At 38.3% G+C, this 70,554-nt stretch overlaps 6 protein-coding genes and 1 long non-coding RNA gene across 16 annotated transcripts; 3 read left to right on the top strand and 4 right to left on the bottom strand.

Moving 5' to 3' along the window:
* The first annotated feature begins 4,238 nt into the window (after window positions 1-4,238).
* On the top strand, window positions 4,239-12,741 carry LOC124312460. 10 transcript variants are annotated; one of them, XM_046776978.1, is made up of 15 exons: window positions 4,239-4,415; window positions 4,485-4,558; window positions 5,569-5,672; window positions 5,735-5,819; window positions 6,022-6,378; window positions 6,445-6,573; window positions 6,655-6,761; window positions 7,078-7,126; window positions 7,207-7,335; window positions 8,088-8,160; window positions 11,360-11,482; window positions 11,554-11,680; window positions 11,751-12,201; window positions 12,263-12,502; window positions 12,576-12,741. In XM_046776978.1, exons 7-13 carry the CDS (start codon window positions 6,738-6,740, stop codon window positions 11,907-11,909), a joined length of 684 nt encoding a protein of 227 aa, XP_046632934.1. In that variant the 5' UTR covers window positions 4,239-4,415; window positions 4,485-4,558; window positions 5,569-5,672; window positions 5,735-5,819; window positions 6,022-6,378; window positions 6,445-6,573; window positions 6,655-6,737; the 3' UTR covers window positions 11,910-12,201; window positions 12,263-12,502; window positions 12,576-12,741. The 10 variants fall into 10 exon arrangements, 4 of the variants coding, with proteins under 4 accessions (XP_046632934.1, XP_046632936.1, XP_046632933.1 ...); XM_046776980.1 differs by having other exon boundaries at window positions 4,485-4,607; window positions 7,078-7,114; XM_046776977.1 differs by having other exon boundaries at window positions 4,485-4,607.
* Window positions 12,742-26,968: 14,227 nt separating this feature from the next.
* On the top strand, window positions 26,969-28,066 carry LOC124312510. Its single transcript, XM_046777042.1, has 5 exons — window positions 26,969-27,104; window positions 27,178-27,289; window positions 27,356-27,488; window positions 27,544-27,644; window positions 27,704-28,066. The coding sequence occupies exons 2-5, from the start codon at window positions 27,251-27,253 to the stop codon at window positions 27,806-27,808; spliced, it is 378 nt and encodes a 125-aa protein (XP_046632998.1). The 5' UTR covers window positions 26,969-27,104; window positions 27,178-27,250; the 3' UTR covers window positions 27,809-28,066.
* A 5,393-nt stretch (window positions 28,067-33,459) lies between these two features.
* LOC124312405 lies at window positions 33,460-35,347 on the bottom strand. The gene is made up of 4 exons (XM_046776912.1): window positions 34,957-35,347; window positions 34,081-34,867; window positions 33,782-34,014; window positions 33,460-33,711 (listed from the first exon to the last, which is right to left on the bottom strand). The coding sequence occupies exons 2-4, from the start codon at window positions 34,833-34,835 to the stop codon at window positions 33,596-33,598; spliced, it is 1,104 nt and encodes a 367-aa protein (XP_046632868.1). The 5' UTR covers window positions 34,836-34,867; window positions 34,957-35,347; the 3' UTR covers window positions 33,460-33,595.
* Window positions 35,348-35,565: 218 nt separating this feature from the next.
* On the bottom strand, window positions 35,566-37,417 carry LOC124312390 (ribosome biogenesis protein BMS1 homolog). Its single transcript, XM_046776896.1, is given in 5 exon segments — window positions 35,566-36,422; window positions 36,483-36,631; window positions 36,701-36,891; window positions 36,998-37,118; window positions 37,184-37,417. Coding segments are annotated over 5 exon segments (1,293 nt in total). The 5' UTR covers window positions 37,257-37,417; the 3' UTR covers window positions 35,566-35,663.
* A 2,444-nt stretch (window positions 37,418-39,861) lies between these two features.
* Window positions 39,862-40,600, top strand: LOC124312520 (neuropeptide-like protein 31). The gene is made up of 3 exons (XM_046777053.1): window positions 39,862-39,943; window positions 40,084-40,201; window positions 40,271-40,600. The coding sequence occupies exons 1-3, from the start codon at window positions 39,926-39,928 to the stop codon at window positions 40,399-40,401; spliced, it is 267 nt and encodes an 88-aa protein (XP_046633009.1). The 5' UTR covers window positions 39,862-39,925; the 3' UTR covers window positions 40,402-40,600.
* A 3,895-nt stretch (window positions 40,601-44,495) lies between these two features.
* On the bottom strand, window positions 44,496-45,454 carry LOC124312495 (BPTI/Kunitz domain-containing protein-like). The gene is made up of 4 exons (XM_046777024.1): window positions 45,353-45,454; window positions 45,187-45,238; window positions 44,925-45,095; window positions 44,496-44,857 (listed from the first exon to the last, which is right to left on the bottom strand). Exons 1-4 carry the CDS (start codon window positions 45,380-45,382, stop codon window positions 44,655-44,657), a joined length of 456 nt encoding a protein of 151 aa, XP_046632980.1. The 5' UTR covers window positions 45,383-45,454; the 3' UTR covers window positions 44,496-44,654.
* An 18,093-nt stretch (window positions 45,455-63,547) lies between these two features.
* LOC124312551 lies at window positions 63,548-63,959 on the bottom strand. Its single transcript, XR_006910545.1, has 2 exons — window positions 63,743-63,959; window positions 63,548-63,683 (listed from the first exon to the last, which is right to left on the bottom strand). It is a non-coding gene; the product is annotated as an uncharacterized LOC124312551 (long non-coding RNA).
* Between the last annotated feature and the right edge of the window lie 6,595 nt (window positions 63,960-70,554).

The following is a 70,554-nucleotide window of genomic DNA, read 5'->3' as shown; positions in this document are numbered from 1 at the left end:
GATGAATGATCATGCAACATTATTACCATTCATGGTTAATTTCATGGCTAATATGCAAAAAGAGGATGGGTCCGTTTTCAATGTCCCCATTTGCGTGATCAGTAATATTTTGATTCACGATATCATTGCTGTCCATGCATTCCTCAGCCCTGTTCAAACCTACCTTAAAAATATCAACTCTTCCTGAAGAAAATTATTTATTGAACCGACGGAGCAGAGAGTCAGTACAAAAATAAGAAAAACTTTGCCAACTTATGTTGCGATGAAGTTGGTTTTGGTTTATCTTCCGAGTGGCATTTTTTGCGTTGCCACGGTAAAAGCGCAAGTGATGACATAAGTGGCACTAATAAACTTCTAACTAGATAAGCTAGTCTCCAGTGACACTCAGCCAACCAAATAACGACACCACAAGACCTGCCCCAAGGGGCCACAGAAAATGTTGATTTTAAAACGTTTTGTGTAAGCTCATATGAAGTAATGACTAATCAAGATGTCATTCAACAAAGAATAGATGAAGCGATCCCAGTACGAGGAACGCGCAGGTATCATTGCTACAGTCCACTGAACTTATACCAAATCGGTGCTTCCTGTCTATCCGGATCTAAGTCAGAATTTAAGATATGTGATGTATTGCCTAATCATGATGTTTTTCAGATTGAATACTGTTCTGTCAATGAATACATTGTCAGTATTTATGAAGAGAATGGATTATGGTATGTTGCCCAAATCTCTCAAATTGACCAAGTCAACCAAGAATATGTGGTTTATTTTCTTTCACCTGACGGTGAGTCAGGATTTCATAAAGGGTTTAAACTAACTATTGAAAGCCCGTCAGTATGTCCTCAATTCGTTTTATTAGAGAGATCTTTTATTTTAAAAACTACTGTTACATCGTATGCACAAATTTAACCAAAATGAATTTGATGTGATTTGTTTAAAATAAACCCAGTGTATGGTTGATGGCCACTAAACGATATCTTTTCATTAATGAGTCATGGCTAAGACAATAGTTTTCATCTTGCCGTTTTCCCTGTCGCCTCTGGTGTTTCTTGCGGGAGCGGCAAGCGCGCCGCGCGTCACACTAGCCACCATGGGCGAAAAAACGAAATTTAAAATAATTATAAGTTAGAATCAGCGAATGGTAACAAGTAGGAAAATGTTTTATCTTGCTCACTAGAACGTGAGCTTTATCGTGGCTTTTTCAATATTCCGGCCGTGGTCGTATATAACCACCATTTTAATGTTAATTTCAAATCTTAGAATAAATTTCAGTTACTAAAATAAGGACAAATATCATCTCAGCTAATTCATCTAGTAGATAAAAATATGCTCTTTAAAACTAATTTTTTTAAATTACAATTTTTCAACCCGGGGCCAAGTTACATGCAATTTAGTTGAGAAAACGGTCAAGCGGGATAAAAAAAACTGGAAATTTGAACCCTTGTAGTTCGATTCCAGTCATCGGAACAAATCTGAAAAATTGGGAAATGACTTCTAATGTAATATACTATACCCTGTAAATAGAATATTACTGAATATTACTGTTTGGTCGTGGAAAAATCGGTCGAATCTGGGTGGAATGACTCACCTGGATGACTCCCCCCTCCCCTAGCTGCCGGTTTTTCCAAATACCAAGATTTTAAATGTTAGGGACAGGGGGAGAAAAAAGACAGGCTATCTCTAGGACCTTTTTTTAGACTTGGTTTTTGGAAAACTGGCAACTAAGGGAGGGGGAACAAAGGGAAAATAACTGAGAAATGAAATTTTTAATTTTCACATCAAAATTAAAGTGATTTCTCAACTAGCAAGGAGGTCGAAATTATAGATGAGGTTATAGAGCTAACGATGCTCTTTTTTTTAAGCCCTAATGAACCTTCCTAGCTCTATTTTCCGTCCCATAAAGCCCAAGTAGTAACATTTACTACTGACCCTCTTGACTGTACTCCCAATTTAAAAGGGACCTTCCCGTGAATGAAAAATGTTATAAACCTTTAGTCTAAGAACCTTCTATCCAAAAATCTTTTCGTCCGACGAAAACTTGATTTTTGGCGAATTTTCAAAAAACCCCGTTTTCCCATAAGCTTCTCTCAGCTGTGCGGAAACTTTAGGTAGTTACTGTAATTGCCTAATGAATCACCATGGACTACTATAACTAAAGGACGGGACTCTTCGCCTATCTCGCCGTGTTAAAGCTAGTCGGGCGGGGTATTTTCATGAAATAATTAATGGAAAAAATCGATAAATGCAGTTTTTTTCACTCATTATAACTTATTTTAGTGAAATAAATTAATCAATCAGATATTTTTCCCGTAGGGGTTCTGTACAGGTTTTTTGGCATACGGGAGGATTTTAGTTCGAATTTCGCCAATAGATGGCGTTTGATTTCAACGTTCACCAAAAGATGGCGTTTTGGCATTTTGAACTGCGCGCCTAGGAAATGGAAAACGGTTTGAACTACGCGCTCGAAAGAATTATAATTTATAGGGATAGGAGATCGACCGCTTGCCTCTTTCTCTTTCTTCTTCTAGATTTTTTAATCTCTTTCCGTCCATTTATAAGTGAAGAGAGATTCAGCTCTCTTCTTTTCTTTACTAGACCCACAAGGAAAGCAAAGAATAACATCTTAATTATCTAATAGACTAATACAGCGCAACCAAAGACTGGTGGTTTTTTTTCTCAAATCTTATTTAGAAACAAAACCAAAAAAAAAGGTTTATGTTAAATATTTTCTAATTCCATATTGCTAATAATACATTTTTCTGTAACTTAAGCTTTAAAAAGTGCGACGGGCGGCCCCCCTTCTGATTCACCATACCGTATTAGATTCGTGTAATTAATTTTGCATTTCATTTTACCCTTTGCTTTATAATGTTCATACGGGAACCTCTCAAACCGGAACGGGATAGCAACACAATTTTACTTTCAGTATTAGAAGTAAAAGGACAAAACACCGGTGCCATCTATCAGCCAAGCACCCTAAGCTCTTAAGAATATTCGCAACAAGGTAAAAGAGAGTTAGGCAGATATATAAAAGTTTTAGAGATAAGAGAGTGGTGTCTCTTTCTCTAGGTATGCACGAATAGGCATCTGCTTCCAAGACCTTTGGTTCCTAGATAGCACCGGTGTTTTGAACTATTTAAAATTTTCCGTAAACCAAATTGAAATATCTCTATAAAATTAAATTTTAGGTAAAGGAAAATTAGGTAATCAATAGTTATTTTGAAATTCTGATTCTAATTTTTCCGGAAAAAAATGTACATGGCTGACATACAGTACCTACCTAAAGTTTGGGAACGCGCGCGCGCGAGAGAGAGAACGTTATGGAGTTTGGCTTTTTTCTCTGCGATTCGAAAAATCCAATTTTCGTCGGATCGCAATGAATTTTTTTTTGGCCGTAGCCATTATAGGTAGCAATAAACTGATTTTTTCAGATTTTTCCTATCAAGGGGAGGGTAGGTCCTAAGTTTGGGAACACTCTATAGTGCCCCATGCAAATTAGGGTACTTTGAAGGGGAATAACTAAAGAACGGGTAGAGCTAGGAAGACGCGAAAAACTCTAAAATGAAGAACTTCGCAAGCTCAACAGAAGTCTACATTTTCATATTTTTTGCGTAATATTTAATCTAGTCAATTCTTAATTGAAAACAGATTTTATTTTATTGCCCGTTCTAGTCCCTTTCTTCCCAACCATTTCCACCCCACGCGCCTTTTTCTCTGTTTAACAGAGAAATCACGCGCTTATGAGGGGGCGACAACCCGGCGTTGGTGGATTGGTGAATTGATGAACGAATTGGTAATGTTTCTAATTTTTCTATATGACCTTTTGGTGTTTTTATTTCCCTATGTCCCTTGTTTTTCAGATGATTAAGAACTGCAGATTTCCAAGTGAACATTGCCAAGGGCGCAGATGGTGATCAAACAGGGCGCTTGCGGTATGGGGTGAGGTCGAAGCCGTCCTTCTCGCAATGATGATGAAATGGAAGATCATACTCGTTCCGATTGGCGTAATGCACCAAGGGAGGTATCTCCAGGCCAGGATCGTGGTGGTGGTGGTGGATTCGGGGGTGGTGAAAGAGGAGGAAACAGGACGGGACGAGGTAAATTTGATTAAACAAATTTGATTACAAAGCAAAGCCTTTCAATATTCCGTTTGACATCAGAACCTGCTGGCGAACGTTACTCGGCTTCGTTAAATACAAGGGATTGCCACCCAGCTCAGCTCTTTCATCTGAGAGACATTCATGTGGTTCGAGGAGAGACGGTCTTCCTAGTTCGTTCGGCGGCGGCTGGGACGGTCCTCCAAGCTCGGGTTGGTCGAGACCGAGATGGCGGCTCGTCACATGGACGTAAGCGAGACGGTACCTCGTCGTTCAACCGTGACGGAATGCAGCGAAGTGAACGCCGAAACGCTGGAGGTAAGTTGATATGTTCTCCTTTTATATTGTGAATGGGTTGTTGACAAGATATTTCATTTTGATTGTTAGAACCAACCAAGGAAAGACCAAAGTTATCTCTGAAACCCCAAAATTTCCCAATGGAAGAGAGTCCCCACAGCGGCGTAAAGTGGCTAAAAATTCACACGGCGAAGAATGCTTAAAAGTGACAAGGTACTTGAAATAAAAATGGGTGCTTAAAAAACTGGATGCTTATCGTAATTTTCATGCTTAAAATAAAAGTTGTTTAGAAATATCTAAACAAGAGTCGTTTGCCACCGCCTCCGAGAAATCGCATGTTTTCAAATTTCTTCGAAACAAAAATGTTTGCTAAACCTTAGCTCATTGTATCGAAAAAAGGGGCGCGAGTACCAATTATAGTCACCTAACTCTTTCTTTCTACCTCATCACCCACCTCCCTCGCCTAATATTCGTTCCCACCACCCACTACCACCCTCGGTTAGGTGACTGCAATCAAAAAATTTACTTGTCAACTGTTTTACTTTTTATCACTATGAGCGAGGTTTGAATTTAAGACCCAATTGTTTAACTGTTACTAGCTCAGACTGACAGATTGACTGAGCTATCTTTCATTATAAACTTTTAAGTATAACACACTAGCAATGTATCACTAGTGGTATGGACTTTTGGAGTTTCACACTAACTGTCACAACAATAAACCTTGTGTATGCGGTTTAGAACTACTCGTTATCTTTTTAGACTAATTAGTATTATGATACGGTATAGATGTATGACGATTGTGTCGTTAATAAGTAAATCGAACGGCTAAAACTGTCATTACTTGACACATAGGCCTGTTGGGCTTGATTACGATCTGTTGGGTGATTGTATGTTGACAGTTAGGGTTGGGTGGGTTCAAGAGAATTTCGCCCACAGCATGTCACCCACTTTCACCCTTTTTCCCACCTTTTTACACCAAGCCTGTCAAGCCCCCCACCGACAAAAGAAAAAACCAAGGACAAGGTCGGCACCAAGAGCAAACAGACGAGTAGGTGGGAGTAATAGAAGCCGACAAAAGAAAATAGTCGGATCAAAAAAATAATCTTTACCTTACTGCTGCTTATGAATATCGCAACATTTTCTAACAAACCTTTGATGTCTCTTCCCAATCAAGGGATGTAAGACGGCCATCTTTTCCGTTCATAGGAAACACGATGTTTCGAAAATTTTGGAGGAGCGGAAACCGCCTCTTCGTGGACGTGAAACTCATCACCAAGAGTAACCAATTCAAATGTTTCTTTTGATAGCTCGAGACTTGATTTGTTGGTTATTTATTTCAGTGATAGAAATCAACGGGATAATCCCCATGACAGTGGTGGCCGTTCCTCTGAACATCCCAGTGGAGGGCGCGGGCGTTCTAACAAGGTGAGATTTCCTTTGCTCTTAGTTTTGAAATAAGCACCTACTTATTAATCGGCTTTCATGAATCCCCTTTGCATTGTGCTTAACATTAAAGAGTTGAGGGACAGACACTCATACTAGTTGAATTAAAAGACTGTCGGGGTCGTTAATGCTCAAACAATTTTTGATAGAATTAAGTTTTTTATATATTCTGAAAATTTCATAGGGAGAGAAGACGGACGATCGACGAAACTATCGCAATGACAATCAAGATCTTTAGCGCCCAGCACGTGATGGTCCTGGCTACTCTGGCGATTCGCGACAGGCGCCTAGAGATGGAGAATATCGGCCGCCGCATAGGTCGACCGCCGATCCTAACGAATACCGTCCGCTAGCCGGAGGCTGAGGGAAACAGCGGTGGAGGAAACTATTATCGTCCTCCTCTCCCGTTAGAGATGGCGACTATCGTCCACCTCGAGGCGATAATTCACGCAATACGCAAAGAGAATGGATTGTCTTGTGGTGGTGGAGCTGGAATTTACCGCGCTTCCGCCTCGCGTGGAACTGGGCCCAGCAATGAAAGGTCTAGTAACAAATGAGTTGTTATTTATTTATTCTTCGTTGACTGACTGTTTTGTCTTGATTGTAGGTTTCTATTCGTTTAGACTGAAGGACGCGCAGTCGTGACGATCACAGCGGAGACAGACGCCGCTCGGCGTCTGCTTCTTCTCCATCCAGCGTGGATGAAGTTCGAAGATTGGAAAAGCCCAAAGCGCCCGTAAGTTTTCTCATTGTGTCTTTAAACTGTTTGTATGTGAGTTAATCTGACAAATTTATTCTTCTATGTGTTTGAGAGTAGCAAAAAGTTTGCAAACCTGCTGGCCGAGGATGAAGGTGCCGACGGATCAGACAGCCGAGATGAACTGAGAAAAGTAAAGGAAGATGCAAAGTGTTAAGGACCAAAAGGTTAAGTTGTTTGCTTGGTTGTTTGTTTGCATGTTTTCTGAAAAAAAAATAAATATCTTGACACTAAAAAAGGAGGAAATGTTTTTGTTCAGTGTGAAAAAAAATGTAGGAATACCGTTGAAGAAGTGTTCCGAGATAAATACAAAACACCAGCCATTCGCATGATAAATTTGACCTTTTAATCGTTTGCTTATTTTCTTTTTGACTTAATTTTTTATTGAGAAAATTAAATTTGAATTGTGTGTATGATGAAGGCTGTTTACATTTTAAATGAATAATACTAATTCTTTTTTCAACGCCAATCTTATTCAAACAGGTAGACAGCGATGGGTGGCTTAAATACTTCGTTTATGGTAATAATCTCGGTAATAATTTGTTTCATCGTTTAAATTTTTCATTAATTACGACGGTTCAAATGCTAAATGTTTGCTCTCACTTTACGTAGCTTGCAGGTGCATCGAAAAATGCTACTGCTGCGTGTCGGGTTATCGGTTATCGGCGTTGGAGATTAATCGTGCAGCATGCAGCTGTATCTTCCGGTTATGGGTGTCGAAAGCGCTCGTCGATCCGATGGGTAAGTGCCTAACATATTTGGAATCATCGGAATTTATGTTGATTTTCAGCCGCATATTTCCTCAAATAATTAGGGGGTAAAATGACGGGGGTTTTGAACATTCATCCCTCGCGCATTTGGATTCGAAACGATAAGTGACGTTTTTTTACACAAATTACGACGAATATGATCAAGTAGAAAATAATTTAAATGTGTTGTAGTGGGAAAATGCATATTCAAAGTCTTTGAAATCAATTTCAAATCTACCTGTGAATGTATGGACAGCGGGAGATGGATCGAATATTGTTTAGCCATTAGTCTGGGACAATAGGCAAACAGCCGCTAGAAGTTTATTTATTTTTTTTTTTAGTTTTCTCTCCTTTTTTTCCAAATTTATCGAGATCAAACTCGTGATAGATGGGGGGAAACCGATCGATGTCTCCCTCCCAGAGCAACTGCTCTCTTATAATCACCTTTTTTCTTTGAACGGGAAGGACTCGGTTTGATCAAAAGTGAATTTGGGTAAATTCACACACAAATATAATGAGATCGTTTCCCGGTATCAAACGCTTGGACACTTATTAATTCTCCTTATTCCCCCCCCCCTTTGTAGCCATGTTATTGGTCTCTACACAACGACACTAAACAATTCTGTGCATTTAATCCTATAGACTATAGTGTAGTTTAGTTTTCTTTAAGATTTTATTCCTTTATACAACTGCGAAAAGTCACACTTCACGCAATTTTCTAACGCCATTTTTGTTCGTTTTTAGGAGCCTTCTATCACCAGTGCTTTAACCCGCCCGGAAACAAACTACCGAATAGGAAAGAAATTAATACGAAAAGGTAAATTAATAGGACCTCGGTGATGGCTGTGGACAGTGTGGTTTTGAGCATTCAGGATCTTTCTCCCACAAAAAAAAACAAAAAAAAACAAAAAAAAACAATAGCCTATTTTTATATTGATCTCTATGTAACGCCCCAAACAGGTTATTCAGCGGCCCCAGCCCCATATTGCTTTGCTTTCCGTTAAGGAAGCTTTGTCGGTACTTTCTCCGGAAAAATTCTGTCACAAATATTTTATAGGGTTAATAATTTGATCGAAGCTGTGTTACTCAAAACAAGCCGCTGTATTCTTTATTATACGGTTATTTGTTTTGAAATTGTCGAGTGTTTAGTGTAGCATTCTTTTCGCTGTGGAGTTTTACTTTCACTCAATCCTTTGTCCGTGGTAAATTTCTGACAATCTTTTTATCAAACATCTACAGAAATAGCGAGAAAATGTTGACCCCCAAAACTGTCTCGCTGAAAAATGGCTATCATCGTTGGATGAAATTTTTCTCTTCCACGTTTTGACCTGCTGTTGGTCGTACAAGGACCTATTCGTCTTGCGAGGACTGTAGCAGCAGTTGATCGCTTTATGAAAATTTATGGTAAAAAGTGTCCGTTTTTCACTGTATAAACATCAGAAAGAATAGAACGGAGATCCTTGTCCCTTTTTGGCTTTTTGCCTCTTGCGTGCTGTTCGTTGCTGTTTAACTCGCACAAGATAAGAAACTTACACAGCAGCAGGCATTTATACAACTGCATAGGTATTGTGACGCAGAGAGAAGAGTCGTAAAGAATTAACCTACTTTGATCTATATACACAGCTGGCATGCCTATAGCCGTGTAAGAACAACACGGGAGATGTCATTCAGTCATTGTCAAAAAAGCTTTTCTTTATTTGTTACGTGAGATGAAATGGACCGGGTTATAAATTTTAACATTTTCTTTCTCTCGGCTCGTCCCCTTTTTTTCTTCTTTCGGAATCGTCTTTCGGAATATGCTGATTAATGGTCACGATATGCGGAGAAAGTTAATGTAGACTTTGTTCTGGCAATAACAGATTCCTTCCTGTTAAGTCTCAACTTTGTTTCTGCTCATGTTCACCTTTCTCCATCAATGATCGTTACATAAAGGATGTCTCCCATCCTTTATTTAATTTGGGGGTCCCAGTTGGTTCAATCACGGTCGTATTGTGTGAGAATCAGATCCTTCTTCTCTTGTGTATATCGATCGACGTTGTAACACTTAAAGACCCGTGGTACGAAAGCGAGTGATATTTGCATTTTTCTTTTGATAAATAGAGGCGTGCTGTACGCTTTTTCTTATCAACAAAAGAGCAGTATGATTGCCGTGAAATTGTTATGGTAGTGATAGTAAAGGCGTTTTCTTATTTCTGCCGGAATCTAACGATGTGAAACCCTCCATCACCTTGAGGGCGGACAGAATACTGAACACGAGAGGTGGTTTAACGCCAAACATTTTTCATTTTAGGAATAATATGCCGTCATTTTCATCTTAAGCTGGTTGCATAACTTTTTTACACTCTTGCTGATCTCCTTTCCGTCAAATTAACAATTCAATTGGAAATTACTTTCAGTCGTTTTTATTGCTTGATTATTTACTAGATTTAGTTAGACGGATGCTGCAAGTGGCGATTATGGATGGTCTTAATAATTTCGAAACGCGTATGCATATCGTGCAGTCTCCGGTAATTATTTGCAAAACTGGTGTACGTATATGTGTGGAGCATTCGTTTGCGTGAGAGACCGCTTTCGGTCATCAAGTAACACGTGTGATCAATCAACAAATCAAATCTATAAAATAACGCGATGATTTTATTTCCCTGTTTGTATTCACACTCGCCACCTCGCAGGTATTTGCATTTTAATCAGGTTTCCAATTTATTACCATCCCGAACTTTATTTTTGTTTGTAGACGGAAACGAAAGTTGGAGAGAGTTTGACGTTTAAATTTGATTTAAAGTTGCTTATGGCGGCTTTAACCTTTTGAAGCCCATCTTTTCTGCAGTCAGTCAGTCAGATATATCATATTCAGTTACCACACAGAAGTTTTAAAAAATCCCACTGTATTTTTACGTTGTTAGGCTCCGGTACAACGCGATAGAATTCAATGACAAAACAAAATTTCTCACATAGTCATATTTGCACGGAGATAAATTTAATCGTTCCTAATTATCTGTTTTATATTTTTGTCCATGGAAACGATGCTATTAGACAGGGGAAAAAATATTATTGGTTGCGTTGTTAAAGGGCGACATTTCTTTTCGTATTTTAATTAATCGAATTAAATCGGCGTTCTCGACCGCTGTGAAAAAGCGCAGGACCAAAATTTGAACGACGAAATCAACAATTTTTAATTTATTTGGCAACGCCCACACATTTAAAAGCAGATTTGTTGACATTCGTATTTGCATTTGTTGTGACAAGTTTTTCTGATTAGTTTTCTAGTTATTCAGGGCATTTGATTTGTCAAGAGCCAAATAAGAATGTAGAATAGGATTTCAGTTTGTTTCATTGACTTACTCAGCAGTGGAAAAATTTTACCGACTCCCGCAAACGTGTCGAAACTAATTCTTCATGCAAAACTGCAATCTCAATTAGTTTTCTCCGTCACGTCTCTAAATGACATGCCGGCGTTTAACACGGCTTTCTACAGGACATAATAAAGTGCTAAACGTGAACTGGTCGTGTAAAATTTTCTCGTCTAGTTGATTAATTGATTGAAAATTTTTCGGTGCAATTTGAAGTGCTTTCTTCTAAAGATCACACATGATGTTGACTGACGTGTCGAGGATCCTCCCTTTTGTTTGCCAATCGAATACATCCTTACTTTTCTCACCTCAATAATTCATTGAAAAATACCCATACTCGAGTTATGAAATGCTTTTCGATTTTAATAGGCGATTCAAGTCTTTAATATGAGCATGAGCAGAAAACCTGGTTGCACTCCGCAAGAAGGATCACAGAGATCAAGATGTCCACGGTGGCTCGGGCCGCTAAACCAAGCATCGGTTAATACGAGACTAGTGACTTGGAAACAATTTTAGTACAAGTTTTTACGCTTTTCTTATGCTAAGATGTCAATTTTTTTACGAATAATCAGCCAATAATGGTCGTTTTTTCCATTAAAACTGCCAAGATTGTTTGGGCGGTGGATTTCGTTTACTTGGGTACCTTTTATCTTCCATTTTAACCAGGTCGTTTGCCGACGTGGAAAATAGCAAACTGTCAAATCCATTACGGTATGCATATTTGATAGAATTTCTCAATTACTGGATCTACATTTTGTCCGTATTTATTGGCTCCTGGTTCATGGCAAGGTAATAGTTTCATGTGTCATTAATTTCCGTATAAATGTGTTCGTTTTTTCCAATACTGCAATCCAAAACAGATGTTCAGCTGCTAAGTTATGGCGTGCTATAGAAGATATGCTTGCACATCCCATTATTGTCTCCCGAGGATACGGCTCACTGCCGCAATACTTCCGCGTCCAGTGCGTCTTCCGCTGCCTCGTAGCAGTGAGTTTTAACACTTCTTTACACTTTTGAAAGCGTTTTCAATAATATAATGTTTTTATTTTCATTGCAGTTATTGCTGAACTTGATTTTATTTGCATTCCAAAGTCTCAGCAGCATTCAGCTGGAACTGAATTGCTGCCCTCAGTATCCTCCGTCAACAAATGCAGCTGTCGTCTGGAATTATCAACGCCAATTTGGCATCGCCTGCCGATCAGTCGAGAAACTCTGATGCTGCACTTTTGGCTTCGTCCTCTTTGCCACCGTTTCTTACACATTCATCGGTTTTGTTAACGCGTCCTACAATCTGCTGAAATCCAAAATCCTACCAGAATTTCCCGCAGGGATCGGATGGCGAGGAAGATCCCTACTACTTCCATGATCGTTGAGCATCTCTTTGGCTGTGGCTGATTTGTCACATGGCCGATGTGATCCACTCCAAGGCCTTGTCCCTCCTTCCAGTCCTGCACAGCATTCTGAACGACCTTTATTCCTGCCAGGGCTGTGTCGATAAAAATCAAGAGGTAAAATTACATTGCGCTCCAGGAAAAAACTAAGAATAACGGACAAGTGCATTTTACGCAGGTGACGGAAAGTTCAAAGTGGTCAACATATGACTCTCAAAGAGCCAATACGTCTTCAAACATCATCAACTGGGTGGAGCAATGGTTGTGGATATTAGTAGGCCGGTGATTTTCACAACAAGTGATGGGGTGGTGGAAAAAAACGAGAAAAACCCTCTGATGACAACTATTTCTGACATAGTCATGAAAGCTGGATCCCGCCTTATTTGCTATTTCCCAAACTGGGCCTACCATCGTCCAGGTAACTAAGCTTCAAAAAATTATTATGGCGTCATTTTAATTATCTTATCAATTTTTTTCCTTGTTAAATTAAGGTGATAGCAAGTATGCAGTAGACGACATAAATGCCACACTCCGCACCGACATGGTCTACGCTTTTGCAATCTTGGATGGGAACACTTATAATATCGTAGAATTTGATCATGCTGTTGTCTTAGGCCTATGAGCTAATTAGTTTTATGCAACAATCGTCGATCTCAAGAAACAGTAGCCTACCCGAGTTTGAAGGCAACCATCGCGATCGGGGGCTGGACAGATTCTCACGACGAAACGCTTATTCCAACGTAGTGGCTAGCCGTAGTCCTGTTAACCGAAAGACTTATAAGACATAGTAATAACGACGTATAAGACTTGGAGACGTATCCTTGTCAATCCTCGTCAATCTAAAAAAATGTTGTGGTCAAGTGATTGTCACTGAACATTTTTGAAAAGGAAAATCGAATATTGCTCAATCCTAATTAGAGCTAATGTTGAAGCCGTGTTTTAAAATACATCTGAACTTCGAAATAAAAATTCTCCATAATACCATAAATAAACAGAAGTATTTAGATTGCGGATAAGAAATCTTTAAAGGAAATGGTGCGGGGCACCTGAAACGAAGTTTAGACCAAATTGAAATTTTATTTTTATATTCTAAAGGGTTTCAAAAGAGCCTCAAGTAATTAAAGTGGGTTTTGGTAACTGTTCTGTTGGGGTAGCCAATCATGTTGGGGAATAAAAATTCGTGGCTATAGTTCTCTATATGGTCAGACGAACTGCACAAAAAAAACTAATGATTTATCGCTTTACTATTTAACCCTATAACGCCAACACCGGTTGTATCCATTGAATTCCCCGCGAAGGATCGTACGCAGAACGCGTCGGTACTGGAGCTCCCGTCTACTTGGCGAAGAAGAAGAACACAAGAATCATAAACTTTCAGAACACTTGTTACCATACTCATTTAGTAGATTTGAAATGAATACATTACAGATTACATACATTATTTCAAGCGCATCATTCGGGCTGACGAAAGACATTCCATTGGCTGTAAACAAAAGAACAGGGTGGTACGTGTGCATCATCTGTGAAAAGGTAAATTAAATTACGGGTATCAATACCTTTTTCCCCATTCCATACTTCCGCAAATTCCGGAAAAACTCAGCAAAATCCACGCGATATTCTAGCAAAATATTCTGAGCTTCTAAATTTAAATAACCTGACCACACTGAATTTAAAAGGAATTAAAAAAGAGAAATGATCGTCATTACCACGATTATCACCACACACTTCACATACTTTACGGCTTGTTGAGCCATTAAGGCGGCGTCCCATATCTTGGCTGAAATGCAAAGGTACTTGAAGAAATCAGATTGTGCAGCCCAAAAGTGTAACCAAAATGTTCGATGAGCATCTCGATCAATGGTTTGGCGATTTTCGGCTTCTGTGAAAGATTGATGTGAAGATTTTAAGAATTCCTCCCACAGTGCAACAGATTGGTCGTAAATTTTGACGAGATTCTGACCCACGTCCACTTCAAATATGTCGAAAACGACGTCTTCAAAAGAAAGTTGACGTGCCAAGTACATTTCGCGTTGCTTCTCCATGCCCACCAATTCCATGCAACCCATATCCTCAAAGGCTTCCACGAAATGGTCAAATTCTGTGAAAACAATAAGATCATATTAAAAATGCATTAAAATATATAAAGAAAACATTTTCGATTACCATGGAACGCAGTTCCTTGGCCCCATAATCCAAGGCGGGTCATGTATCCCATATTGGTGTCCACCAGTTTCGGCACTTTTTTTCGGCACTTGGATTTCGTCGTTTTCGGCACCCCATGCAAACCACACTTCCTCAATTATGAAAAAATATTGTCCATTTCGGCACCCAATTTGTCCGTTTCGGCACCAATTTCGATCGTTTCGGCACCAACTTCAACCTTTTCGGCACCCCATTTCAATTTATCGATTTATTCATGTCAATTTGCTATCGGCGCTATTGCACCGTCAGGCCGCTAGGGGCGCTCTGACGGTTGACGGCAGTGGTACGGAGGGTGCTCTTCCTGACGGCTGGAGCAACCCAACCCGTACCTGATGGCTGGTCGACTACCCCCGACAGAGGCGCTGCGGCCTTATTGTTTTTTTTTTGTTTCGTTTGACGTTTGTGTCAGTATATATCCGTTCGTTCGTGTATTTCCCCCACGTACTAACTTCCCTGAATCCTCGCCAAGCTCAAAATCGGCAAGCCGACTTGGCTGCTTTCTAACTCTGGTTTGTCTTTCCATTGAACTTAAGAAAAATCGACAGTGACACAAGAGCACGACGTACAAGAACAAAGTGCGAAAAATTAGAGATACTAAAGATAATTAACACGACACCTGGTGGAATACAAATTTTGCGACGATGCCGAAACGGAAACTAAAACTGTAACAATTTGGGATGTGGTACTAGACTATACGCGGAATAGGAAAAGGAAAAGAGTTTCAAAATGTGGTGTTTACATTTTAGTTGGTGACAAAATTTTATTAAAATCCAATAAATAAATCTAATAATAAATACAATAAATACAATAGTGCCGAAACGGAAAAACATAGCGCCGAAACGGAAAAATATAGTGCCGAAACGGAAAAACACACACGCCTGGCAACCCTCCCAAAAACATGACGCCTGGAACTAAATCTGGTGGCGGTGCCGAAAAAGACAAACACAAAGCCGAAAACGACAAAAACAGTGCCGAAAACGACGAAATCAAAGTGCCGAAAAAAAGTGCCGAAACAGGTGGCAACCCCCATATTGATGGGTTCTGAAATGCCAGTTGCAAACATGTAGACGATCCTTGCATTTGGTAATCTGGCCTGTAGTTTAAAAACTGCAAATTCAATGTTTGTTCCAGTCCTCACGTTGTTGTAAAATTGTTTCTTAGTTTGATGACATTCGTCGAAAATGATGACGACATAAAAATCTTGCCCACACCAATCAAACCGCTCGTCAAGGCTCGATTGGTATTTCTTACGGAAATACGAGAACTCGGTCAGATTGAAGAAAGTAGAGAATACGACACCTTCTTTTACTGAACCGAAAACATCTCCAGCAGAGACGAGGGAGCGTTTAGAGGTGTACAAATGGTGGAAGGCAATTTGGTCGGCGCCGATATCACGTAAATCCCACTTGGCATCGTATTTGTGTTCGTTCGACACTGAGAGCCAGATAGAGTTTTTACGGCCTCGTAAAAAGTTCTCGAAGATAATTTCGCAGCAATTCGACCTTTGCCCACTCTGGCTCCGTCTCCGACAAGAAATCCAGCTCGAGATCCTTCCGGCAGTCTTTGGGTATGCCTCTAACAGGCATGGATAACAGATTCCAACTGAAAAACAAAAAAGGCTCCTCTGTCGATTGTTTCTTAAGGTAAAGCTGGCTTGTACCAAAAACTGTAACAGTGGCAAGTGACGGAATCTCCAAAACAGGAACTGGGCGGAACTGGGTGATTTCTTATGTGCTAATTGCCGGACACTCCATTTTTTCCCTCTAGGATTTCTACTTTCATCATAATTCGTCTAGCAATCTCTTGTTTGTTCATGGTTTCAGGCTTGAAGTCAAGATAAATTTGCTTGTCCTGGTTACTTCTTTATTTCCTTATTTCGAGCTCGATCTCTTCTTGAATCAAACATTCTGAGATTTCTGGCATAAAAATTCTTCTTCAAAGACCTCGTAAGGTTCCACAAGTCTCCAGTGTTGCTGCTAGCTGACTTTTTTTCTTTTCTGGTCTGCTTCTCTATTTGGTTTAGACTAAAAGTGAAGACCCCCGATACTAATTCAGTCTCTCCTTTTCCCTGAGAAAAATACAATTTGTTACAGTGAATAAGTGAAATACAATGCATCACATTTTATAGTTTAAACACTTTACTTCAACATGCTTTAATCATCCACAACATACCAGCAGAAACAAAATTTTGAGTGCGACAACTTAATTTATGTATCACTGGCTGTGACTCAACATTGTGTTATTTTAAAGTAAACTTTGCCATATCGACTTTGCTTGAAATGCTTTCCTTAGATAATCTGAAATGTAAAATTCGTTATGAACTCACACACTCATTGTGTTTGACACTGTTTGGCTGTTAGCCTATCGGGTGTTGACTGACAGACTGAATAAATCAAAACGTTTACTCATTTGATGATGAACTCGACAACAAAAATGTTTACATGAAAATTTCAAAGAACTAACGACGGTCGCGTAAATAGATTAAATGAACTCCACCAAGCAATCAGCTGACACCACGAGTATAACAGTGGTAAATAACTGGTATGATAACTGCTGGTCGAAAAATGAAATCAGGTTCATCTATGTGTTTTGTTGTTCTCGTCGACAGCGGAATTAAGCAACTGTCAAAGCAAACCCAGCTATTTCATATCCCATATGATCTTGCGGCAACTCCTGCGTTTTGCTACCTTGTGTCTTCGTTTGACGCAGATAATGTGGCTGAACTCGACGGTTTTGATGAACTGTCCTTGGTGGACGTATTCAAGGATTTTAAGCACAAGTAGTGCAAAGAAAAGATGATTTTTCTCTAATCAGACTGCTTTTCAAAGCAAATGAAAACAGTTTGCGAAATATCTTTCGAGACTTTGGCACCACAAATTTGGACTTAGGTTAGTTATTATTTTATTTTTTATTTCTTTGAGTATTAATCACATCTGTTTTTATTAATAGTGCCTGTAGAAAATGAGTCAGAACGTGAATCGCATTGTCAGATATTTTCCTGCCCTAATGGAGATTTTCAATGAAAAAAAATTATGTCATTTAGACGCAATGTTGTCGTGAGACTTTGTTTTCTTGAGTTTTGTTCTTGCCTCTTGTTTGTGAATTACTTTCACTTGATTCAGAAATCCAATTTAAAATCCATGGAAATGATAACGTAGAAGTAATTCATTATCTTCATTGGTTTATGTCATTGGCATTTCCTTTCCCCTACGTAACATAATATTCTTTTTTTAGGCTGCTAAGCACTTTGCAAAATCTGAGCAAGTTTTTGAAGATTTTGTTGATCTACCTTTTAGTCAAATCCAATCAGATTGCCCACAGAACTGCCTGATGAAGGTTCAAGTCAGCAGAGCTCAAGTAAACTTTAAAAAAAGTGTTGGAATTCAGGTAACCCAAACTAACCAAAATTTCTATTGTATACTTTTACATAACATGTTTTGGTTCTAGATAATTTCTTGTGCATGACAAAACCAGTTTTATTCCAGTTTTATTCCAGTTGCTTTCAGGAGTCAGAAACATCCATTTCAGTTACTTTTATTTTACACAATTCGAAAGACATATATCAGCAGCTAACGTAAGATAATGATGTGGATTATTATACTATAAATTTTCCAGCAATTATGTTCACTTGTTAGATTTTTGCTAATTTGCTCTTTTGTCAACTTCCGGAAATTTGCATTGAACTAGCAAGTAAGTTTTGTTCCGTGTAAATTTCTCAATATGTCAGTGTAGGTTTGAGGTTTTAAGCTAATATTTACAAGCAATCCGCCACTCAAATAGACCATTTTGGCATTTTTTTTTTATTTTGAAGAAATCATCACTAGGGGTTGTAAATACATAAATAGATGAGTTTAATTCAAAATGTTTTGCTTAGTCAATTGGTGAAAACCGCAATCGATTAGCTTTTGTCGTTTTGGAGATATTAACAAAAAACTGTGAGAGGGGGGGGGGGGTAGCCGGAATTTTAATTTTTGCTGTTTTTGTGCAGCAGTTTCTCGTCAAATGCTGTACCTATACATATTCTGATTTTTCAAAGTGATGAGATAGCCCACCTCTTCAAATAGTTTCCATATTTTTTCGATAGTCGGCTGAGAAGCAGAGATATTAATTATTAAAATTATGGAAACTAATCTTAAAAGTTTCTTTCTCTGTCATGACGGCCCTAATCCTATAAGCCACAGAGCACTCGCAAAAACAGTACCAACGTCAGAATGTAAGCCTGTTGGATTGAATTCGGAGATCAGACGGTGGACTGGACGGCCTCTCTTACGATGGCCAGCCAGAGCAACTCGAACGTCGCCTACTCGCGTAGCCCCAGCAACCCAATGGCTCTGTCCGGCTCTTCATCTCAGCTGCGGCTCCTCTACAAAGACGACCAACTCCTTGGCGGTTGGCTGACAGAATGGCTCAAGAATCGGCGCCTCGTCTCTGCTGAGCTACACGGTCGAAATTTTCAGCAGTGGCGACCCCAATTCAAATCAAGACAACATCTGAACGTGGGCTGGACCGACGATTCCGACCAAATGGAGCTGGCGGATCGGCACGTTTTGACAGACTTGCAACCCACCACGTCCTACGCGGTGCTCGTCAGAGCTGAGAACGCTCGCACGGCATGTCCACTCTCAGTCCGGTTTATCCTTGCTTCACGACTCTGCCAGGGCATCTGTCGGCAGCGGCGACGGCGTCATCTTGAAATTGGAGGAAGTTTTACAGTGGCTCTCCCCTTCTCTAGCGTGATTCCGACTAGAGCCCATCCACCCGCTTAACGCCAAACAGTCCGGTTGAGTTGGAAGTGGTTGGATGGCGCTGACGCCAACGGAACGACCCAGTCGGCCTACGAGGAATTTCACATTTGGTAATGGCCCATCCATAGCTCCCGCTCCGGCACCAAGAAGGATCAAATCCACCAAGAAAGTTCCTCATTCTCAACGATGAGTTCCTTCTGGGTGGTCTTAGCGTCTCAACTGGTCGTGTCCAGCTTGACTTACACTTTGACCAATTTCCTGCTCTCGACACGCTATTTTATCATCTTGGTCCCGTTCTATTTTCTTTCTTCGATTTTATACAATGTTATTTCTCTTGCAAAATTTTTTTTTGCCCTTAGAACCACAACATTCTTTAAAAAAGTTGCCAATATATGCTTTATTGTTATATCGAGCCATAAAACATCTGCTTTTGAGAAACCCTGAGTTGCATCAAATATCGACTCATTCTTCGTATTTTTTGCTGTAAATTTCTTTTTGAACTTAAAGTTCTAGCGATAGGTTCTGCCATCGACTGTTTTCAACAAAAATAATAACTAAAGCTTCGTTCACACTACAACTCTTTTCTATGTGTTCGTTTTACGTTTTTCTTACGTAAATTTCATTTAGTTTTTTACGAACCAAAATTTACGTTAGAATCTTTGTACTCTGTTCACACTACACTGTGCACTTACGTTAGAGTTGGGTTTTAACGTCAATTCAAACCAAAAATTTTTCTTGTAATAGATGTAGTGTAGTGTTTGTCAGTTGGAGTACTTGTCAATATCAACAGCATGTCAACAGTTTCCTTCATCAACTTCAACAGACATCAGTGAAAAAACATAAGTGATTCATCCGTTGAAGAAGTTTCTAATTATTTTGATAATAACGATCAAGAAAGAGAACGAATTATTCGTCAAAACACTTTGGAAATGTGGGGTAGGAAGGCCAAGGTTGTATGTTTGTTGTCCTTGTTGTTTAAACGTCACCGACGAAGGTTGTTAGCCAATAATCTTCGACCTGTTGGTAGGATTATAATTTCAGTTGAGAGATCACCACAAACAATCTGAAAACCTCATATTACTCATTTTTAGGTAGATTGTGGAAAAGGTTCTACTGTCAGAGAAGAGTATGCATACGTCTTTACATTCAGGAAAATTACTCGTATGTTCAACTTCTTTCGTTCAACAACAAGCCTTGTTCAACAAATTTTTGGTCATGGTAGGCCCTAAATTATTCAAGAAAGACACCAAATCAGACGTGCTATTCCAGTTGGTAAGATTTTAATGTTGCAAATCATTAAACTGAAATTTTTTAGTAATTATTTCATCAATAAAATAGAGCAACGATTGGCATTGACTCTGAGGTTCCTCGCATCAGGAGACTGTATGCGATCTTTTTCCTATTCCGGATAGGACACAGTATCTAAAATAGTGAAAGAAACATGGAGAATAGTGTATGAGATCCTTGCTCCTACCTATTTACAATTGCCAGATACAAATAAGTGGAAACAAATATCGAATGACTTATCAAAAATTTGGTATTTCCCAAATTGTGTTGGGGCTGGAGATGGAAAGCACTTCACGATGCAATGCCCTGACAACGGTGGCTCTAATTGGTACAACTACAAAAGGTTATGTTCACCGTTTTCCATGCAAATTACTGTTTAATTGATATCGATATCGGGGCTTATGGTAGAGAGGGAGATGCGAGTATATTTGCATCATCACAGTTTGCGGAATCGAGGTCTTCCGACCTCGATAACGGTTGTTTGGGTATTCAAGAACTATCAACACTGATTTACTTCAGTAATTTATCACCTTACGTTTTCGTAATGGTAATGTTTGATACTTTGACGTGCTATTGTAATACTCAACACTGATCAATATGTTTGCCTTTTTATCTAGAATGATGCATTTCCATTGAAAACCAACATAATGAAGCCATATCCCGGACGAAGTGCAAGATCATTGACTGAAGCAGAACTAATCTTCAATTACAGGTAGAATTCAATACATTTTCCATATATTTCAGCCATATAAGGTGAAAAGATAGGACTGCACAATATATAGATTGTCTCGAGAAAGAAGAACAATTAAAATGCTTTCGGGATTTCACCAATCAATTGCGCATTTTCCGCACCCCCATGACTGGAAGCAATCAAAGTGTTGAAAATTATATAAAGGCAGGCGTTGTCTTGCACAATATGCTGATTCGCGAAGATAGCCGCTTCTACTTGGATAATCAAAAGCTACCAGATCATTTTGATGCAAAGAGAATTTTAATCGAAGGGGCCTGGAGGACGGACAATACAATAACACCAATGTTTCGGTAAATATTTTTAAGGAAAGCAACGCATAAAACAATTAATCTTATCATTACATCTTTGTGAAGTGACTTGTGGCCAGGAACAGGAGTGAACTACACAACTGTCGCCAAAAATATTCGCAATAAGTTTAAAATATACTTTTCAAATGAAGGTGCAGTGCCATGGCAGAGGGGCATTGTCAAAGAAACCGGTAGAATTTCTGAGGAGGAAGATTAATGGCATCGGAAGAATTGCTCGAAATGATCTTTATTATTGATTTTGATAACGCCGAGTAACGTAATACAATTGGTTCCATTCTAATTCCAAAGAATGATTAAGCTTGGTTCAACCTGTCCTCTTCTTTCTTCTTTTAATCTTGGACTTTTTCTTCTCTTTTTTCCCTGCTTCATATAATAATTGTTCCATTTGTAATCGTACATCGTTCTCAATTTCTAATTCCAAAGAATGATTAAGCTTGGTTCAACCTGTCCTCTTCTTTCTTCTTTTAATCTTGGACTTTTTCTTCTCTTTTTTCCCTGCTTCATATAATAATTGTTCCATTTGTAATCGTACATCGTTCTTTATGCTCTTACTGATCTTAGAAACTATAAATGAGAAGATTATTGTACCTAAACGTGTATATGAATTGATCATTTCAAAGCATTTATACCTTTATCGGCCAAAACTTTGCAATCATTTCTCCATTCCTTCGTCACTTCATCGAGTTATTCTTTTTTCTCAATCACATTATGATTTTGTTTATGATTGGTTTCTTATTAATCAACTGTGATACCAGCATCGACATTTATCTTTTTCTGCTCGAGATTCTTCTAATTTCATTTTGCGCTTTGCACGAATAACTAGGAAGATAAATTTGCAAATGTAGTAATATAAAAAATTACACTATGATACAGTTGAAAGAGTGGGTGTCGATGTTTTGAGAAACAGTTGAGGTCGAATTTCGGTTGAGGTATCTGATTCAAAAGGATATTTGACAGATTTCTAGCTTTGACTTGAAGCCATGGAGGTCAATATTTGTTTCGTTGTCAATACATCTTTACTACAAGATACATTCATGGAACCTGTATATAATATCGTAATTGGAAATTTCATTAAACAGTCAATATAATTAAACGGTGTAAATTGAGAACATTGAAACACATGTATGTGTACCTGAAATTTGTAGAGAATCTTCGATGTTCAAAGAGGATTCGCTGTCTATAATTAGTAATCGTTTGAATGTAATAATACATACTCTTTGTCAACATTTTCCACTTACTCATCATTCTCCATTTCATTCGCAGCAGATCTTTTACTAAATCAATATGTAGTACCTTTGCTGATGAGAGATTGGTAAACCTACTGCAACGTAAAAAAAATTGCTGTACAAGTACCATTTATAATTTCAATAAACAATTTTTATAGCAGTTACGTTCTCTGTTTTATTTGTTGTTCCAGAAAAGACATTGTGTGATAGAAATCCCAGTGGTAATAATCTATCCCTTTATTCCACTCTCTAAGAAATAGAAAGACTTCCCCTGAGAATATAAAAATATATTTGAGTTAGCTTAGTTTTTTCATTGAATTGTGCCTTACGTTTTTAAAGTAATCAGCATTGTGAATAACCACACAATTCAAATTCCAAGTTTTCCCTATCTTATAGTTTTTGCACGTCTCTCGAAGAATATACAAAATTTTCCGACAATGAGTAACTTAAGCACAAAGCATTTTGCTACTTAACGCTGCTTTCACATGCCGATGGAGACGTGCCATCATCATAGGCCCTGCTTTAGTCGTTTTGTTAAGTTGGCCGATAAGTTTGATTTAAACGTAAAAATAATTTCCGATTAGATAGTTCCAACATCCAAAAGGGAAGTAAAGCCTTACAACAAACCAATTCTGGTCCCTATTTGCTGTTCCAAACGCTAACAAAATTAATTTATTAGCTGTTGGAGTCGCTAATAACAAGGCGATATAATATAAATATTCTTAGATACTTGAATCTATTTGCTGTTCCAACCGCTAACAAAATTTATTTTTTAGCTGTTGGAGTCGCTAATATCTTGAGATCTAATATGCAGATTGGGCAATTTGTCCAAAAACTACCAACGCCGTTGAAGCGCAAAACAAATTATCCAATTCAAGTCATTCTTCACTCCTCATAGTAACACTGGAACATTGGTACAGGGAAGAAAAAAAGGCTTGTTTTACTTCTTTTGGAATCACCGCAGGAATGACACCGGAAAGAAGAGAAACCATGAACGAGAAAAAAAGACGAAATTGGATGAAACTAAAGGTTCAACTGATCAGTGACTGTGACGATGGTGAGCCACCAACCAGTACAGAAAAATCCAAACGTAAAAATGAGGAAAGTACTCGTCAGAGTAAGCGTTTGAAAAAACGAAATGAAGAAACCAAGAACGTTGGTATAAAAGGCGTGTAAATTTTTAGCGGTTGGAACAGCAAATAGGGACCATTATCTAGAAATTTGTTACATTTGTAGTTAGGTTGTATAGGTAGAATGCAAAAGAATTACGTGAAATTTTAAATACAATTTTACTACAAGCCACGAGAAATTTCTCTTGCAGTACCCTGGCAGTACCGCAGGAGAAATTTGGGCTGGTCGGGTTGGGAGGAAAATGAAGGGCGAGAAGCTCAAACCATGCCTTTCTGGTAACCCAGATAAAAATAGTGAAATATAGCCAACAAAAGATTTAGAAAAAGAATTTTGCCGTTTGATGTTGTAAACATTGTTTAAAAAGAAAATTGATTTCACGCGTTGTTGTCTGTAAAATGAAAATTGTTGTGAAATTGATTTCGATTTTCGGTAGAAATTGTATTTCGCAGAAATAGAGGAAACAACCTATCCTGCGTACCACCCCCGAAGAGGATATAGCCCCGCTTCTAAATTACCCCACCCGTGGCCAATCTATCTTATTTGACCCTGATCCTAGAGTCCAGGCGATGCCATCTGTAGGTAGGGCCCGCGGTCATCACAGTACGTTAGGTAATTCGTCGGGGCCATCTCTAAATAGAACACGCGGACGAGGGGCACTATTTGCGGAACCTACGCCAAGTAAAAAAAACTCATCAATTACGGAACGGACAATAACATGAATTATTTTTTTTAATGATATTCCCCGTATTCGCGAGTAAATTTGTCAAGAAGGATAAATTCCCCACCATCGGCCAGGAAAATCAAAGGCATCTTCATCAAGCCCGTCTCCATGTGCGGGATCACCAAATCCGGGACCGTTTAGACGATCCCTGTCACCTAGGCCAGGTCCGTCTACCCGATCAACGTCCTCAAGGCCAGGACCTTCTAGAAGATCGTAATCGCCACCAAAAACAAATTATGGGGGGGGGGGGAGAAATACTCGACTGTGAAGAAGGAAATACGTAGTGGGAAAATGACGAAGAAATCTGCTAAGACCACTATTTCTAGTAACTAAATTTAATTAAAGTTGTCGCAATTCGTACAGGGGAAATTCGGAAATTCTAATTCATGAAACATGTTTTTCATAGAGAAAAACGATAAGGAAAACAGGGATTTCTTCTTGTACCATATTCGACACGATTTTTCTTCCGACGAACCCTACTACGCTCCAGAATTCTTTTATTGGGAGGTTCTAGAAGCAAACGGCCTCGTTGGCGAAATAATATCGTGCTAAATTATTTAGACAATAAGGAAAGCGTGCATGGAAAGCTGGTGCAGCTATATCCACGTCTCCGTGAGTGCCAGCAAAAGTATTACACTTGTATCACAAAAGGGGACGAAGCCAGGAGTTAATAATGGTTATTGTGGGTCCAGCTTCTGGGACAACAATTACTGTAATCTTATACACCTAATTTTTTGCCTTTCAACTCTTAATAACTATTTCCTTATGTTAACAATTACCAAAAACCCTTTACCTCGTCCCCATGGTAAGGGATATCAACGTGGAAAACGTCGTGGAATAAGAAGTCCGCGAAGAAGACCTCAAGTGGAGTACTGCATAAATATCTTCACAATGGCGGACTGGGATGACCACTTGGAGGGGATGTGTCAGCGAGATGGTCGACAACAAAGTAATAATAATTGTCTACTAAAAAAAGAATTGCAAAACTCAAATTTCTTTCTTTAGGTAGGAATACGGAAACAGAAAACAGGTATGTAGACAAAGAATCTGATGATTTCTAGGATGAAGAATATTGAAACATTTCTATCATGAAATATGTTAGGAGATGAATAATCTTGCTCCAGACTATATAGCTATAAATCAAATCCAATGAAGTGTCACATGGATCTACTAAAGGCGGGAAATCCCTAATGAACCAAAAAATAGAAGGGAAAATTACAAACTGTAATGGTAAAAGTTGTTCGCAGTCCTATTGAAATGCTAAAGCTTGTTCTTAGTCCATCTAATTGTAAAAGCTTGCACGCAGTGCTAATTGAATTGTAACAAGTATTCAAATCCTATACCAATTGTAAAAGGTTAATCACAGTAGTAATTGAATCGAAAAGTGTTGTAGTAATTGAAAAAGGTTTTTCGCAGTCCTATTTCAACTACAATAGTTGTTCACAGTCCCTACACTGTTGCGATAGTACTAAGTGAATTTTACTTGAACAGATCCCACTTAAGATTAAATAAGAATTTTCAAATCAATTGCAATGAATGACAAATGCATCTATCGTAAAAATTAATTGAAATGAAATCACACATAATTCCGAAACATAAAAAGGATCCCAAATGAACTTTCAAAAATACAAGAGAAAATTTCACACAGTTCTTTTGTAATTGTAAATCTTGTCCGATGTAGTAATGGGGTACACGCACGGAAAATAAAGATGTTTTGTTTTTAACTAGGCTATGGTAATTTTTTACGGGGATCATTTTTTCGAGAGGGTTGTTACCTCAAAAAAATTTATTTCGCGAGATATTTAAGGTTAAAGTTGTATTAGGCTCCTGCTTCCCAAATTTGGCTGTTCAGCCATCTTTGGTAGGAGAAGCCTAATTAAGGCCCCAAAAAAAGCAGACGAACAGCTGTTGAGTCAGTTTAAGCTGTTCATTTAATAATCGATCGAGATGTTGATCAATATTCTATCAATCGATTATTAAAGGAACAGCTAAAACTGACTCAACAGATGTTCATTTTTTGCGCCATGACAATTCCAGAGAGCAGTGAAAATAAAACTTAAAAAAGTTTTATTTACCCTCGATGGTCATTGTAGTTTATTTATTATTAATTTTTTTGTAAACGTCCCAGCCGTGTTTACAAAAAGATATCGCCATTTCCTGCCTCAAGGGAAGAATGGAAAGAAGAGACGAAGGAAGAAACTAAGAGGGGACAAAGGGGTGGCGCGGGGTTCTCTTTCCTCGGGGTAGGATATATAGTCTTTGAAAATAAAATGCCTTTTACTTAAAAATCAATCATAAATTAACTACAATGACTATCGAGGTGAAATAAAAATTGAAAGATTACCTGATAACGAAGGAATTGTGTAATCCAATTCTTAACGGAACTGACGAAAATTTAAATGGGAAAAATTAAAACTAAAACTGAAACGGGCGAAACTCCGTAAGCCGCCATGAAAAAACTGTTACTAGTTCACGTCCATTTTTTTTTTTTACAATTTCAGCGAATTGGCAACTTCGGACGTTAGCCAACTCTATTGGCGGTGGCGAGGAGGTTTTACTAAAGGTCCAAAATATCGGCAATAAGTGGCATTTGATTACATTCTCGCTCTTCTGCGACCAACTGCAGTTCATTCAATTCGACTTAACCAAGTATTACTCATTTGTCATTTTTTAGTTATCTTTTACTGATTTTCTAGAAATTCTTCGCTTCATTCAATAACAGAAATCGGCTGCGCTTAATTGGTGGGCTGATTTATCAGGCCTTTGTCTCATCCCAGGTGCTGTTGACAATTTTAATGGCCATTCTGGAACTCGCGGAAGTCCTGCGACGTGATGTAATCAATTCATTTTGCCTCAATTTCAATTTGAAAAATTCATCACCATTTATCTTGTGATTTAAGACGGGCGACGCAACCTTTTGGATATTTCTAATTCTGAACATGTTGACGTTTACTGCGGGATTGTTCTGGTTCAACATTCTCATTGTTGGTCTCAGTAGCTACTTATCTGGACTCGAAATGGCCAAAGTTTATGGTAAAAATTCCTTTGATATTTTTTCAATTTCTTTATTTATTTATTTTTTTTTCAGAACAAATATTGTGCCCTATTTTACTTCATTTGCATCCAAAAGACTTTTCATCAGCGTTTTTAATTTCTTCAATTTTGAGTCGCCAATTATTACGTGGAAAAGTGAGTATACGCAATATTTGTTTAATTACTACCAGCTACTACGTTGTTTGTACTAATAGTCTCATGTATTTACAGCAATCGAAGCGGCGTTATCGATGCTTGAAGCTGCCAATTTTGCCGCATTTTTAGCATACTCTTTTTCTTCTTCTTTAAAGTCGTTGTAAAACAGGACAAGGAAAATACTCACGAACATAACTCAGTTGTTATTGATGATACAAATGATGAAACAAACGATTCCATTCCGTTTATTACAGAGCCGGTCATTGCGTCCGCAACAAACCATCATCAATGATTTAGTCAATACTTATTAAAAGTGCCATCATTTGGTGCTTCATGATTGGTACCATCATGACTTTTATTACCATTCTTTAAATTTTGCCAAAAGAAGAATGTTTGAACATAATAAATTATTTTGCAAAATTGTTTTTCAGTTTGATTTTTTAATTATTCTCCGCTTTTGGGCTGGTTGTTGTGTAAAAGATTGATAGACGGCTTCCTATTTGATCCTGTTGGTTCGTCTGCTAAATCACACGCGGGTGAAATATTTGAAAGTGAAGCGAAGAACCAGTAAAAGAAAGTTGGCTTGCATTTTAGCTAATGATTTCTGAGTTTATTAGGATCGGATTTAATTTTATTCGAAATTTTTTTCGTGACGGCGTACAGGACACTCCTTTTGAAAAAGAAAATATTGTGTGAAAAGGTAAAAAAAAATTACATATTTTCTCTGCCCACATCTAATGATTAATTTATACCCCGTCTTATCTTTAATTTATAGCCCGTCTTATCTTAAACCGTTTTTTTAACTTTAGATAATGAGAATTTATCCGTTTTGAATTTTGAAAAATATTTATTGAACCCACATACCGGTAAAGGGAAAGAAAATTGAATTATTTATTCACAAAAAGCGATACCCTATCCTGATGCACTCCTCTCCAATTTCAGATGGTAAAATTGAAAACTTGTCGAAATTGACGAGATACTAGCAGAAGAAGTGCCATCAGCCACCTCCAATTAAGGAGGCGACTGACCTGGTCACCTGGTCAACTGCGCGAAACAATATCGTCATCCAAAGCCATTTGAACATTTCAATACCCTCTCCCAATCGTCGTTTATTCTGTTTGTCTGAAATTTATAACAGACACCCAAAAGTAGAAAACGAATTTAATTATGTTCAATGTGAAATGCCTTATACCTATTAGTGTTGAGTGAGTATTACTTGCTAAAAATGTTAAATATTAAAAAGAAAAACAAATGATGTTGATGGTATAGTTTTGGTTTAAGAATTTTATTCAGACATTCAAACAAATCACGCACACACAAATTGACACACATTCTTCAAATCCACACTCCATTCATTCACACGAAGGAAGCTAATGAAAATAAGGAAATGAGAAAGAAGGTGAAACCAAAAGAAAAGAAATCGGGTCGTGATATTGACAATGTTGATCCAACAAAACTTAAATTCGACACCCATTTAACGCGCCTTCAACAGCTAGCTCAACTATATTTCCACAATGGTGCGAAAATATTTCGACAACTGATATATAGCGTATATAGTTCGACCTAACCTAATCTAACCTAACCTTAACTACCTTAACCTAAACTTAAAAACTAATTGTCGAAGTAGTTAAGCATATACACTGTGTCGACGTATTCTCGCACCAGTCGAAATATAGTTGCCATATGTCGAAGGTACAGTATCCTGCACGGAAACTCGGACAGCCGCTAGGTGGTTCTTACGAGTATCCTGCGTAGAACCCCTAGCGTCTGTCCCAGTTTCAAATGGGTGTCGAATTTAAAGTTTTGTCGGATGAAACTACCAATATCCGACCCAATTTATGAAAGAAGAAGATGACGAAACAGATGAATAAGAAAAAAAGGATGAAGGGAAAGATTTAAGGGGAAAGATGAAGAATAAGACAAAAGACATAAAGACACAATAAGCACATAAAAAAGAGTAATTGTTTTTTTGTTTTGTTTTGTTTTTTTTTGGGTGAGGAGGGGGGGAAGGGGCATTTTAATTGTATCGAGGTTTTCCTTTACTTAGGTCCTTTTTTTTTGTTTGGTTTGCGAAACGTCGATTTCGGCTAACAATTCCACGTAAGCCGATTGGCAGCTAGCCAGTCTCCCGATGAGGGTCGTCTTACCGCTGATGCCGTCAGAGGCAAACGTACGATTGATCATTACGTAGTACTTTTTTCCAACCTCGTATAGCCTGAAGTTTTTAATCCTTTTCAACAGTTGCAAGTTTGAACAATTTGTAACGACCGTTAATCCACGTATGATGTCGTCGGCGGCCGCTTTTCACATCTCCTCATTATTTCCGGATATCATCAGTGAATAGGTGCCGTCGACTGATCCTCTTGTACTCACGACGATTTCGTATTCTGTTTCAATGCGATAGATGTTTGATCCCCCGCTACCAACAATCCGCCCATAATCGCCACCTTGGTTATTGGTGAGTAAAAGTCTGTTGCCAGGGAGAGATTTTTCCTCAATGGGACTGGAAATGACGACGAGTTCTTCTTCCGTCTTTACTGGGCCACTGATGATGGTGCGGGGGGGGGGGGGGGTATTTTTTGAATCGGGCGGGATTTTTCCCATTGTTCTACATTTTTTGATTGGGTTGTAGATCCACCGTACTGGGCTTTTGGGTTGTTTTCACTTGAGGCATCATTCGGTTTCTGCTGGAATTTGGAAAAGATGTGAATCCAAATTGCATTGCCATTTTCCGAAATTTGGACGTTCCTAACCTCCTGAAAATCGTCTACGACACGCGCATGGACAACGCCCATGGAGGATTCACTCGTGCAGCAACAACCAATTAGAGAGCGCAGTTGGAGAGCGCGTCGTCCAAATTTTGGATCTTATCAACAAGCATGATCTCACGCTAAAGGTTCAAGTTATAATTGACCGACTACATTTCGAATCGAAGGAATTGTAATAATATAAACTACCTCATCTAGAAAATGCTTCGCTAACGCAGGTGTGAAATGAGAAATCCCGGAGAAATGTGACAAGGTTTTATGAATCAAATTGAAAATTCATTTCTCGCCAATGGATGATTATAAAGCTTTAATCAACAATCATTTTTAAAATACCGTTCTTCCAAAGTCACGGCCAAAGGGATTATTAATGAATGCCAGCACTATTATAATTGAGAGCTATCATAGGATAGATAAATTGTTTCCGAAAAAAGGTGCCCAAAAGCTGTAGCTATGATGAAGGCCATCAATAGTTAAAATAAAAGCATATTAGCCAACTATAGGCTAAATGCACTAGTTAAAGCCTATAGATTAAGAACTCCAAGGGACCCGCCCCCTCTAATGATGATGGGTACATCCAGTTACTGGGAGTTTGGCTAGGATAAAAGGAGCAGCGAAACTCTGCTGTAGTCACTACTCATCAGTCAACACTACCACAACGTTTTACTTATAACATATCAGCAGCACATCATACAGTCTGCAACATGATTCTCATTAGGTGAGGTTTTTTGTTACTTTATTTTTTTGATTTAGTACAAGGCAAAGAATTTTATTGATAATTTCATGTTAACAAATGATAGGATTTCGGTTTTGGTCATCTGCTGTTTATTTTTGTCGCTGGGAGTTGACGGAGCTCCTTTGAATTGGTTCCCGCATCCTTTTTTGCCTGCTGGTGCCAATTCCGCGATGGAGAAAATCTTATCAGACTATGACAATAAAGTTGGCGATAATAGGCCCTTTATTGTCGAGGATAACTTTTTCGATTTATCAGCCGACCAATTCGGTGACTTTCTGAAATTTATCAGAAATCAAGTAAGTCGATTTTTGATATCTTGCCTTTCACGTGTACATTGTCGAGTTCAATTTGTGATTCGATTTTATTTTTCAGCATCAAAAAGGAGAAAGGCTTGTCAAAAACATTGATTTGGCCGATTTGGCTAACCAAAGGGTTGAAGGAGATGATGGTTTCAACTCCGCCGTGGAGAAAAGCTCATCAGACTATGACAATAAACTTATTGGCGATAATTGGTCGCCTGCCTACATTGTCGAGAATAACGTTTTCAATTTACCAACCGACCAATTCAATGAACTTAGAAAATTTGTTAAAGCCAACGGTGAAAGCGAGAAAAAGGACAAGAAAAGGTAACATTTGTTGTTTTGTTTTACATCGTTTCATCTGTGCTACTGCTAAATTATCTTGTCATTCTTTTGAATATTGCTACAGAATTTAGAAGAAATAATTGAAAAGAGTGATCGCATTTGTCTACACATTAGCCCATAAGACATCAGATGTTTTGGCGTCCAGAACTTTTCTCCTGAACATTGTACATATCCATTTTCTGAAAAAAATGCTGTTTTGACGTTAATAAGACTGACCTTGTGCACTCCATACAACTGCTCCTGTAATAAGACTAAACATCTAAGAACCAATGCGCATCTAAACTCTTTTTTCTTTTCTCCAAAGAAACCAAGTGGATTTTTATGCTATTTGATGAGACAATATTGTCACGGGCGGTTCAGTGCGGGCTTCACGTTGCTGTGGCCGACCAGTGGTGTAGTTTGACGGAGCTGGCTCCGTGATTGCACGAGCCCAGCCTCCACCAAAGCACATGCACTGCCGTCACTCCCAACACACGAAAACGGACGACAGTGCCCAACACCAATTAACAGAGACCCACACACCAGACAGGTCCCAACTCGACTCAACCTTACGTCTACTAGGGGGTCGTCTTAACTGTAGGGGAACCCAAGGTGACCTTATGTCATCATCATCATCTAAGTACAGTCGTCCCCTTATCGTCGTTTCCCAGAATCGTCTCGTTGATCGACGATTGTGTTAAACTGTACGCGACAATATTCTTTGAATTTGTATTTCGGTTCAATATATTTGTCTCGCCTTCTTGTCACAAGCTAATTCTCTATTCTGAGTTTGAATATTCGATCAAGAAAACGTGTCTGCATGTATCTCATGAAAAAAGGTGCGCCCATCAGTCGAGGTGCCAATTAATTCTTAGGTTATTATCTATTTCACATGTATTGTTTCATGCTGAATTTTTGAATGCATCACCGCATGTAGTTGTATAAGACGTCTCTCTCTTTCGTTACAAAATAAAACAAACAAAAAAAGAGATGGACAGCAGCCGGAGGAAATTCAGATTTTCAATCCCTTGTATATATATAAATAGAGACCAGCCTAAAATTGTTATATAGGTCATCAATAGGTATAATGCCCTATACAATCACACCCACACACAAAGGGGGAAAAACGGAATTCGCTCCGGGAATAAAAAGACAAATCACTTTTTAAAGAAGAAACATAAATCAGAAATAAAAAGTATCAAAAATAATAAGTCTCCAATCGTTTGCGTTTGTTAGAATTTTCATTTTCTTTTTTTGTTTTGTTTCGTATTTTATATCATTGGGATATCAAAGTTATTTACATTGTTTTGTTTTTTTATTCAAAGATTAGTACACAAAAATTTATATCTGGTGGTGTTTTTTCACACTCGAGCATAGCTCGACTTTCTTCCGAGTCTTTTTTGAAAAATAAAATTCAATTTTTTGAATTTCACGGGGGTTTATTAAATTGAATTGTTTCACCAAGCCTCGGCGTTGCGGGTCTGTCGTTTGCTCCTGGGCACGGTGGGCGAGAGCTGGGGCATCTGGACGACGTCGGACGGATTGATTCCGACGCGCGGGAAACCCCTGGGCACGACGTCCGACTTGTCGGAGCCGCCTTTGCTGAGCTTGGGCGGCGAGGCCAGCGTCGAGCTGGAATCTTTCGGGTAGGTGCCGGTGGTGCGGCGGCGATGGAGGACCAGTCCGATGATGAACCCGCAAACCAGAATGCTGGCCAGCACCGACAAAACGACAATAATGGCCAGGTAAGGGGCCTCGATGTCCAGGGCCTGGGCCAGAATTTCCCGCGTTTCCAGGCTGCGGTACAGCAGGTCGCTGCTCTCCTCTTTAGTGGCGGCCACTCTGAGATGAGTCGAGTCGAGTTTGTGGTAGAATTTCGACGACGTGCTGTCGGAGGGCATCGTGTGCCCGTCCATTTCCAGCGCAAAGTGGCCCGATTTCACCTGTCACCCAAATGATTATTGCCAATCATATTAATCAAATCATTTTGAAATGAATTAGAAAAGATGGTACCATATCCTCGAGGTGGGAGGCGACGTCGATCTTGTTGTCGCCGACCAGCGTGAAGGTCAGGACCGTTCCGTCCTGACGGGATTTGACCTGGAGGGTCGACTCCATGGTGCGGGCCGACAGGCCGTTGAGGATCTCGCCCACCTGCTGACGCACTTCCTTCTCCATTTGCTCCTGGGCGTGGTCCATGGCCGGGAATCCCAGGGTCATCGCCACGACCATCACTGGCACCAGACCTGATCGGACGGACCAAATTTTTTAAAAATTTCGTCATAATTTGGTTGTTGTTGCTGGACACTTACGGCATGTCTCCGGGGAGGAACTGGGTGGTGTTGGCCACCTGATTTCCGGCTTCGTCGACGCACCAGCAGCTGACTTGGCCGCTGTTGGACTTGGCCGGCAGGCACTGGATCGGCTGGAACCGGCCCAGGTGGTCGCATTCCGGAATCAATTCGCCGCTCTGGCCGCCACCGCCTTCCTTCAGTTGCGTCTGCCGCATCTTCTGGCACCGGGTGTAGTGCGGATGGGCCAGCGATTTACCGCGCTGCTGGGCAGGAGATAGACCCACTGTTTTTGTAGTTGTCGTCGTTGTTGTTGGGGCTTCCGTCGTTGTTGTTGTGGTGGTTGTTGGGCTGGTGGTGGTAGTTGTTGTCGTGGTTGTTGTTGTCGTCGACTCTTTGACTTCCGGCTGGACGTCGTGGAAGGCGTGGCGGGGCTCGGCTTGGAGGACGGCCGGCTCGACTTGAGCCAGGCACTTGACGGCCTGTCCGTCTGCGCCGACAAAGACGGCCTGACAGGTGCAGGGATCGACGGAGCAAGCAGCTTCCGGATGGTTGGCGCACGTCTGTCCGGCGCAGGCCTCGTTACGGCTGCACGACTTGATCTCGCCCAGCATCGGCGACTGCTGCGGGCAGAGGACCAAGTCCGGGCAGCGGCTGGCGCACTGCTGGTAACTGTGAAAGTTGTTGGCGTTGCCTCCGCATCCGCCGAACGAGAATTTCTCGCACAGCTGAGTCTCCGGATTATAAGCCCAGCGAGGGAAATTCGCCCGGCACATGCCCGGCTCCTTGGGCAATTCACACACGTTCACTATTAAAAATAATAAAACAAAATTTTTTAATGAAACAAAAAAAATTGTGAATTAAGTTAAATGAATTAAAGTCAATTGAATTTCCTACCTGGTTTCTCGCAGTGTTGGCTGCACTCCTGGACGGATTCGAAATTATTTTCGTTGCCTTCGCATCCGCCGGAAATGAATTCCTCGCAGGATCGGGAAGAAACGTTGTAAAAGTAGCGGGGGAAAAGGGCCCAACAAAGGCCCGTCTCGGCCGGCTAGCTGCAGCGATCGGTGCACTCAAGCCGCTGGCCCTGTTCGTCGATGAAGGCCACCTTGCAGTCGTCGCAAGGATCGGCCACGCAGATGGCGTCCGGGATGAACGGGCAGCGGACGTGGAGGCACTCGTCCCGGCAGGCGGTTGGCTGGACGCTCGGGTCGGGGCAGATGGGACCCAGGGCCCGTTGCTCCAGGACGGTCCCGTTAGGCGAGCAGCGGACCGATCCGCGGGTGAAGGAGTCGTCGATGGGCTGGCCGGTCGTGTCTACGCACCAGCTGAACTCGCCCTGGCTCTGCTCCCGGGCATAGTCGCCCTTCAGGGTGCAGACGGGCAGAGAGATGGACATCATCAACGGGCCGGAACTGTTTTCTGTTTTGTTAATTTAAAAAAAATTCCATTTAATTGGATTAAATTTAATTCGATTAACTTTAAATAATTTCCAATTAAACGGACCTTCGGGGGAGGTGTAGGTGGAACTGCATCCGTTGGAGCAGCACTTGGCCCGGCCGGAACAGTCCGAGTCAGACGAGCATTCAATGACGGCCTTGGTGTCAGCTGGGCAGCCGAACGGGTTTCTTAATGGAATCGGGCAGCCAAAATCGGGCAGCCAAAATTTCCGCCTGAGTCAGAGTAGGTCCTTCTACTTTTGATTCAGACATCTGTACATCCAGCGTCCTTTGCAACTTCATCAGCGACGAGATCATCTCTGATTTAGGATTTGTAGGGCCATCCTGTTTGGAGTGCGAGTGACTGCCGCCAAGCTCAATGTAGATGGAATCCTTGTCGTAGATGATACCGCCCACCCCAGACATGGGGGCATAGATCAGCTTCTCTTTTTCGACAAGCGAACGTTTTTTCAATTTATCCGGTAAAGGGCAAGGATCGGGAAGAAAAGAAACATCTTTAAGGCGGAAATCACCACAGCCTGGGATGTGGATGGGGCAGTGTTTTCTCAAGTGGACACCACGCACGAAACCGTAAAGGCAGATGTCCCGATTGTATTTGGGATTCTCGTGTAATCGACTGGGAGGTGTCATGTCTTCCAATCGGTCCACCAAGACGTAAGGATGAGTCGATCTCCACAACAGAGGTAGGAATTTCATGACCGAGATAAAGCGGCCGAGGTTCTTGATCTCGTTTTTAGGGTAGGTTCCGTGGAGTTGACCAGAAAGGTAAAACAATTTTGCTCCCTGGTAAACTTCTGTTCAAAATCTGTGCTTCAAAACTTTTTTAGTTTTTTTCAGTTGTTTGTTATTCTTGAACATGTCCAGATGAGTCAGAACGCCCATTACTCGGGGGAATCCATGCACCTGGTAATCGTTCGAGATCATAAATTTTGAACACGAGGAGTATGCTTCAGTAAATCTTACCTGACAGATGTTGAGAAATTCAAAAATTTCCATTTCAAAGCCAAACGAAGCATCAGTCAAAAGCAGAACAAGGTCAGCCACTTTCGCGATGTCTATCATTGAGTTGATGTCGTTATTGCATTCCATAAAAGTCACCCTTCGTTTTTTACCTAGATTTTTCAAGAAAAATAATAAGTTTTAGATTCAATATTGTAAAAAATTAACGGATAACGCATTACCCGTGACGATGGTTACGGGCCCCTGCATGGATGTGATATTCTGTCGTGTAAAGTTTTTTATTAGAGCTTGGAGTAGAGTGGTTTTTCCAACTTTGGGTGGGCCAGCAATGGCTACCATGATCGGTGGGGGTTCTAATGGAGTCCTGTCTACTAATGGAATATGCTGCTTTTTCGTTTCCAAATCTTGGGCCCTGAAAAAAATTGAAATTGTTAACAACGAGGGAACAAAAATATTGCCGGCTCTGAAAGAGACTTCATGCAAGCCTTGATTGATCTTTGATGAACCAAGCGATTTACCTGTGAAAATGTTTCTGAGCCTTGGCTACTGACTGGATAGCAAAAGCCTTGGGGTTACGCTGACGGGCATCCATTTCTTGAACGTGCGGATCCTTGACTTTTTTCTTGTCCGCTTTGCGCCCTACAAATTTTTACCATCGTTAAATGTTTTAATCTTCAAATACTGTAATCCGAAAAGTTATGTACCAGCACGGCGTTCCCGGTGGGCCTTTTTCTTGTCCTCAACATGGTCCTCCATCCTTGCTCCCTTTTTTTTCATTTGAAAATACTTATAAAATCTGTAAAAACTGCACCTTGACAAGCAAAAAACTGAAACTACGAAGAAGAAAAGGCCATGTGCAACTGTGCAAGACAAACCACGAGAACAATATAAAAAGCAATAAGCAGACGACGAGAATTGTCAAAAGCTCTATCTAGTGTTGCTTTTGGGAGTTACTTTACAATACCATCTGGGATTCAGAGATGACACTATAATACAGAAGAAGATGAAAAGGGGAAACTATTGCAAATAAATAAATTCTTTCCGTTTGCTAAATTTAAAATAATAATAGCGATTAGCGGGGGGCCCTAGTCATTTTTTATTTTTTTCCTACTATTACTAGAAATATTTCGCTTCAAACACAGAATAAATTGGCTGCGCACAATTGGTGTGGTGCCGGGTGATTTATCCAACCTTCGCCTCCAATTAAACTTATAATAAATTATTTTACAGAAATATTTAATTTTTGTTTTAATATCCTCTGCTTTTTGGCTGGTCGTTGTGTAAAAGATAGAGGGTTCCTAATTTCCTATTGGTTCCTGTTGGTTCGTCTGCTAAATCACACGAGAGTGAAAAATTTGAAAATGAAGAAGAACAAGTTAATGAAAGTTGGTTTGCAAGTTGGGAGTTGCATTTGGCTTATTAATTTCTGAGTTTATCTTTATCGGAATTTACTTATTTAATTGATGGATCTTCTTATAATCTTTAATATTTTTGTCAAAGTCGTTTGAACATTTCATTTCCCTCACCCAATCGTCGTCTATTCTGTTTATCTGAAATTTATAACAGGCACACCAAAGTAGAAAACGAATTTAATTATGTTCAATGTGAAATGCCTTATATTACTGTTGAGTGAGTATATTACTTGCCAAAAATGTTAAATAATAAAAAGACAAACAAATGATGATAGCTATAGTTTTGGTTTAAGAAATTTTATTCAGACATTCAAACAAATCACGCACACACAACTTCGTACATATTCTTCAAATCCACACTCCATTCATTGACACGAAGGAAGATAAGGAAGATAAGGAAATGAGAAAGAAGGTGAAAGTAAAACAAAAAGAAAAGAAATCGGGCCGTGATATTGACAATGTTCATCCAACAAAACTTAAATTCGACACCCATTTAACGCGCCTTCAACAGCTAGCAACTATATTTCCACAATGGTGCGAAAATATTTCGACAACAGATATATAGCGCATATACTTCGACCTAACCTAATCTAACCTAACCTTAACTACCTTAACCTAAACTTAAAAACTAATTGTCGAAGTACTTAAGCATACACTGTGTCGACGTATTCTCGCACCAGTCGAAATCTAGTTGCCATATGTCGAAGGTGCATCAAATGGGTGTCGAATTTAAAGTTTTGTCGGATGAAACTACCAATATCCGACCCAATTTATGAAAGAAGAAGATGACGAAAAAGATGAAGAAGAAAAAAAGGATGAAGGGAAAGATTTAAGGGGAAAGATGAAGAATAAGACAAAAGACATAAAGACATACTAAGCACATAAAAAAGAGTAATTGTTTTTTTGTTTTGTTTTTTTTTTTTTTTTTTAGGTGGGGAGGAAGGGGTATTTTAATTGTACTGTATCGCGGTTTTCCTTTACTTAGGTCCTTTTTTTTGTTTGGTTTGCGAAACGTCGGCTTCGGCCAACAGTTCCGCGTAAGCTGATTGGCAGCTAGCCAGTTTCCCGATGAGGGTCGTCTTACCGCTGATGCCGTCAGAGGCAAACGTACGATTGATCATTACGTAGTATTTTCCCGACAGACATAAAGGCTAGCTTTGACTATGCTGTGTTCGTATGAACGCCAATAAAATGTCATGCCAGTTCACTACATAATACTGTATGTAAGCTATTATGTAACAAATACTGCGCGACATTGAAGCCGAAACAGCAAGTGAATTTTGGTTACGTTTCACATGTTGCGTGGTAAGTTTAGTGAAGGAATGTCTTGAGTCAACTGGATTATGCGGTTTGGCGCAGAGTCCAATTGTGGGATTACCCAAAATGCTTTTTCGACAATAATAACAACAATAAGTTCATCGAAGTTCATTGAGCACAAACAAACAGCCAACCTTTTCTGTTAATGGCGGAGAAGGAAAATATTCGTTTGTCCATTTTTATGGTTTGATTTCGTTTTAACAACTGCCGACATTATACACGCAACAAAATTGCAAATAAATGGCGCAATCTGATTTGGTTAACCCAAACCCAAGTTGACGTCATTTAGTTTTCTTTTTACATTGTCTGCACAAGTGAGAAATCCGTTTGGTTTCTGAACTGAAAAGAAATTTGAGAAAAAGTGAGAAATTCAGGTGTACATACGTATTGCGTCATCGGGGTCTGATTACCGTAATTCAGGCAAACGTTAGATTATGTAATAAATGCTGTTTTTGGGTTCTTGGTTGTCAATACTGGATTGACTTCAGTGTGTAGAAGAATAAGGAACTTTCTCTTCCGATGCATTGTTACATTTTGTGTCTTCGTTGGCAATCCCGCGCTGCAGCAAATTGCGGCACCCGCACCATGTTATTCTCTGATTAGTTATATATTTTGTCATCCGCCACCACACTGCTGCTTTGGTCCGCAAAGTATAAAAGCTTTTAGCTGAGACCGGAGTGGACATCAGTCGACAAAGTCTGCAACCAACCAACCAACATGAATTGTACTACCCTGGTAAGCTAAATATTAGCTATATCCAACACTTAAATATCATAACGGAATTGTATATAGATTAGTCGTTGTTTGTCTGTTTCATTCTTGAATCATTTGTGTCGCATGACGCTGAACTTTTGATTTTCCCCATGACATTCCAGAGTCTGAGTCTTTGCGTCCTGCTGGCCGTTGTGGCCGCAATCGTCGTCGATGGCGCCTCCCATGAGAATCGCCAACGACGCGGCCTCTTCAGTGGACTCCTAGGAGGTGGAGGCTACGGTAAACTATTAATGAATGATTTAAACGTTCAACGATGGATCATGATGGTTTCGATATCGTGATCAACAGGTCAACAGCATGGAGGCTATGATAACCAAGGATACGGAGGGTACGAAAACCAAGGATACGGATACAGCGGATACAATCAGGGGTACGGCGGATATAACCAAGGATACGGGGGTTACGGCGGTGGTTATTAAATCTCGAGAAAAATATTAATTGTTATTTATATTATTCTTGATGTTCCTTTGTACCATAAAATACTATGATTCAATGATCTGTATTTCGCCATTTCAGTCAGAAAATTGGTACAACATTTTCAATCATATCTGTATAACTGCTATTGTGATTAAATTTTCAAATCATTTAAAGAAATAAAACACAAATTTATTTACATTACGACAAAGGTGTTCTGCTGCCCCATTGGGCATTTTGCATTTTGATACCTAATACAATACTCGTTAGCCTATCTCAATTATTATTTGCATTTTCAGGCCTATAGTTAATAAATATAGGGGTAAGAAAACGGTCAGCTGTTTTTTTGTTTGTTTTTTTTTTGTGGGAGAAAAGGAAGATACGTACTTTTGTTTGGACAGGGGCATCCCGCGGTTTGAAGGCGGGCGATTCGAAGGCGGACGATTCGGGGAATTTGGAAGTGGCGAAAAATTTCGCGGATAATTTTAATTGTTTCTTCCTTTCCCTTCGACTGTACAACGCTACAACCCTTTAAATTCAAAAGTTTTAAATGATTCTCCGCGTCTCAAAGGTGCAACATTTGTGTAGGTATCTATTTTGATGATTGAATGTTTGTATAAAAATAAACGACGAATCGATTGATGCTCTTTAATCGTCAAATTGAATTATTCCTGTACGAGATAAGAAGGTGAGTGATGCTCTGCTTTGTCGCGTTGAAGCAGCAATTCAAAACTGATGCCAAACAACGAAACACGCACCGAAATTCTGCATCACCGAGAAAGCGGCCACGAGATTATTGCTATAGAAATACATTTATACGATTTATACTTCCAGCATCATGCACATAAAAAAGTCGAAAAAAGTTTCCCATTATAGGAATCAGAGCCTTGTTTACCTTTTCGTAATGACGCACCATGTCTGCCTTTGGCCTCTTGATTGTGAAAACTTATGGATTTGCTTCACAGTTCACCCAGTTACGAAGAAACTTTTTCCAGCAAACTTCTCAATTCCATTTCATTTTGGCTCACACCAATGTAAATTGGCTATAAAAGCCTTTGACTGAGGCTGAATGGACATCATTCTTCAACCTGTCTTCAACCGACATGACTCGTAATATATATTCCTTTGGTGTCTGTACTGTCGCAGATGGACTACAATTAAATACATTTAACCTTATATAACACGCTTTATTTGATGCTTATTGCCCATCTTTTTTGTTTCCATATGCCACCGATATTCTGTTTTTCCCCATGAATTTTCCAGCTCAGGTTTTGTGTCCTACTGGCCGTTGTGGTCGCAATCGTCGATGCCGCACCGGCGCACCCCGTGAGAAATGCCAACTGCTGGGCGGACCGGCGGACTCCAGCATATATATAGTTAAGAAGATGGTATACTGTATGCTAATAATGGTATATTATGCTACGACTTGCTTCGTACACGAATTTTTTTTTTTAAATAAATTTAACTTGGTGGATTATTTTTTTGAATGCATCTTGATATTCAAAAGTAATATGAAAGGAATTATCACTCGTTGATTGTGCATGAACATTTGAGTTATTGCGAGCCCGAAGGGCGAAGCTAATAATCGCATACGCAGAAAAAAAAAAGCCATGTCACTTTGTCTGTATGTATGTATGTATGTATGTATGTATGTAACGCTCCATAGCTCGGGCTTTTTACGACACATTTCAGACTTTTTGGTCTTAAAAATTAGACAAAAAATATGCGGTGCGACCAGAACAAAAATAATTTCATTTACTTAATTAGTTCTTCTGTAATTAATGAAAAACTGTTAAAATAATTGCTTAACGACTAGTGACATCTGGCGGTGGCGACTACAACTTTTCACCTTAGGTTTAAATTTCACTTTCCACTACATATGTAAGTGTCATTTATTTAAAGTGTTAAGTTTAAAATTCATCCTTCTCGTCGAATAATTTTTATTGAAATATATTCGTAATGGATGGTTAAACATGAGTAAAATAATTTTACGAATATATTCCGCCCAATCAAATCACCACCAGATGTCCGTAGTATCGCCGTGATGACGCAATCTTTGATGTCCCATCCATGACGCAACAACCAGATTTGCATTTATGTTTTGCAGTTATTTGACTAAAAGATGGTTATTTTTAAATTCAATTATTGAACTTTATGTGTAAAAATTGGAAAATAAGAGTTAAGCAAACTAAACGTTAATAACTTGCAAGGATATTGAACTGTGACAGAAAAATACCGTTTTAAGACCAAAAAGTCTGTAAAGAAAAGTGTGAACTGTGAATAAGTCCGAGTTAACAATAGGCCCTGAATTTTTCATTTAAGACAGTTTTCAACTGGCTTACGATTATCCCTTCGCGGCGAGCTGATAAGCTTGCTTTTCTATCTTAATTATATTTGGATTGATTTCAAGTGTTTGCAAAAAATATTTAGGCTGGTTCTACAAAATCCAAGTATTAGGATCCATTTTAAAAAACCTCGTTCCCAAAGCTAGAACATTTTATGGCGGTTAAGTTATTGCCGAGTTATTGCAGGATTTTCAGCCGGGCAATTCTGCCCCCTGGCGTTCGAATCCGTAACAACACACAACTCGTAACGCAACAACCACTTGCTTATAATTTGAAGATATAAAACTATATGTTGCTCAAATCAATAAATTAATGGTTGAACAAGGTCGGAATAATTAAGCAAATATGGAAAATCAAAATTAATTTGACAGGAAGTCCGATTTTTAACGTATAATTTGTCGAATCGCAACGGCAACTCTAGTGCCAATGTCACTCTCGAACCTCCGAGTCTACTTAAGGGCATTGGCTGCTACTGAAAAGTACACGCATTTAAACTCAATAAAAATGGCGTCTCTAGCAAACGGCAGGGCAAGCAACTGCTCATGCATGTCCCGTCAGAAGTGGTTTTTTCTCCTTTTTGTTTTCATCGGTTTCATTTTGATGACGGCTACAGGACTGATTGTTTATTATAATTTCTGCATTCCAACTGGTGTAGAAACCGAAATAATTTGCCTGCCACCGGCTCCAGCAACCAGCTGCCCAGCACCACCAAGCAATTTGCCACCTTGTACATCCCCACCAACTTGTCCGCCCATAGCCGCTTTGCCTTGCCCCAATAGTCCAGCTCAGACTTGCAGACCCTGTCCGACGCATCCTCCGTGTACCACGTCAAATTGCCAACCATTCGTTTGTCAGGCGCAGCCTCCAACTGAAATTCGTCCATTGACAGAACCCGAAATGACCAACACAAGAGCCTTCGATCTGATAACACGACATCCCGTGAATTCTTACCAACGTCTGCAAGTTGCTCTTCAACTGATGGAGTTCAGCATCGAGTGGTGGGCGAATGCTTTCACCGTCCGCAACTGCATACACGACATTAGACGTGTGTGCACCGTTTGCAAGGATCGTTACCATTACTTGCGCTGCATTGTGGAAAACGATCTCGACTCGAACAAAGAAATTCCCAAGGCGACGAGATTCGTCAATGAAAAATATGTCAACGAACCGAGTAACAACATGAACCACATTTACGCACTGAATGACCGTGGGAATCGCTACTGGTTTCCGGAAGACATCCGCCGCCGAGCCTATCATTCCGCCAAAGAAGAACAATTTCAGAAGTATTTTGAAACGGACGTGGACATGTGGAAGTGGGGACTGCATTACGATGAATACATTCCGCTTCAGATCAACCAAAGGGCACTCAGTTTTTGGATCGACAAAGCCGGGACACCGAACAGAAGACATTGCACACCTTGCGAGGGAACGAATCCTCTCCATCACATGAGTTGTACTGCCTATCCGCATTACTTGTACGAAGGTGGAACCCGGACCACTGAATACGATTACACCTGGTGGCCACCGCACCAGCTGTAAGTTTCAGGCCCTGTGTTACACGTTGAATAATAAAACTCTCGATTAAACTTGATTCTGATAATAAACAGTCGAATACAAATGATTTAAAAAAATATTTTTCTCGACTCTGAATTTACTTTATTTCCCTCTATTATTAGCCGATTACCCTTTATCAACGATTACCCTATACGGAACACCATTTTCAAATAATAACTGATGCAATTTATTTTCCGGAACTATAGCCAATTATAAGGATACAATTTTAAATAGCAAAGGAGGTGGTGCACAAAAGATAACGGTTTAGCCTGAATGGTCTTCTTCTTAGCAATTCATCATCCAACGAAGATTTTGTTGTTCGTTAGTTTTATAGTCGCGGGAAACATCTAGTAGGTTAATTATTTTGAGGCTCCAAAGGGTAAGTAAGCGCACATGTCGTCGCATTTCTTCTTGGACGCGAAACGATTTGCGTTGCCACCGCAGCCGCCGTAAATAAAATTTTTGCATTCGCCTTTATTACGCGAGTCAGTTGGCGGATCGAAATACCACGCAGTTACCGCCGCTCGGCACATTCCAGAGTCTTTTTTTAAAGTGCACACATCTGCGAGAAAAGAATTAATCATAATGATGTGTACAGTTTTGGATTTTTTGAATTTTAGTAGACTTACTTGCCGGTGTTGCGCACCTCTTCTCACATATCTTTTTTGTCCCGAAACTGTTAAAGTTGCTGCTGCATTCACCGATGTTGAACGAGTAACAAGTTCCAGTCGCTTTGTCGAAATACCAAGTGGGAAGTAATGTTCGGCACTTGACGGATTCTCGCTTCAAACTGCAAACGTCTGTTCAAAATTTGAATCATTAAGTATTTTCATACAGGTATAGGCCTATTTGCAGTTTCCTTTCCCTTATGAACTTGTGCGTTATACTTACCATCAAATTGGGCCGCTTGCGATGTGACCAACATCAAACTCATAACGAGAAACTGATATGAAAATAAAAAATTTTATATTAATTGACTAACGGTACAATCTCGACAATTAGTAGTCTGCTCATGATATGAACTGTGAAGAATAAAGTAAAATATGTTTTAGCTTACCAAAGAAAACATTGCAAAAGATGTTTTCATGTAGCCTAATAAAACCGCTTGACAAATTTGAGTGTAAAGACGACGGTGGAAATTGCTTTATTTACCTCTGGCTGCCAAAGCGTATCTGAAATATTTGAATGGTGTATTAGACAATATAAGATGCTCTAAATTATACGTTCTATTATATACTCAATTGAATTTTGCGTGCGTGTCAATCTAAACTGGAATCAACCAATAGTTAATTGACAAATGTTATCCGTGTCCATGGGAAAAAACTCACCGATATATTTAGCCAATGATGACATAATTTCGGCGGTAGTATTATTTTCCCGAGGTTAGTAATGCGGATAGCTGATACTCGATAACCAGTCAGAAAATAAAGCACGGGTTTTTCTCGTAGAGTTTCTTGTCAAGAGCGTGGTTTTTCTCTAAAAAGCACGCAAATTTTTATTTTTATTGTTTAATTAGATTCATTTTACATTTCATCTTGACGTAATTCTTTAAATTAACATATTGGTAATCCCATACGCAGATCGCGTGCCTATTGGTGTTGGTTCTTGCCGCCCAAATTCAAGCTCAAATTTACGGATACGGTCTCGGCGCCGTAAATGGTGGATACTGCGGAAACTACGGTGCCTATCCGTTTGCTGACGTTCGCGCCACCACGGCCTATACACAGAAATCCTCGTCACTTACGTCAATCCTGATCTTTCTCGGCCATCCAGTCAGCCAGGACTAGCGCTAGCACTCGAATCAATTCGCATCAAAAATCAAAATTCGAGTTGAATTGTTTTTTTAACGCTATTTGAGTTGAAAATGAATTAAATCTAATTGCGAGAAACTCCTTTAGAATCCATTCTAATGAAATCACGAAAAATTCTAAAAAGTCATTTCTTGAATTAGGCAGGAAATATTACACTAAAACATCCAAAATTTTAACTGTTTTCATTTATTGCAGTATAATATCACTTGAACCGCACTTAATTTAGTGATAATTCAATTATAATAGAATATCTCCTTAGTTTAACGAAACGAAGAGGTTAGCGCATCTAGCGGTTGAAATTGAAACTAAAAAAGTCGCAGGGGAGAGTGGGGCTATTTGGACCGATTTGTTTTCTCGTGTTGGACCTTGCCTAATCATCCGATTAAAAAAAAAATGTTTTTTTTTGTATTTGCCTCACTTATAATATGGATAATTATTTGGAAATAAGATATTTATGAGGGATTTTTCTCGCGCTTACTCTGGGACTCACCCCCCTCCAAGCTCGCTCTCCCCTTTGCACATCCGTCTATTGACTAATTATAATGGTTGAATCGAATAATAATCTATAATCGAGGGGTTGTCAACTCGATCCGAAGGTGTACGGATCTTAAATCCAAAAATCATTTTTTCAGATTTTTGGGATTTTTTCAGATTTTTTCAGATTTTTTCAGATTTTTTCAGATTGCTATAAAGTCTTATTTTACCAGATGGAACACCCATTGATTGACGTGGCTTTACTTTACAGATAATTGTCCAGCGCTGGACAATTTCTTTGCAAACCTCTGACAAAATTTGGAATGTAACTTTGTGCCCAGGTGAAAGTTTGAACTTGGACGGGCACCGTGAAAAGATAGATCCAAATATTTGTAGTTTTTCTTCTTTATTCATAATTTCGAGAACATCAGGATCACCAAGTACATCTCGGATGTACTCTTCAATCATGACACTTGACTCATTTACTTTAGCCAACGCACGAATTCCACTAAAATTGAGATCGTTAAGTATTTTTTAAATACTTTCAGGTACAATGACCTTGTTTTCTTTTAACAATTCCCATGTATCGTCATCCTCTCTACAAATACCAGAATTTATAGAAGTCATTTTTCCCATCAAAAATTCCTAGCATGGCACTGACTGCAGACAGACCAAGAGACAGACAGAAGCCCAAGGGGAATTATTAACACAGTAAGGGGAATTAGAATCGATAACGAAAAAAATCGATTCTTATAAAATTTTGTCGATTTATTAAACCAAAATTCTTGGAATTTTGGGATTTTTGGGATTTTTGGATTTTTGGATTTTTTGGATTTTTTAGGGATTTTTTTGAAAAAATCCGAGGGTGTACGAGGATTTTTTTGAGTTGACAACCCCTCGTCTATAATAACCCAGAATAGGCAAAATGATAAAAATAACTTTTGAGGTTACGCATCTTTTATTCTAAATTTGAATTTCAAATACAAATAACAGACATAAATTAATATTCAGACCCAAATACATTTTTTGTTGTTGACTTGTCGTATGGGTTTTTTGCGTCTTCTTCATATCCCGAACTGACTTCAACAGTGCTGCTGATTGTCGATGGGCTGCACAAATCAATTGTCGATGGGCTGCACAAATCAATTGTGTTCCCACTTTGGTTAGTATAAGATGTAATGATGAGAATTAGAGGTGAGGTGCTAAAAATAGAGGTGTTTGTCCATCCCTCCGTATCGGTAGTTGATGGCCAGGATGTTAATGAGTATGATGATGTTGATGAGTTGATATGAGTTGATATGTCCGACATGGGGGTGGTCATGGGAGTGGACATGTGGTTAGGTAAGGTAAGCTGCAATTAAACTCTATAACTTAATACCAAAAATTGCCACGTAATACAGCCTGTTTCAAATGAATGGAACATACGGAATGATGGACTTCAGGAAAACACCTCTTTACCGCCTTAAATACGGCTATTTCAAAATCAGAAACAATTTCTTCAACACATATACTGATTAAACAGTGTTTTTTATCGCCTCAAAAACCTTTACATAGTCAAAGACTCTTTAGCGAATTCCTTTGGTGCTGCTCTAAATGTGCCATCCATAAACCACTGAGGCACTGACAACAGCTGCCTACAAGTTGCCGTTGTTCATTCGTTAAAAAAAGCTTGTGGCGGAACCGGGATGACAGAGACCCTGCAAGTATAGGATCATATGTATGTGAATGTGAAACAATCTCGGTCTAAATTAATTAGAAAAATTTTAGAAACTAATATTTGTAGTTGTGTTCTATCAAAAATTGGATGATATTTAATAGTTACCATTTACTGCACCCAGGTTGATTTTTTAGTTTGGTTCTGTCAGGTCAATCTTGGGAAAGGGATGTTTTCTCTCCGATTTACAGCCAGAACAAAATGTTTAAAAAACGGAAGCTGCGTTTTCAGAAGCTCTACAGCTTTCGTAGAAAGACAATTCTGAACAATCTTCCCGGCCGTGGCAAATGGTTGTTTTCTTGATGCCTCCTTAGTGTCCCTCACAAATTCCAATATTATTTCCGTTCTAACATCGGCAGATTATGAGATTTCTCAGTGCTATGGGGAGGAATTTAAAATATTGTTGACTGTAGATTTTCATGGCATTTTTTTTTCTGTTGATAATGGCAGTTCCTCTTGCATTCTTCTGTCGGCTTCTTGGTAGCTCCGAACTAATAGATGACAACTAAATAAGAAAAGAAAGCGTCTGGAAATCAGACTTAATCATAAGAAAAAAACTCAAAGTTTAATCAAATGAAATGATTTTTTTGGGGAAACGCGAGAACGATCGACAAGGCACTTTAACATTTTCTCATCATGATGTGAAAAAGGACCAATGCCAAGTAGACCAACTAGAATGATTTAAAAGACTGAACCAATAGCTCATGCAGTAACTTAGCAAAGCACTTCCTTGAATAGTTCTATAACAGTCATTAACGTAAGAATTGGGGACTTCATTGTCGTCACTTTCACTTTCTGACTCTCGGAGAGAAGCACTCTGTACATAGACATCAGATTCTTGTTCAAATGTTTCCTGGAACGAAGATCTAACACTGACATATGGCCGCACCGCAGTCCTTGCGATTGCTCAATAGTAGAAGCCGTATCATTCCATTCTTGATTATGTCTTTTGCAAACCATTGGATTGCTTTATGGCTAGAGCTGGACAACTCGACCAGGGCCTGTCGGATCTGTTGGTGTAAACCGCTTTGCTAGTCCTTTATGCCGCATATTTAGCACAGATTCATGGGAATTCTTTGAAAATAAAGTAGTTCGTGGATCTTGATTGTCAGCGTCTTTTTCAATCTGCCAAGAAAGGAAAAAACAACAACATTAGTTTGTCAAATAGTAATTGGGATATTAAAAAGCCATTAATGTACCAAGGGCTGATTAGCGTGTTCGTCAACTTCATCCTGGATCGAGTTGTGAGTGTTATTCATGAATTAATTCGTAGTATTGACATGCACATATAATAAAATTAGAACTGCTAATAGCTAAAATGTTTTTCGATAACTTTTGCTTACCGTAAAGTGCCTAGCATTGACGTTCAATTCAAAGATCTTATTTCCAATTATATATTTATTAACCGAGAATTCATCGTTTTTCCATGTTAACACACATCCATTTTTATGATTCTGAATGTTCTTACACCAATCAAAGGTATCACCATTGAATTTTTCATCTATATAACAGACGCCCGACCCTGTAAGAATTTAGAAAATAAGTTTCAATCATATACAAAGGTAAAATTCGAATAATGAAATCTAATCTTACTTTCCATTTGTAGTTATACTCATTGAGGATGAAAAATTATTTTTTTTTACCCTTCTTGCATTTTTGTTATGTCCGCAATTTTGTTGATGGTGGGACTGGGACATTCGACCGCGGTTAGCTCCAAATCTTCTTCGTTTTCGAAATATTCCAGCTGAACGGGAGTGTCTTCTGATGTCGTGTTCTCCATCTTGACGATTGCAGATCTTGACTGATGTGTTATGCTAAGTGTTGCCATCCATTATATACTAACCAGTTGATGAGGTCTATTCGTAACCTTGACTATATGTAAAACGTTTACGTTTACGAGAAATGGGTGACGGTGTTGTGAATTCCAAGTTAATCAAACGGGTTTCTTCGAACGTCAAACTATTTGTTTCTTCCGTTTCTCGTGAAGAAATTCGTTTATCCTCAAGGGATTTTTCCAAACAATGATATAAAACTATTAAGTGTCATCAAGTCAAATAAATAAGTCCTTAAAGTTAACGTGTATGAACATCTCCAGTGCAATGAATAAAAGTTAAATTTTCCCGTGAAATATGTTGTTTGTTGAGTATAGCTTCCGCATTTCTTTCGTAAAAAACGGACGTTGGGTTTTTGGGAATTAAAGGTTGGCTTGTCTTAAAGGGAACATGCCGCAGTCGTTTCAATTACGATAGGATGGAGTGTTGGAATATTGCGGTTAATATCTATCTGTTTCAATCGAAAGCGCCGCACTTGATTGTCACGGTTTGCGTTTGTTCTGAAAATCATGCGTATAATGAGAGGAGGACGAAGGTTGTGAGTTTAGTGATGAAATAAAAAAAACTGCGAAGTTTTGCGGGTTAACATTGGAGAATATTCGTGCAATTGAAATTCATTATCGAAGTGGAAGTAATCGACTTCTGAAATACATGGATCCCTACGTGTGGCACCCGGAAGTTAGAGTAAGGTGTATTTGAAAAAATGTTGTGTTACATTATTTGCTAAATGCTGTAATTTGCAGTGTAGATTGGCTTGCTGTTTCAGTCAAATTATGATAACTTGAGTCGGTTTTTGCGGCATCGGTCGGATTAAGCTTCGTGAGCGGAGAAGTGGATAAAATTTTTCGTGAAGCAAAGGTAATTACAGAAGGCAATCAGCCGGATCCCGTAAAAAATTAATTTGTGTTCGGTACGAATCGCAAAAATTTATTTAAAATGCTTCTCTATTTTGAATACTTTTGGTTCTTCATGGAGACGATTTTCGCCTGGAGTTTCGCCGCACTAATATGTCTTTTGTACGTGATGGTGTATTTTTTATTGAAACGTTGCTTTGGTTTTAAGGCAAATCTGGATGATTTCGTATAACTTTCAATTTTTTGTTTGTACGAATCTAAGTGTATCATCAATGTTTGTGATAATTGGAAACCACATTTTTAATTTAGACATTAAAAAGAAAGAAAAAAGTGAAAATGACTGTCGGAATACTTTAACTGAGTAATTTAGTCAGACATCAAACCTTTTTACCTTTGACTGCTAGCTTTATTACAAAGAATGGGTTGTATATAATAGGAAGAGACTATTTTTGTAGTATAGAGAAATAGTATCGATATGTGTGTTCCGTGTGAGATGAGTCGAAAAGAAGATTGTTTCAATGGTATTATAGTTGTGTAAGATCTAACATAGGTAAAGGAAGTTATTCTTGTTGTTCTTTAGTTGAAAAGGATAGCCAATATTGTTATTTTTGACAGTATGCTTACACTCAATGTCAAAAATCATGTCATAACATACATCATGTCATAAAAATATGTTCATTAGAGTGAGTAACAGCTGGAGGTAATTGGATTAGCATTCAACATTTGTATCAATTTTCGCAGAAGATCATGTTGAGTCTATATGTTGCTCCAGTAACATCGGAATTGTATGGAATCTAAAGTAGAGAAGAATTTTAGTCTCTTTTTAATGAAAGTGCATTGAACATTTTGTCTTATTACCTTGGGCAGCATGCTTATCCAAACATTTTCAAAAGTAAATGTAGCAAAAGACAAGAATTCAGTGTTGTCGAAATCAGCTGGAGGCCATGTGATCCAGTCCAGTGTCATCCATATCCAGAATCCGTATCATTATCGAGAGAGTCAGATGAGAACTACATGGTGTGTGTGGAATGAAATCTCAACTAGTGGAAATTAAAGTAAATGTAGGATGTTAGCTTTGATTGTCTGTGGGTGCTATCGATATTCAATTGAAGTACCTTTTGAAGTGTGTTTTTTTTATACAGACAGTGGGATGCAACGTTGATGCTTCTGACGATGTTGATGCATAATTTAAGCTTCAGACGAATTCGGTTGAACAATCCCGATGTTTGAAAGAATCTTGTCCACAAAAGTCGTAAAGTTCAACAGATTTTTCTCCTTCATATTTGACAAGTTTACGACGTCACCTACCACGTCATTATGCGTGAGTCTTTGGGTTCGGAATGAAAGTTTGGCCTTTGATTGCTTGTCCTTTGAACCTGAAATTATCAAATAAAAAATTGGAGGCACCGGATTGGATTCAGGTACGGCGTCTTCCTTTTTGAACTCCATCTCTTGGTAGGTTGCTTTGGGGAAATATATAGAGATTAGATGCATCCTCATCTTGCGTTCCAAAAATATCATCTTCTGGTTCAAAATATTCGCTGATCGCCAATTGTGAATCCGCAAGTGTCGATTCAACGTCAGGAACGATCAGGATACTGTACTATTAAATTCCGCTTAAAACACAGGTGTTACAAAGAATGTGCATCCAACGTATGTAAACTAATCAGTGGAGGCAAAATATTGCGAATGCATTCCTTTTTACTGACAATGAGTGTCATGAAGACGACTATGATGAAACCAATGAAGAACCGAGACAAAAAAAAACGTAAAAGAAATAGAATGGGAATCAATGTTGAGAAAATGATTGATATGATTATGATGAGAGAACTTGATAAGAAAGGAGAGAAGGAATTTGAAAAATTGAGAAAAGATATCTATCTTTTCTCAATTCTTTGTTTTCTCAATTCTTTTGTTTAAACAAAAACGTAATGACGAAGGATACAACAAACCCAAAACCCCATAAGAATTCTGATGATTGCTGTAATACAATGGACAAAAAAGGAGTGAGAGACTAGATTAATGACAGTAATGAAAGAAATAAGTGATTTGTGTGATTCGCCTTAATCAATATTCTAAAATTTTGTTAAATAATGGGATTAATATTAATTATTAGCAACGATAATTCTCAAATGATCTTTTTTTTTTCTGTGAATACGGTGCTTTTAGTGGTTTATTTGTGAATCTTCAGTCATATCTGCTAAAATACAAATCCATCTATAATAACATTTACATTAAAAACAGATTATCTCATATTCAAGTTATCGGCCATTTCTGGTGATCAATGAAGTTTGTAATTTCTCCCTGTTTTGCTTGACATAATAATGCTAAAATATCATTGTTTTCTCATTGCTCACTTGTTGGATTTACATTACAATGTATGGCAATATTACCTAGGGTAAAATTTTTGCCATAATATCGCCTCTTTCTGAAGACAGCAAATGTTATGCAGCGTACATGATGACACAACAATACTCTCAACTTTCTCAATATTGACATAAACATCGTCTTGGATTCTTCGAAATATATTTTTTAATTTGCCAAATAAATGTTCAACGACCATTTTCGTAGCTGAAAATTTAAAATTAAAAGTTCTTTAGAAACCAGCCAGTTCCTTTTTCATATGATGATAAACACCACTCTTCAAAAAGAAACGCTGAATCCCCAATGATGTGAAACCGTTTGGGATTAAACAAAATAGAACAACAATTACACAATTTGTCATTCATAAACTTAAAAGAAATCGTGAGAGCTTGCAGTGAATCCACTAAACACATACGAAAAAGTGCCATCATAAACAACAATGACTATTATGACAAAGATAAATTTTATCAAGTATACGTTCCTGTACGTTTTTTTAGTATATATGTTGTTCATTGACGAGAAATGGTACTGACTTAATTGTGTGTATGATTTTTATGTAGCTTGCTCAAAGACTTGGAACTCGCTCTACCTCAGCAGTGGCTATTTTTTTACTTAAGTTACTGCCAACATTTTGAATGTAAAAGTTCCTGTAAGTTTTTATAGTATGTTTTCTTTGACGGGAAATGGAAATGACTTAATTTTATGTTTGGTTTTTAATTTAACTTGCTCAAAAGCTTGTGGCTTGAGTTCTTCTACAACACCAGGAAAACAACGGATCTGGTGTGTCATTCACAGTCGTAACAATGTTTAAAATGCCAGTTATTTTTTTTTATTGTTGCGTAGCTGATTTTGGTTAACTCTAATTAAAAATAAACTCCAAAAAAAAACTAAAATAATAACTCTACTTGTAGCCACTTTACATCTTGCTTCAATGTCAGTTCGATGACTTTTCAGGTATCATTATCAGGTATAATTATCACAACAAGTAAGCATGTTTTTGTTTGTATTTTACAACAAAATTGTGCACTATGAAGAGTTTAGTTCCACAGCACCACTTACAAATTGGTTTGTTCTAAGGCTTTACTTCCCGTTATGAAGTTGGAACTATCTATTTTGAAATTATTTTTACGTTGAAATCAAATTTATTGGCCAACTTAACAAAACGACTAAAGTAGGGCCTATGATGATGGCACGTCTCCATCGGCATGTGAAAGCAGCGTTAACTAGAAAAATGCTTTATGCTCAAGTTACTCATTGTCAGGAAATTTTGTATATTCTTCGAGAGACGTGCAAAAACTATAAGAAAGGGAAAACTTGGCATTTGAATTGTGTGATTATTCACAATGCTGATTACTTTAAAACGTAAGCACAATTCAATGACAAAACTAAGCTAACTCAAATATATTTTTATATTCTCAGGGGAAGTCTTTCTATTTCTTAGAGAGTGGAATAAAGGGATAGATTTTTACCACTGGGATTTGTATCACACAATGTCTTTTCTGGAACAAAACATAAAACAGAGATCGTAACTGCTATAACAATTGTTTATTGAAATTATAAATGGCACTTGTACAATAATTGACAACGATTGCGGTTTTCACCAATTGACTAAACAAAAAATTTTGAACTAAACTCATCTATTTATGTATTTATACAACCCCTAGTGATGATTTCCGCAAAATAAAAAAAATGCCAAAATGGTATCTTTGAGTGGCGGATTGCTTGTAAATATTAGCTTAAAGCCTCAAACCTACACTGACATATTTAGAAATGTACACGGAACAAAACTTACTTGCTAGTTCAATGCAAATTTCCGGAAGTTGACAAAAAAGCAAATTAGTAAAAATCTAACAAGTGAACTTAATTGCTGGAAAATTTACAGTATAATAATCCACATCATTATCTTACGTTAGCTGCCGATATTTGTCTTTGGAATTGTGTAAAATAAAAGTAACTGAAATGGATGTTTCTGACTGCTGAAAGCAACTGGAATAAATCTGGAATAAATCTGGTTTTGTATGCACAGGAAATTAACGAGAACCAAAAGATGTTATGTAAAAGTATATAATAGAAATTTTGGTTAGTTTTGGGTTACCTAAATTCACACTTTTTTAACAGTTTACTTTAGCTTTGCCCTACTAGCACACATTGTCCATAGGACGTCCATTGGATATCCGACGGTTGATTTTCCGTTTGTCCGTTTAGCGTTAGCTACGGATATCCTATGGATGGTATATTTTGATCCAGATAACGGTTGGTCGCGGATGGTCATACTGGGATGTCCTATGAATGTCCATCTGGTACCAATCTCGGATGTGAAGTCAGCCGTACATTCGTGACATCGTATGGATATCAGAATAAGGATCTGAAACGAACGATTAATTTCACACCCCAGATTGGTACCGATGGACATCCATAGGACATCCCAGTATGGACCGTGTTTTCTTGATCCAAACATTCCATCCATAGGATATCCGTAGCTGACGCTAAACAAACGGACGGTTTTCGTTCATAGGATATCCATAGAACGTCCTGTGGACATTGTGTGCTAGTAGGGAAGCTTGAATATCCCCTTTGTTTCATATTCTCAAGAACAAGTATAGTATGGTTGCATAACACTGGCATGCCATCCAAGAGTCCCGGGTTCGATCCCCGATGAAGTTAGATCTTTGAATTTTTCTCAATTTTTTAACTGATACCAAAGACGTCCGTTTTTTGGACGTCCATGGATATCCCAAGTTGGACGTCCACAGGAGAGGACATTAGTATATCCATTAAACATCCATAGGACGTCCAACTGGGACATCCAACTGGATCGGCTCTGACATCCATAGGATATCCTATGGATATCTCTGTGCTAGTAGGGTGCTGACTTGCACCTTCATCAGGCAGTTCTGTGGGCAATCTGATTGGATTTGACTAAAAGAAAGATCAACAAAATCTTCAAAAACTTGCTCAGATTTTGCAAAGTGCTTAGCAGCCTAAAAAAAGAATATTATGTTACGTAGGGGACAGGAAATGCCAATGACATAAACCAATGAAGATAATGAATTACTTTTACGTTAACATTTCCATGGATTTTTAATTGGATTTCTGAATCAAGTGAAATAATCCACAAACAAGACACAAGAACAAAACTTAAGAAAACAAAGTCTCCCGACAACATTTTGTGTAAATGAGATTAATTTCTTTCATTGAAAATCTCCAATAGAGCAGGAAAATATCTGACAATGCTGCGATTCACGTTCTGACTCATTTTCTACAGGCACTATTATATTAATAAAAACAGATGTGATTAATACTCAAAGAAATAAAAAATAAAATAATAACTAACCTAAGTCCAAATTTGTGGTGCCAAAGTCTCGCAAGATATTTCACAAACTGTTTTCATTTTCTATAAAAAGCAGTCTGATTTGAGAAAAATCATCTTCTCTTTGCAATACTTGTGCTTGAAGAATACGTCCGACAAGGACAGTTCATCAAAACCGTTGAGCTCAGCCCCATTATCTGCGTCAAACCAAGACACGAGGTAGCAAAACACAGGAGTTGCCGCAAGATCATCTGGGATGTGAAATAGCTGGGTTTGCTTTAACAGTTGCTTAATTCCGCTGTCGACGAGAACAACAAAACACAAAGATGAACCTGATTTCATTTTTCGAACAGCAGTTATCATACCAGTTATTTACCACTGTAATACTCGTGGTGTCAGCTGATTGATTGGTGAAGTTCATTTAATCTATTCACGCGACCGTCCATTCGCAGTCACAATGAGTGTGCGAGTTCATAACAAATTTTACATTTCAGATTATGCTAGGAAGGCATTTTAAGCAAAGTCGATATGGCAAAGTTTACTTTAAAATAACACAATGTTGAGTCACAGCAAGTGATGCATAAATTAAGTTGTCGCACTCAAAATTTTGTTTATGCTGGTATGTTGTGGATGATTAAAGCATGTTGAAGTAAAGTGTTTAAACTATTAAATGTAATGCATTGTATTTCACTTATTCACTGTGACAAATTATATTTTTCTCAGGGAGGTGGAGAGACTGAATTAGTATCAGGGGTCTACACTTTTAGTCTAAACCAAATAGAGAAGCAGACCAGAAAAGAAAAAAGTCAGCTAGTAGCAACACTGGAGACTGATGGAACCTTACGAGGTCTTTTTAAGAAGAATTTTTATGCCAGAAATCTCAGAATGTTTTATTCAAGAAGAGATCGAGCTCGTAATAAGGAATTTAAGAAGTACCCAGGACAAGCAAATTTATCTTGACTTCATTGGTTTTGGTATTCTTGGTTCCATTGTTGGAAACTAGCTCACGACATGTCGGCTTCCTTGTCTGGAAACAGCGAAGATTTTTGCATATCGAATTTGGAAAAAAACAAACATATTGATTGTTGATGAATTTGCTCTACTTATCCCTTTTTATTTTTCAAAGACTCGGAAAGGCAAGCGTTCTGTCTTCTTTGTTGTCAATAACAAGCAAGTGAGACCTGGCTAGGATGGTGATTCATATACTGCCATATGGCCTAATAAAAGAACAGGAATGAAATTCTCGCCATTGTCTTGGGAAGTTTTTAAAATTAAGCACGAAAAGGTGGCTGCAGATAGTCCGCAGCGAAGAGTTGTCGAAGAATTTTGGAATCTTCTATACAACGCCTCCAAAACGGATTGCTACCACAGATACTGGTTCGTGACAAATTATAGTGCATTGCTAATACAGAATGAGTGTTAAAGGATTTTTGTATCTAGGACTGGGTAGTGCATTAAAAAGGACCAAGGACTTGAATGTCAATATGGTTTGAGTCTAAAGACCCTGAACGTCCAGTGCGGACCAATATTTTCAGCTTGGAAAGAAATTTCATCAGTTATTAGATCGATGCAGGTATTCACTTAATTTGTAAAGATTGTGATTAATTTTAAAGGTTCAAATTTGAATTTGATGTTTTTAGGCTGTTCGTGTGAAATCCCGTAATATTCAACATGTGGGCCTAATGATACCGGAAAACTCCATTGAGTTCGTACTCGCGATTCTCTGGTGCAAAGGACATCGTCAGTGCTAAATTTTCTCTTCAGGCGGACTTGACTCAACATTTGCTGATACTCGTCTCGTGAGCTTTCCGTTATTCTGAATAGAACTCGGATTACTGCTTTCTTTTGTTGTGTAGTAAGTAAAATCGATCTGTCCAAGTTTGATGTTCTTCATTGTGGCATTAAAAGGCTAAAGTTAAGAAGTATAGTTCAAGAATATATGAGCATAAATCTCAAGGATCCTCTTGGCAGCGCTGTCTCTCACGAAATGCAAAAACGCTTAAGTGGATTTTCTTCAAATTTGCATAGTCTGCTCTCGCATAAAAGTTGCTGACGATGGGGAGGGGGCGAATGCATAATAGACGGTCACTATCCCCTTTGTTGTATGTTGAAGGCCACCGTATTTAAGTATTATGCGGCATTAATGATTCAGTTGCCTGGCGCTCGTCAGACCTTAACAGCAATGTAGTATACACCGATTCGAGGTGGTAGATTTCAGTTTGCCGATGCGAACGGAAGGTTACGGAAAACACCAAACAGTGAGCAGGCACAGTGGTAACTTTGAGTGAGTTGGGGAAGGTTGTTGTGTTGAATGCCGGTTGGTCAGAATATCTATCCTAGCTGGGCCAATTTGTCGTCCAAGCCCAGCAAGAGCAAGGACGCCGTGTGGCGTCTCTCCTTGCCGACATCCGAACAACATTCGTGCTGCTATTGGCCTCGCTTCGTCGCCAAAGTCGACCCTGACAAAGTTAGGGGTGTTACTAAACTATGGAATTGGAACTTCCAAAATTGAAGTATAGAATCTGGAATTCGAACGAAAACTATGGAATTCAAGGGCCGACTTTCCAGATTTTAGCAAAATTTCTGCCGTCTAAAATATGGAAATGGAACTTCCAAAAATTAATGGAATTCAACTAAAAATTCAAAAAAATTCACATTTTATTTTATTTTTTGTGGCACTAGATGGCATATATATTTCATATTCACATTTATTTACAAAAGTGCTACCAATACTGTCCAACCCTCATATTGTTCATTATTCAAGCCACCTAGCGCTCGCGAAAAGAAAATTTTCTCCTCATTGCCTTTAGGGTCTGTCTGACCACCCCCCCTCGGTAGGTGTAGACTGACGCTATGAGGGAGACCACACCAAGAGACCCTAAAGGCAAAGAGGGGGAAATGTTGTTTTCGCGAGCGCTAGGTGGCGTATAGGATGAAGCCCGGCATGGCCAAAAAACGAAGAAATTTTGGGAAATTTTTTCCAAAATTTCAATCATTAATATCTCGGCTTCTAAGCGGAGTATTTAAAAATAATTAAAATAGTTTGAAGAAACGGGCTATCTTATCATTATATACTAATTAGATTTTTTTAGGTGCAGCAGTTGACGAGAAAACTGCTGCACAAAAACCGAAAAAAGTCAAAATTTTGGCTACCCCATCTCAGTTTTTTTTTTAAATATCTCCTAAACTAGAAAAGCTAAGCGATTGCGATTTTTACCAATCGACTTAGCGAAAATTTTGCATAAAACTCATATATTTTTTTATTTTTAGGACCCCCAGCAATGATTTCCGTAAAATAAAAAACCCCAAAACGATTTCTTTGAGTCGTAGATTGCTAGTTAACTTCAAATGAAACTGAGAAATATAAATAAAAAGTATTGTAAATCAGACCTGAAATAAAGCTAACGCAGGTCAATTTTTTGAAAAAAGTCGCGTTTCCCTAGCCCTAGCCGTTCAACTGGAAAAAAGGCCAAAGTGACCTAATTTGCATAAGGTCCTCTCGGCTTTCCAAAGACTTTTACATCCGGCCAAAAGTACTCCAGAAAATGTAAACAAAAATCTATAAAAAATCAGAGGTGTTCCCACTACCTCTAGTTATCTCTTAACACGAAATTTCAAAGAATTTGGTTAAAACTGTACTAACTAAAGGACTGCAAAAACAGCGTTTTTGCATAAGGTCCTCTCTGACTTCCAAAGACTTTCGGTAGGTACTGTACAAAGAATTTTTTTTTAATTTTTTAAAATACTGAGGTTCTATTGTCGGTGGAGTTTTTCTGTCCTTGGAGTTCTACGGTCGCCATACCTTTTATTCAATCGTATTTTTCTTTATTTGCTTGATCTTTCTTAACATGTATAAATTCATTATGTTGTGTTGAATAATAATAAACTATAAAAATTCAAGAATTTTATTCGTGTTCCATTTTTTTAAAATTCTGTGTTCAATTTTGGAATTCCATATTTTTTCGTCTATTTCCATACTTTAGGCTCCTACTTCCATTGTTTGAGACACCTAACGCCACCTAGCGGATTCCATAGTTTTCGGTTGAATTCCAGATTTTATACTTCCATTTTGGAAGCTCCAATTCCATAGTTTAGTAACACCCAAAAGTGAGGACAACGGAGTTAGTAGCATCAGTAGTGAGTGTATGGACTCTGCAGACGGCGAGTCAAGCAGACGACGCTGAGAGGAGCAGGGGAGTCAGTCTTGGCTAGCTAGCCTATTCATCGCGTTTTGCTCTCGTCCCCTCCCGATTCGGCATAAGGTATTTATTGGCTACGCCAGCGGCCGTCAGTCGGCCTTGAAGTTACAACCAAGCTGGAAAGGCACAACCAAAGGACTCACTAGATCTCCAGTGAGGTTAGCATGAACCAGTGTTAGGTCCCCGCACCGCCCGACAGGCCCAGCTTCCATTTAATATTGTAACTCATCAACCCAATGAAAATAACCCATTTGTATACTTGTAAAACTGAAAATATGAATCGGTAATACACTGGGCAGCGCCCCTACAGAGTACGCCCATTAAAACATTAAAAAAGGTAATACACTGACTACCCTCGCTACATCGGTCTAAACAGTGAGGAAGTACATAACTCATTCGACTTAAGTGTGTGTATCACACGGGAAAGATCCGCCAAAGTCTATCAAACGTGTGCTAGTATATAGATTACAGCATCTAGTCAGTCCTGGCGGTCATTAGTTCCTCTTCCTCAAATAGTCCCACGACTAAATTCTTCGTCACTTTGGTGTACTCATTTGGCTTTGTTCGAAGTTCGAACACGTCCTCTTCAATACCACACTGGAGGATGACTGCCTAATAGTTTCACGATAATTAATTAATTTTTTAAAACGCCTGACTTTTGCTCTTTCTACATCATCCCTTCCCCCTGCTTTCCCCGCTCTACCTTCAGCAATCCCACCGGCTGGTGCTGTCGGAAAAGCTGATTTTACGACGCTCACAAGAAAGTCCTTCATTAATATCTCTTGTACCGCGTCTTCTATCATGCAAGGAATATCTTTTATATTTAAAAATTGATATTAAATTATATAAATAACTACAAAGGTATAAAAACTACGTTTTATTGTTACGTTCAATAATTCTTTCTTATCAGCCAATTGTACCTTTGGGACCGAAAGGATTGCCTTTGTATTAGCGTGTTCCTTTTTAAACTTTTTATATTTTGCCTCGAGCAAAGAATCCCCATTCTTCAAGGCCCCTTTTCTTACGAACTTCAATCGAGGAATCCAATGATGATTCGTAACCATCACGCTATATTGTACAAAAAATTAATCAAATTGAAATGTTAACACGAAAAAATATAAAAATCTTAAATACCGAAGCTGAGGATTGAACAGATTTTTTCAAATTGTTGAAATACTCAGCCACAATTTCCTCACTATCCCGCTCTAAATCACCTTTGTTAGCTAAACCATTAAAAATATTATGCTCTACTCAAATAACCACCTTAAACTAAAAATTTTTACCAGAGTTCTTAAGGACGGATCCCTTGATACACTCCCAGCCTTCATCAGGTTCTTGCTCGTTATCTTGAGGTCTCGGTATCATATCCGATATTCCCGGATTTTTTAACATTCTTTTATCTAAAATCCATGTCTCTGCAATAGCGCTAAATTCTCTCGAATCTCGCCATAACACAAGGACGAACCCATTTCCATCATGAGAATTTCCTGCTTCCTTATATTAATCACTCATCAATTCAGAGGATTTTTATGGAGATCTTGCTTTATATCTAAATATTTCAACTAAATTTAGGTTTAGTTCTGCAAAAATAATCATCTTCCCTTCAAACAAACAAATTTACTTCCTTATTGAAAAACCACCGCCCTATACTTTTTCCACCCATCCCTTGGCACCTTTCCTTCCTTAGGGTAGACAATTAGGTCCACAATTTGGTTGACGTATAGCATTTGCTTGTTTGTTTTGTATTTTGACGATAGAATTGAAACTTTTTTTCGTCAATCCACAAAACGAGAGTGAACTTTGGAACACTTGAGCCAGCAATTGAACACATTTTGACACTAATGTTTAAAAAAAATCTTTTCCTGAATTCTTTTACCTTGAACGCCCACCATCCGTTGATTACGATTCTAACTCTACATTTCCCCCTTTCCAAGGACTGTCTGTCTAAATGTTAATCTAATGTGTTATATTATTCTTATGCTCTTTCTCTTACTCTTGTATATCAAGTCCACTTTCCTTATCTCGTATAGTTTCCTCTTTGTAAACCATAGTTTTTATGATTGAATTTCGAAGAACAGCCATAACAATCGAAAGACTAAAGATTTAACAGTTGATTGAGATTCCCGTTCAAAAAATAATTTGATAGGCGACCAATATACACTTTTTTTTTATTATTGCATTATTTATTGTGTTTCATGGATTTGAACCTGGTGTTTCCCGGTTCTGAAGTGGTTAATGTAACCACTACACAGCCACACTATACAGTATTTATTTTATGACTCATCCGGGTCATTCCACTGAAATCGAATTAATTTTGGCGCTCGACATCACCGATTTTTTTTTAATTTTTTTACAGTGTGTTCATTGTGTTTTTTTTTAATTTTCTGTTGAGGGAAAAATTTTTCCCGTTTACCGAATGGGAGAAAGATCATAAAGTTTTGGTTTTTTAAATTAAAAAAAATTATTTTTTTCGTTCAAATTCAATTTGTTCCGATACCGTTTATGCTACAGATTACAAAAAACAGAGGAAAGATAGAGAATTTTTTCTATTTTAAAAATCTATTTGGAATTGAAATGTAATTAAAATAAAGTAAGGATATTGGGGTTTAAACATTTTTTAAAAATTACCTTAGCGAAGATATGTTAACTTCGATTTGAAATTTTTTTTACTCATCAATAGCTCTAATGTCTCTATTTAACAATGATGCTACTGCATAACTTTGACGTCTAGAGATATTTCTTTGCTGTTTTTCCCTCATTCTACGCCAGTGCAAATCCCAATAAGCTGGAAGTCCACAAGACTTTTTTTTGTAATATTCCCATACTTAATCTAAAGTTGCAAAATAAATTTTCAATTGAAGTATCAGCCAACAACTTGTAAATTCATACTTTTATCGCTGCCAATCTTTATGTTTTTGCTTTGTCTTTTTGTTTTGACAAAACTCTTCCGAGAGTTTTCTTTTTCTTTTTAAGTCTCTTAACTATTTCAGTTTGATCTTGTTCACAATGGTCATTCGATTCCATTTCAGATCAGACTTGATAGTTGATCGAGAATTTAGAAGAGAAATTGATTTTTGAGATCAGAAAATACGTAGTTATGATTAACAGCATCGACGAGATTTATGAATTAATGGCGATTATTACATGCGCAAAGAGTGGAGTTGCATTCATTATTTTTAAATTTAAATTTTAAATCAGTTATAAGTTGGTCGGTGATTTTCATTTTTCATTTTTACACGATTAATTACAATTTATGTTCTCATAAAATAATATCGTCCAATTGAAGATAATAGCTTAATACTACATAAATATAGAATACTAAAAATTGCACGTATAATTCATAATACAAAAGTAATGAAACAAAGAATTTTGTGATACAAGTTTCAAACAATTTTTCAATACCATCTTTTCTGTATGTGACTGAACACTTGGGGCGCTACGGTCGTTCGAACAATCAGCTGGGGAAGTCGGCGAACCTGGTAATCTGGAGTGTGTAGATCCACCATTTCTCCCGCAAAAAGCGTTCGTTCACCGTGTTCCGATAAATAATCAATAAAAAGTTTTGTTTGAAAATTAGAACTGCCACGCAACGAAAATTACTGACAAAACCAAATCCAAATCTATAATGTCGTTTATGTATAAGCGTTATAAAGTAACTAAGTTATTTATTTGCAGAGAAATTTAAAAGTCGTTTGAAAATTGAGAAAAGTAATTATTCACATAGTATATAAACTTCAGAAAAAACGTTGTCTCAAGATGCTGAGAGCACAATTGCAGTAATAAATATCACAATATAATTATATAAACTTCCACACCTGTACTTTTCAAAGATTTTTTATAACAGACTACGAAAACATCACATTCAATGCATAAGTGAATATGTCAGAGCATCAACAATACACCGCGGTATTTTAGGACTAAACAAACTCATATTTTTCAATCCATTATAAACAAAGAATTCTCTCAACAATTGAATGCAGGAAACAAAAAATAAAATTGTTTTCGGTATTTTTTTACATGTAAAAACACCTGTTTTTCAAAGCTATAGAGTAGTTGGACATCCTGCGATGCGCATTCTGCCGCAAATTCGTAGTCAATTATCAAAGACTTCACAGTCAACACTCTATAATATATTTAAATGTACTGGAGATCAAAATGTCAAAACCATCTCATGATCTATTTCATTTATTTTTTTAATTATTATATCAAAATAGTCTTATTATTGTAAGAAATCAACCATTAAAGGGATAAGTAAGTTGTCGAATTTCTTCATTTAAAAAAGTGTTTAACTGTTTTTGATTAAAATCAACTATTCTAACACTTTGGATTTGAATTACAATTACATTCAACTGAAAAGATCGCAAAAGCAATGACAAATTGAAGCGCGAGTGGAAGTCACATAAAAGAGGAATAGTAAACAAAGCCGTATCAAATCAACGATTCTGCACCATTCACTTACGCACTACTCCACCAATAATTGGAAAAATTCCTTGGACCCAGATGTATTTCCCACTTCTCATCATGGATTTGTTTTGCTTCGAATATTGTGCTACAATTTTAAAATGCCATTCTGTTATACTCAAACTGGTTGTCGGGTAATTTTTTAAATAGTATTATACGTTAAGATAGGGAATACGCGATACAAAAATTAAAAACTAGTAATTATTTAAAAGTTACTTGAAAATTTGTACAGTAAGGTTTTGATGATCTATTAACACGGTTTTTATGAACTATAACCACGTAATGCTTCTTTCCTCAACAATATGGCAGTTTTAAACTGAGATATATTATTTATGTTTCCTCAATTGAGGCTGATTTAAATTTCAATTGACGTTGATTCAAGACGCTCGCCATGATCTTGTTCTTGGAAATCCCTTTGGGCTGGGAGAGATTTTCGGCATTAGCTTTGGATTGCATTTGTTGGGTGGTAAGAACTGCTTGTGTCTTGAAATAGGAGAATTCTGAGCTGATGTAGTAAGAGGCACTGAAGGGGATGGCGCGTTTTTTACATAATTCAAACCTTTAGAGCCAGAACATGACCGAAAATCTATCGAACTCTTAACAGTGATGTAGCTAAAATAAATATTACCCACATTACCCAGATGGAACAAATCCCTGTAACATAATCTTTTTCAGCTGTCTCCCAGAAAATGGGAATATACCGATACATTCCGAAAACAGATCTGTAACAGCTCCGAATTTGGAATAATTTTCAAAGTCTGAGGGAATAACCACCTTAAGCTTTTTGCTGAAGTAAACCAAGGAAATTCCTTTGAATTTTTCTCGCTTTATGATGTAAGATTTGACAGCTTTATGGTTTTCTCGTCACTTGTCCAAAAATTGACAGTGAGCCTAAAGCTATTCCAGACTGGTTTCATCAATATTTTATATTTTGGAGGGGAGGGGGATTCTTTCTTCCCACCTTTAGGTTTGTTTTTAATCCCCAAATTTGGCTCAAAAGCCAAACACAGTTTCCTGCAATATGGATTGGTGGCTTAAAAAAAATCGCTGTTCGGATTTTTTTGTAGGATACTGCCGTTTGATATTGAAAATGGAATTACTCGTACGCTGCTCGTTTTTGCTGCTGTCGCTTGTAAGCGATTCGCGTTCTGACTCATCTTCTTCAGGCGCTATTCATCGGGCTATTCATGAAAACAGATGTGATTAATACTTAAAGAAATAAAAAAAATCAAATAATAACTAACCTATGTCCAAATTTGTTGTGCCAAAGTATCGTAAGATATTTTGCAAACTGTTTTCGTTTGCCTTGACAAGCAGTCTGATTTGAGAAAAATCATGTTCTCTTTGCACTACTTGTGCTTGAAGATACTTGAATACGTCTACCAAGGAAGAAAACCATAAGATCAAAACCATCGAGTTCAGCAACATTATCTGCGTCAAACAAAGACACGTGGTAGCAAAACACTGGGGGTGCCATGATCATCTGGGATTGAAATAGCTGGGTTTGCTTTAACTGTTGCCGAATTCCGCTGTCGACGAGAACAAAAAAACACATGGATGAACCTGATGAATTAATTTTTCGAACAGCAGTCATCTCTCCACGAAGAAAAAAATTATCCTTAGCAGAAAAGTCGATGCACAAAGATCCTAACTGAGGTACTCCCTTGAGGGGGTTCAATTCTATCAAGTTTACACTATTTCGCAAAGCACGAAACCCACTAGCTTCTTTTTTCAGTTGGATGTACAATTCTATTCTATTCTATCTCTATTCTATTTCTATTCTATTCTAAGGGGCCTTTAGTAATGTGGGAGATATCCGCGTCGTAGAGTTCACCAAGGCATTTCTTTATGCACAAAATAAAGGTTGACACCAGAACAGTGGCTGAACGAGTAGTCTGGATCCTGCAATTTCACTTCATGTTTGACAGGGACAACCTCCCAAGTTTGGTTAAAGATAGCCTTTCGCCTCAAGCAAGCCCATGAATTCTCATCCTCAGCAAAGATGTATTTTTATCTATTGCACTTACTGTCCTGTAGGAAAGGATACTGTTAAAGGTCATATTTTGATTGGGCAACAGTCGATTCTACGAACATAGACAAATTACTTAAATACATTTATCAATAAAATTTCCATTAACGTCTTATTCAAAAGTAATTCCAAGAAAAAGTGGAAAGGATTATTATATAAAGTTCCACGCAGTACTTTCACGCCACCCAGGACAGCGCCTGTGGTGGCGCCCATATGATCTTCACATTTTAGCGACAATCGCTACTACCCTTGTTCATTCTTGATAGTATTAGTATCAGAAAGTATTTCAATACTTGAAAGATACGAAAATAAACAAGCATACAATACAACAAACAGCTACAGTGATTTAAATGCAAAATTCTAGGCAATTTTTGTCCAATTAAATCCAAATTTTGAATTGCAAATTACAGATGTACAGGCCAATGTAGGCCTATAACTTACTGCAAACATATTTTCCTCGCTATTTTAGAAGCGAAATTTGAAATCACATTATCCTGTGTCAAAAAATATGCGGGATCATTCGTCTTCAGCGACAGATACTGGCATCGTGATTAAAATGCGCAATAGAATGCATAATGCATATAGATGGACAAATTGGCTGTACGCCTTTGGGAAATATTTTGTTTAGGCGATTCAAGTAATTGCCAGGACAGAAATGTGACAATTCTTTCGGTCAAAACGACAGATTATTTTCAAGAGATTGCCTTCTTTCACATCATCGGAGAAGAATTCTTCCAATTCGTGGCCTTTTTCTTCTTGGGAAGAAGAATCTTCAGCCGGAAGTCAAATAAACGAAAATCTAGAAGAAAATTCCACTGTCTAAAACATATTTAATCTTGATTGAATTTGCTCAATGAGATGGTCAAGTCCTACGTTGAAATTTTGACTTCAAAATATTTCTCTGGAATGTCGTGGTAGTGATGTCGTGGGCCGTATTTTACAGTTCGTCGTGAAAACGCTCCGCTTTTTATGGCGTTTAGCAACGAATTCAGTTTTAAAACCTTTAAAACCAAGAGGTCCAGCAACCACTTTTGCTTCTTCCAAAATATGTTTCCGTGATTAGCAAATGCCGCCTAGGTCATTCAGTAGTTGTTGGATAAAGATAACCCCGTAAACTTCGGTAATGGAATTGGACTGTAACTGACGACTAACGTCGTCAATAGCTTATGCTCTTGTAAAAAAATATCAGAAAGACAGCCGTTTCAAATGATTCCAAAAATGTCTTTATTATGGATTAGCTTGATTCAACATGTCCGCTGTGAGGTCTAGCTCATCGACAAATCGTTCTAAGGCACCAATAATTTCTCTAGGTTTTTTACCAGTAGTTTTACTGCTGCGATGCGTGCTGACCATCTTTTATTTGAGAGCTTGTGAAACGAGATCCCTACTTCTTATTGAAGAATTTTAAATCTAGCTGGTTTGCAACTGAAGTACACGTAGAGGGCCTGGATGTTGAAAAGAATTTCTTGATCTCGGCGCAGGACTTAACCTAATAAACTACAGCTCAATTTAGGCTATGTGCCCCACAGGGAATATAAAGCCACAGGGTACTTCTGCAGAATGATCTCTAGAGCCCTAATGTAAATCTAAGCCATATTTGACCTTGAGTTATATTCCTGGCCTCGACATATTTGCAAGTCGATATTGGCTTTCTTAAAAACGCTGCAAATCAGCTCTGCAATATCTGCGCCTTTTTATTTTTCCATATCTTCGACGCATAGCAATCACTCTTTTGCCTCCCAGATCTTATCTTAATTGAAATTAAAAAAAAAAATGAAGAATGAAAATGATCTGTTTGGTATGCGACATATCGGCGCCCTGTCGGTTATAAGTTATAATAGCATAAACAACGGCTCCCATGACTTCCTTCAAGAGCGCACTTTGAACCAATGCAGAACACTCGTTAATAAACTCCTTCAGTGAGCACCAGGAAATATGTGCGCTTCCATTATAGATCCCTCCCTTTGATGACAAGCGACAGTTCTAGATGTTTCTTCATTACTTTATTGAGACGTTCAATAATTTCGAGTGCTCCAAGAAATTTCTCGTTTCTCTCTCGTAAATCGACGAGCTATCACCAGTGAAAAAAGTAGGAAGTGCCGGTCTTCGATTCAAGAATAATAACGAAATTCAAATTTACAGAAAAAAAGATAATTTACCTCTAAAAGCTATGTTTCTTCAAGAGAAAAATAACGTTGCATCTAAAATGCAACAATATATTAGACGCATTTGGATTCTTCGGCAATGAGTGTCCTTAGAATCGCTGAGTCAATCCCTCTATAATCAGTTAGATTGAACTGAGCTATTTTCCAACTTAGGTAATGATTTTGAACTGGGTTGCTGTGGTGCGCTTCAATGTGATTTTTCAATTTTCTCCAACTATCCCTGGTGCCTACGTTCCAGCATAGAGGAAGAGATGGATCGCTAGAACCACAATTGCCATTTCCAAATAGAGAACAAGGACAAAAAATAACTAAGCTTAATGGTGGGTTCTAGACCAAATGGTCCCTTTAAAATTTTTCAAATTTTCGTAAAGCTTGAAAAAAAATCTGGTTTAAAACTATCGAGTAAAGTTAAAGAAGGGTTTTTCTTGATAATCTTATCCCTTTCATTTTCCCGCAACATAGGTGATCAGAGTGCTGGATCATTTTTTACTCCGTCAACTAAGAAGATGGGAAATCTAGTTAAGTTAATACAATTTCAATTGATGTTTGCCCTAATTAGAAATCTTTATCTACGGATTCATTAAGTGTAACTGATGTATAATCATCACTTTCATTTTCATGAGTTTCATCGGATTTTGAAAAAAGTATAGACTCATGCACATTTTTATCTTTTTCAAAGTTAGACGGTTCACTTTCCTTGTTAGATGTTCCAGATTCTTCTCCTGACTAGACTTACACATAGAAAAAGGATTACATCTACTCAAATTCAACAATAAAATATCATACAAGCCAAACTCTATTTCATTTTGTTTAGAAGGGGGAGTAGTAAATCAACGTAAATATTTCAAGGTTTATTTGTTTTTTTTCTCTCTCTTTTGCTTTCTTCGATGCCTGCACCCTATTTTGGGATCTTGAAGGCTTTTTACGGTTCATTGGTTAATTGTTGCACTCAGTTTTTTCTAATGCTGTCTAGTTCTTTTAAAATTTATCCACCGTTGATTTGAAAACAAACACCATACACGTTGCCTAGCAGACAAAAACTCAAC

The sequence above is a fragment of the Daphnia pulicaria genome, chromosome 8 (assembly GCF_021234035.1).
Source record: "Daphnia pulicaria isolate SC F1-1A chromosome 8, SC_F0-13Bv2, whole genome shotgun sequence".
NCBI classification, from domain to species: Eukaryota; Metazoa; Arthropoda; class Branchiopoda; order Diplostraca; family Daphniidae; genus Daphnia; species Daphnia pulicaria.
This window is presented reverse-complemented; position numbering and strand designations above follow the sequence as displayed.

What these genes read in the sequence shown, in the direction of transcription:
- LOC124312460 (XM_046776978.1), top strand. Translation starts at nt 6,738, where the DNA reads ATGCAAAGTGTTAAGGACCAAAAG. An exon ending in AAAGTGTTAAGGACCAAAAG is followed by an intron (nt 6,762 to 7,077) that starts GTTAAGTTGTTT and finishes TTATTCAAACAG; the next exon opens with GTAGACAGCGATGGGTGGCT. An exon ending in AAAGAAATTAATACGAAAAG is followed by an intron (nt 8,161 to 11,359) that starts GTAAATTAATAG and finishes CATTTTAACCAG; the next exon opens with GTCGTTTGCCGACGTGGAAA.
- LOC124312510 (XM_046777042.1), top strand. Translation starts at nt 27,251, where the DNA reads ATGGCCATTCTGGAACTCGCGGAAGTCCTGCGACGTGAT. An exon ending in CGGAAGTCCTGCGACGTGAT is followed by an intron (nt 27,290 to 27,355) that starts GTAATCAATTCA and finishes TTGTGATTTAAG; the next exon opens with ACGGGCGACGCAACCTTTTG. An exon ending in CGAAATGGCCAAAGTTTATG is followed by an intron (nt 27,489 to 27,543) that starts GTAAAAATTCCT and finishes TTTTTTTTTCAG; the next exon opens with AACAAATATTGTGCCCTATT.
- LOC124312405 (XM_046776912.1), bottom strand. Translation starts at nt 34,835, where the DNA reads ATGTGCCGGGCGAATTTCCCTCGCTGGGCTTATAATCCGGAGACTCAG. An exon ending in TTCCTCCCCGGAGACATGCC is followed by an intron (nt 34,015 to 34,080) that starts GTAAGTGTCCAG and finishes CCGTCCGATCAG; the next exon opens with GTCTGGTGCCAGTGATGGTC. An exon ending in CCTCCCACCTCGAGGATATG is followed by an intron (nt 33,712 to 33,781) that starts GTACCATCTTTT and finishes TTTGGGTGACAG; the next exon opens with GTGAAATCGGGCCACTTTGC.
- LOC124312520 (XM_046777053.1), top strand. An exon ending in CCTAGGAGGTGGAGGCTACG is followed by an intron (nt 40,202 to 40,270) that starts GTAAACTATTAA and finishes CGTGATCAACAG; the next exon opens with GTCAACAGCATGGAGGCTAT.
- LOC124312495 (XM_046777024.1), bottom strand. Translation starts at nt 45,382, where the DNA reads ATGAAAACATCTTTTGCAATGTTTTCTTTG. An exon ending in CTTTTGCAATGTTTTCTTTG is followed by an intron (nt 45,239 to 45,352) that starts GTAAGCTAAAAC and finishes TTTTCATATCAG; the next exon opens with TTTCTCGTTATGAGTTTGAT. An exon ending in GCAAGCGGCCCAATTTGATG is followed by an intron (nt 45,096 to 45,186) that starts GTAAGTATAACG and finishes AATTTTGAACAG; the next exon opens with ACGTTTGCAGTTTGAAGCGA.